At 34.1% G+C, this 69,422-nt stretch overlaps 10 protein-coding genes across 12 annotated transcripts; 7 read left to right on the top strand and 3 right to left on the bottom strand.

Moving 5' to 3' along the window:
• Positions 1–11,423: 11,423 nt before the first annotated feature.
• On the top strand, positions 11,424–14,018 carry LOC107930301 (probable LRR receptor-like serine/threonine-protein kinase RKF3). The gene has a single exon (XM_016861927.2). It carries the CDS (start codon positions 11,771–11,773, stop codon positions 13,655–13,657), a length of 1,887 nt encoding a protein of 628 aa, XP_016717416.2. The 5' UTR covers positions 11,424–11,770; the 3' UTR covers positions 13,658–14,018.
• A 5,529-nt stretch (positions 14,019–19,547) lies between these two features.
• LOC107930311 (sugar transporter ERD6-like 7) lies at positions 19,548–23,377 on the top strand. Of its 2 annotated transcripts, XM_016861947.2 has the most exons (19): positions 19,548–19,762; positions 19,883–20,110; positions 20,215–20,277; positions 20,363–20,452; positions 20,534–20,593; positions 20,684–20,749; positions 20,862–20,927; positions 21,049–21,124; positions 21,228–21,292; positions 21,402–21,494; positions 21,597–21,677; positions 21,807–21,891; positions 22,003–22,046; positions 22,124–22,186; positions 22,283–22,342; positions 22,432–22,485; positions 22,577–22,636; positions 22,728–22,842; positions 22,934–23,377. In XM_016861947.2, the coding sequence occupies exons 2-19, from the start codon at positions 19,913–19,915 to the stop codon at positions 23,047–23,049; spliced, it is 1,455 nt and encodes a 484-aa protein (XP_016717436.1). In that variant the 5' UTR covers positions 19,548–19,762; positions 19,883–19,912; the 3' UTR covers positions 23,050–23,377. The 2 variants fall into 2 exon arrangements, with proteins under 2 accessions (XP_016717436.1, XP_016717428.1); XM_016861939.2 differs by having other exon boundaries at positions 19,548–20,110.
• Positions 23,378–23,827: 450 nt separating this feature from the next.
• LOC107930293 (putative E3 ubiquitin-protein ligase RF298) lies at positions 23,828–27,962 on the bottom strand. The gene is made up of 3 exons (XM_016861916.2): positions 27,674–27,962; positions 25,214–27,253; positions 23,828–24,606 (listed from the first exon to the last, which is right to left on the bottom strand). Exons 2-3 carry the CDS (start codon positions 27,185–27,187, stop codon positions 24,067–24,069), a joined length of 2,514 nt encoding a protein of 837 aa, XP_016717405.2. The 5' UTR covers positions 27,188–27,253; positions 27,674–27,962; the 3' UTR covers positions 23,828–24,066.
• Positions 27,963–30,967: 3,005 nt separating this feature from the next.
• Positions 30,968–35,543, top strand: LOC107930335 (auxin-binding protein T85). Its single transcript, XM_016861968.2, has 5 exons — positions 30,968–31,086; positions 31,382–31,488; positions 31,636–31,836; positions 32,476–32,543; positions 33,289–35,543. Exons 1-5 carry the CDS (start codon positions 30,996–30,998, stop codon positions 33,392–33,394), a joined length of 573 nt encoding a protein of 190 aa, XP_016717457.1. The 5' UTR covers positions 30,968–30,995; the 3' UTR covers positions 33,395–35,543.
• Positions 33,952–35,543, top strand: LOC107930326 (BSD domain-containing protein 1). Its single transcript, XM_016861959.2, has one exon. The coding sequence runs from the start codon at positions 33,952–33,954 to the stop codon at positions 35,350–35,352; it is 1,401 nt and encodes a 466-aa protein (XP_016717448.1). The 3' UTR covers positions 35,353–35,543.
• Positions 35,544–37,367: 1,824 nt separating this feature from the next.
• LOC107930346 (elongation factor Tu, mitochondrial) lies at positions 37,368–41,673 on the top strand. Its single transcript, XM_016861978.2, has 12 exons — positions 37,368–37,761; positions 38,016–38,091; positions 38,213–38,305; positions 38,383–38,457; positions 38,763–38,867; positions 38,973–39,063; positions 39,147–39,352; positions 40,341–40,424; positions 40,586–40,651; positions 40,738–40,800; positions 40,901–41,141; positions 41,267–41,673. The coding sequence occupies exons 1-12, from the start codon at positions 37,571–37,573 to the stop codon at positions 41,335–41,337; spliced, it is 1,362 nt and encodes a 453-aa protein (XP_016717467.1). The 5' UTR covers positions 37,368–37,570; the 3' UTR covers positions 41,338–41,673.
• A 1,269-nt stretch (positions 41,674–42,942) lies between these two features.
• On the bottom strand, positions 42,943–46,090 carry LOC107930356 (uncharacterized). The gene is made up of 5 exons (XM_041082390.1): positions 45,533–46,090; positions 45,055–45,241; positions 44,347–44,764; positions 44,093–44,173; positions 42,943–43,759 (listed from the first exon to the last, which is right to left on the bottom strand). Exons 1-5 carry the CDS (start codon positions 45,623–45,625, stop codon positions 43,258–43,260), a joined length of 1,281 nt encoding a protein of 426 aa, XP_040938324.1. The 5' UTR covers positions 45,626–46,090; the 3' UTR covers positions 42,943–43,257.
• Positions 46,091–56,336: 10,246 nt separating this feature from the next.
• LOC107930366 (heavy metal-associated isoprenylated plant protein 36) lies at positions 56,337–57,479 on the top strand. Of its 2 annotated transcripts, none has more exons than XM_016861999.2 (3): positions 56,337–56,629; positions 56,720–56,798; positions 56,982–57,479. In XM_016861999.2, exons 1-3 carry the CDS (start codon positions 56,588–56,590, stop codon positions 57,398–57,400), a joined length of 540 nt encoding a protein of 179 aa, XP_016717488.2. In that variant the 5' UTR covers positions 56,337–56,587; the 3' UTR covers positions 57,401–57,479. The 2 variants fall into 2 exon arrangements, with proteins under 2 accessions (XP_016717488.2, XP_016717497.1); XM_016862008.2 differs by having other exon boundaries at positions 56,341–56,611.
• Positions 57,480–57,877: 398 nt separating this feature from the next.
• Positions 57,878–64,877, top strand: LOC107930378 (mediator of RNA polymerase II transcription subunit 33B). Its single transcript, XM_016862022.2, has 12 exons — positions 57,878–58,424; positions 59,259–59,369; positions 59,627–59,974; positions 60,122–60,441; positions 60,541–60,632; positions 60,932–61,292; positions 61,549–61,756; positions 61,965–62,079; positions 62,181–62,342; positions 62,456–63,104; positions 63,204–63,410; positions 63,512–64,877. Exons 1-12 carry the CDS (start codon positions 58,141–58,143, stop codon positions 64,612–64,614), a joined length of 3,960 nt encoding a protein of 1,319 aa, XP_016717511.2. The 5' UTR covers positions 57,878–58,140; the 3' UTR covers positions 64,615–64,877.
• Positions 64,878–66,469: 1,592 nt separating this feature from the next.
• On the bottom strand, positions 66,470–68,403 carry LOC107930382 (EID1-like F-box protein 3). Its single transcript, XM_016862035.2, has one exon. It carries the CDS (start codon positions 67,708–67,710, stop codon positions 66,670–66,672), a length of 1,041 nt encoding a protein of 346 aa, XP_016717524.1. The 5' UTR covers positions 67,711–68,403; the 3' UTR covers positions 66,470–66,669.
• Positions 68,404–69,422: the final 1,019 nt, after the last annotated feature.

Genomic DNA, 69,422 nt, shown 5'->3' with positions numbered 1-69,422 from the left:
AATGGTGTCAACTAATTACTAAGAACATTCTTTGTTTGAAGCTTTCTACCTTAAGGTTTTTCAGAAGCTTAGAGGATAATTTAGGGAAGAAGATGTAAAAGTAGCACATGCAGACAATCGACATCCTTATATACCCAGACATGGAGACAAGGTTTAGTTGAAAGATTAGAAAAATCCCACTATCGCCCTTTATTCCTGTTAATAAAATCCCTTAATATTTTAAAGTTTAATCATCTACAATACTTTAGTATAGTTCTAACTCGGTCACAACCAAACTCCAACATTACTTACTGAGCCATCGTATTCACATTAAAACACGGAAACAAATCTATCGAGCTACAAAATAGTAAGTTTACCCAAAACATCTAGGGTTGGAGGATTGCTTAATAGAAGAGTTAGCCAAATGGGAAACCCATAGAATACACTGCCCAACCAAAAAAGAATATTTCACTAACTTACTCATTTTCTCCCCTTAGCATAAATGACTTAAACGCAAAATAATGACTCGATATAGTCTTCATTAGGTGGGTTGTTACAATCGACATGATTCAAAGCCCAAATATTTTGTTTCAAAAATTGCCAATTTCAAAAATGGCAAGCAACATCATGTTGCAGTGATGGTGGAAGTGACCACTTCTATTGGCACTTAGCCAAAACTCGCCTCAAGAGATGTCAATCTCTTTGTTGGTAGATGGGTTGAAAATAGTTAATGAGCTTGAGAGATTGATAGGCTTGTAAGACAAAGGGAAATATGTATGGGCATCAAATGTAATACTTTTAAAATATTCTTCAATGCTTAAATCAAAAGAGTAGAATAATGCTTAATGAAGGATTTTGATGAAATAGTTGTTAGACTCAAAAGAAAATACATGAGCATAAAACATACTTGAGTATTAATATGAAAGCCTTTAACAACCTCTGAAGTTGTTGTTTGCATGTAATCAGTTGGGACATATGTCCTTGGTCTGATAAGATTATGGCTTCAATCCTTTTGTTGATCCTAACTTTTATTAGTTGATGATGTTGGGAGTTGATAGCTATTTGTGATCCTTTGGATTTTGGGCCTTTTTTGTACGTGTGAAAATACTCAATAGGTCTTTCTATTATATGGGCTTTATCAAATTAGTCCATCTACCTATTAAATCGATCAATTTAGTTTTTGTACTATTAAAAAGAGTCATACAAAGCCAGATTTTAATAGAGTTAGCATTGATTGTTTAAAAATTTTCATTTACTATTTAACAAAATTAATATGATTCTGCAAATAAAATATTTTATTTAAAGTTAAAATGAATAAAAAAATTTCCATGTCATTTTTTAAGCCGTAAATATTAATTCTATTAAAACTTGATGTTATTTATTTGTTAATATTATAAGGACCTCCCTACCCGTTGTATTATTATTTGATGAATAAAAAGTTTTAAAAATTAATATTAATACATGATTGAGAGCTTCTAACTTGTGGGGATGTCTTTGCATTGTCCAATTATTACAAAGTTGCACTTCATTTATAATTAATAATTAAAAAAATGGTTACAGTGAATACCTTAAAAAGAAAGAAGAGATACGGTAGTTGCACCTTATTCATGATATATGCAGCATTATAGGAATAACAAGATTAATTATTATTATTATTATAGATTTGCAAGTTGAAATATTTATATATAGGCAACAGCTTCCTATTACTTTACCACTACCCTTTTTTATAGTCCTTTCAAAAATCGATTTTTTATATTATTACAAAGTGTTTAAAACGTGGAATTTATTTTGAAAAATTAAGCAGACTTTGAATCAGATGAAATATTTGATGTCATCAAGTCATAATTATAGGCATAAGAACAACATGTCCTGTAATGTTAAAGGATTAAGTTGTCGGCTTCATTTGGAGCTACAACAAGAAGCCAAGTGTTTGTGGTTTCTTTATGTATGCATGCATGTATGTATGTTAAGGATGTCTTCTTATAACAAAACAACAACTTTAAATTTTTCACTGTTGTGCGGAAGCGTGTAAAAGAGTAAAATTATTGTACTAAAAAATCACACTAAGTTCAATTCCCAGGAAAGAGAGGTGGATCATAAGGATCGCTTAAGTACCAGGTCTTTCCTAGCCAGAATATCCCTCAATCGTAATTTAATAGCACAATAAATCACTACAATCACACACACAATTCATGCAGAATAATACAATAAAGAACACAAGAATTTAACGAGGTTCAGCAAATTTTGCCTACGTCCTCGGGCACTACCAAATATATTTCACTCCAAAATACAAGTGAGAATTTACAAAGAGAGAGAGAGAAAACAATGCCTTAAGTAGAGAATGGCAAGTTTGAGATACAGAATGAGAGATGGTTATGCCTATTTATAGTTGAGGTTCAGGGATCAACTTGCAAAGTCACTTTACAATTAGGGACCATATATTGCAAATATCTCAGATTTTATTATGCCAATATCTCGATACCCATATCTTTGACTTTCCAATATTTGATACCCATATCTTTGACTTTCCAATATTTGATACCCATATCTTTGACTTTCTATTATTTGATACCCATATCTTTGATTTTCCATAAATATGGATAATTCCCAATAATCTCCACCTTGAAGATTTGATTCGAGTAATCTTATCTTCACACAATTCTCTCTGCCTTTGTCAACAACACTTGATAGTGTCTTCTTCAACTGTTAAACATGCAGAATATTGATCAAGTTCAAACAATGTTCGAACTTGATTGTTGTTACCACCTTGGTCATCATATCTGCGGGATTATCTGCAGTCTTAATCTTCTGATCGTGAATTTTCCCCTCATCAATAATTTCCCGCACAAAGTGGAAACGTACATCGATATGCTTTGTACGTGCATGATAGACTTGATTCTTTGCTAAATGAATAGCACTTTGACTATCACAATACACATTAATATGCTCCTGGACCAATCCCAAGGTTTTAACCATACCTTGTAACCAAATAGCTTCCTTTACAGCCTCTGTTACAGCCATGTATTCAGCTTCTGTGGTTGACAACGCAACTGTAGACTGCAGTGTAGACTTCCAACTTATTGGTCTTCCAGCAAGAGTAAACACATAACCAGTGGTTGATCTTCGTTTGTCCAAATCACCGGCATAATCAGAATCAACGTACCCAACAACACCTTTACCAAGTGTAGTATCCTGTTTGAACAGTAATCCAATATCCATGGTCTTATGAATATACCGTAGAATCCATTTCACAGCTTGCCAATGTCCTTTTCCAGGATTATGCATATACCTGCTCACTATACTAACTGCCTGTGAAATGTCGGGTCTTGTACACACCATTGCATACATCAAGCTACCTACTGCATTAGAATACGGAACTTGCAACATGTATTCTCGTTCCGTATTTGTCGAAGGAGATAGTTGTGCAGAAAGCTTGAAATGAGAAGCCAACGGGGTACTTACAGGTTTTGTCTGCTCGTTCATGCCAAACTGCTGTAGTACCTTTTTCAAATACTGCTTCTGAGACAAGCTAACTCTATCATGAGCTCTATCTCTCCATATTTCCATGCCGAGAATCTTTTTAGCTTCTCCTAGATCTTTCATCTCAAACTCGAGATTGAGTTGAGTCTTCAATCTTTCAATCTCAACTTTGCTCTTAGATGCTATTAGCATATCATCAACATATAAGAGCAAGTATATGAAAGTTCCTTCTTGTAGCTTCTGAAAATACACACAATGATCAAATTTACTTCTTGTGTACCTTTGCCCTTTCATGAACTGATCAAATCGTTTGTACCACTGCCTCGGAGATTGCTTCAATCCATAAAGTGACTTTGTCAGTTTGCAAACCCAATTTTCTTTTCCAGCAACCTTGAATCCATCTGGCTGAGTCATATAGATTTCCTCTTCCAAATCACCGTGTAAAAACGCGGTCTTCACATCAAGCTGAACTAGTTCAAGATCATATTGCGCAACCAAGGCTAGCAAAATCTGAATAGACGAATGCTTCACAACTGGAGAAAACACTTCATTGTAGTCTATTCCTTCTTTCTGAGCGTAACCCTTTGCTACTAATCTAGCCTTGTATCGAATTTCATTTTTATCAGGAAATCCTTCCTTCTTTGCATATACCCATTTGCATCCAATTGCCTTCTTTTCCTTGGGTAGTGTCACCAACTCCCAAGTCTTATTTTTATGAAGAGACTGCATTTCTTCATTCATTGCTTGCTTCCACTTTACACCATCAGGGTTACTTATTAATTCTGTGTAAGTAGAAGGAACATCATCATCTGTAATTGGAAGTGCATAGGCCACTATATCATCAAAGCGAGCAGGCTTATGAATCTCTCTTCTTGGCCTTCTATATGCAATTGAATCTTGTTGCTGTAGAGATTCTTGGGTAGGAACCTCTTCATCATTTGTCCCTTCAATATTAGCTGGATCATCGTTAACCTTTTCAAGCTCCACCTGCTGCAAAGTACTACTGGTTTTGTCATCCTTTTGTGAATCCTTGTACTTCAACATGGTTGATTCATCAAAAGTCACATCTCTACTGAAAACAATCTTCCTTGTATCAGGACACCAGAGACGATATCCTTTTACTCCATCAGTTATACCCAAGAATAATGCTTTCTTTGCTCTTGGGTCTAACTTAGATTCTTTTACATGATAATATGCAGTGGAACCAAATACATGCAAAGAATCATAATCAGTAGCAGATTTACCAGTCCACATCTCCATAGGAGTTTTTCCATTTATTGCAGCTGATGGCAAACGGTTAATTAGATGGCACGCATATGTAACTGCCTCAGCCCAAAATTCTTTGCCCAATCCAGCATTGGACAACATACATCGAACTTTCTCCAGTATAGTTCGATTCATTCGTTCTACCACCCTATTTTGCTGTGGTGTATCCCGAACAGTGAAGTGTCGTACAATGCCCTCATCTTGGCATACTTGTAGAAATGGATCGTTTTTGTACTCAGTACCATTATCTGATCGAAGTCGTTTGACCTTTCGACCAGTCTGAGTCTCCACCATCTTCTTCCATTTCAGAAATGCATCCAAAACTTCACTTTTTCTTTTCATTAGATACACCCATACTTTTCTTGAATAATCATCAACAAAAGTAACAAAATAGTGCATACCTCTCAAAGAAGCTACTTTGGAAGGTCCCCACACATCACTGTGAACGTAGTCCAGAATTCCTTTCGTATTATGAATTGCTGGACCAAATTTTACCCTCTTCTGCTTGCCCAGAACACAATGTTCACAGAATTCTATTTTGCAAGAATTTGCACCTTTCAATAAGCCTTGCTTCACCAATGTCTGCAAAGCTTTTTCACCAGCATGTCCCAATCGCATATGCCATAATCTGGTAGCCTCTGAATCTACATCTTTTATAGAAACTGTTGATTTTGATCCAATAACTGTACTTCCATTTAAAAAATACAAGTTATTTCTTCTTGTGCCTTTCATCACCGTCAGTTGCCCAGCTACTACTTTTAGTAATCGATCTCTCAAAGTGATTGTGAGCCCTTTAGATTCTAGGGCACCTAATGAGATGAGATTTTTCTTCAGGCTAGGTACGTAGCGAACATCTGTCAAGACTTGGATTGAGCCGTCGTGATTCTTCAATTGGACTGTACCCACTCCCATTGTCTTACAAGCACTATCATTTCCCATAAGAACAATTCCACCTTCTAGCTCTTTAAGACTAGAAAACCAGTCCTTATTAGGACACATATGGTAAGTACATCCTGAATCCAAAATCCACTCATCCTATGTAAATTATATAAAAAGAGACTTCTGGATAACATAAAAAGAATACTAATTGGGGCTTTAAATTCGTAGAAATGACTAGGCAGTACTCGTTTGACATGCCATTGCCATGCCAACCAAGCTAAAGTCTGACTCCTCATCATGCTCCGCTACACATGCATCAGAAATAGCTTTACCCTTTTGTAACTTAGGACAATTCTTTTTCCAATGCCCTTTCTCACGACAAAAAGCACATTCATCTTTGGCAGGTCTCCCTTTGGACTTACTCCTTCTACCAGATTTGTTACTGCGCGAACGACTTCTTACTGTTAAGACTTCTGTAGTTGTATCTCTGTGATCTTTTTTATCTTTCTTTCGAGTCTCAGATCTATACAACGCATTACAGACTGCATCAAATGTGATTGTATCCTTCCCATGAAGCAATGTGGTGGTAAGATGATCATATTCATCAGGAAGAGAATTCAACAACAGTAATGCCTTGTCTTCATCTTCAAATTTCTCATCCAAATTTAGCAAGTCTGCTAAAATTTTATTGAATGAGTTCACATGGTCATTCATCGACACACCGGGTGCATACGTGAATCGATAAAGTTTCTTTTTCATATAAAGCCTATTTTCAAGACTTTTTGTTAGAAACTTTTCTTCCAGTGTATTCCACAACTTCTTCGCTGATGTCTCCCTCATGACAGAGTACTTCTGCTCTTTGGCCAAACATAGGCGAATTGTTCCACATGCCTGTCTATTGATCTTGGCCCACTCCTTGTCATCCATCTTGTCAGGTTTTTCTTCAAGGGCTATATCCAGCTCTTGCTGACATAAGACATCCAGGATCTCACATTGCCACATACCAAAATTATTGGTACCATCAAATTTCTCTACTTCAAATTTCGCATTGGTCACAGTAGTCTTTGACGATGACTTTTCCATTTTTTTCTCCTCAATCCCAACTACAGTACGTGAACAGTGCCGTGAACGATCGTATTCCCCAAGTACGAATCTAGCTCTGATACCAATTGTTGTGCGGAAGCGTGTAAAAGAGTAAAATTATTGTACTAAAAAATCACACTAAGTTCAATTCCCAGGAAAGAGAGGTGGATCACAAGGATCGCTTAAGTACCAGGTCTTTCCTAGCCAGAATATCCCTCAATCGTAATTTAATAGCACAATAAATCACTACAATCACACACACAATTCATGCAGAATAATACAATAAAGAACACAAGAATTTAACGAGGTTCAGCAAATTTTGCCTACGTCCTCGAGCACTACCAAATATATTTCACTCCAAAATACAAGTGAGAATTTACAAAGAGAGAGAGAGAAAACAATGCCTTAAGTAGAGAATGGCAAGTTTGAGATACAGAATGAGAGATGGTTATGCCTATTTATAGTTGAGGTTCAGGGATCAACTTGCAAAGTCACTTTACAATTAGGGACCATATATTGCAAATATCTCAGATTTTATTATGCCAATATCTCGATACCCATATCTTTGACTTTCCAATATTTGATACCCATATCTTTGACTTTCCAATATTTGATACCCATATCTTTGACTTTCTATTATTTGATACCCATATCTTTGATTTTCCATAAATATGGATAATTCCCAATATTCACATTTATGTTGTATATTAAAAAAATTATCATTCTAATTAAAAATATTTAAAATGTGCATAACATTATTACAAAAAAAAGTACATGTTAGGAAAATAAAATCATGTTAATATATAATTTGAGTAAATATTTCAATTATTTTTTTATGAGTATAATAATAAGAATTTTATTTAATAACATAATTTAAATTTGTATTTTAGTCATTATTCAACCTAAAGTTATCAAAAGGGCTTTCGTAAGCTCATTTAACCCTAAAAATGAATATATATTATAATGACCCAAAAATTAGTAGTGTCAGAAAATGAAGTTTCGGAATCTCAATTTTATAAATCGGGCACGTAAATATTTTTATGCTAGTAATGAATTGAATTTCAATCGGTTAATTTATCGAATCAGTGCCTAATTTTAGTACAGAGACTAAATCATGTAAATAATAAAAAGAAGAATTATTAAGGAATTACAATCGGAATTTAATATGTTGGACTTATTTTCTATACATGATTAGGTGGCCGGTTACAACTTAATCATATGTATGCTATATAGTATAAATTTTAGTTAAAGTAAAGTATAAAATAAAATAAAATAAAATAAAATAAAAAGATGATATTTAGTTGATTGAAAAAGAAAGTGTTCATTCTCTTTTCAATCTAAACATTTCGAAAACAAAAAGAAAAGTGAGAGGGACGAATGGCAAGGTTTTTTCATAGATTTCAAGCATCAATTTGGTTAGTTTAATTTAGTTTTTTTTTTTGTAATTTTTATGTTTTCTAAATCCCAGTATTATAAGCTAGTCAACCATTTTATTTTCAGTATTGTTAAAGAATTAAGAAGTTGACTTTGTTAGATAGTTGAAGCTTTTGGTAATATTTTGGTAGATTTTAAGTTTAGGATAAAGGACTAAAATGTAAAGTTAATTGATGATTTTGTGCAATAGGGACCAAATTACAAAGATTTCAAAATTTTGGGGTAAAAATGAGAAATAAGGAGTTAAATTAGGCTTAGTGTGAAATTGGTATAAAACTTTAGGGTTAAATTTAAAAGTTATGTTAGTCTTGGTTTTAGGGGCTAAATTGAATAAAATACAAAGGTTGCATAATTTAGCAATTGAATGTGAAAATGAATGTAAATTGATAATTTTATGTGTTGTTTTTAATCCGTACCTAACATCGACCCGGATTGCTCGAAAAAGAAAGAAAAAGACAAAGTTGTCAACGAATAGCTCGAAGTTTACAGTTTGTATTTCTATAGTCCGAACTCTTGTAAATTGTTGCATTTTGAACTGTTTGTGCATGGTAAGAATTCGAGGTGAGTTGATTGTGATAATGAAATGGTTTTGGCTCAATTGAGTTGATTGATATACCTTAGGATTAAATTGAATGTATATGAAAAATATATATTGTTTAAAATGTGGAATTGAGTATGAAATGTGAATATATAATGTTGATATATGTAAGTTTATATGTTTATGATGGAAATAAAGGTGAAATGAGATATTTGATGTTATTGATTTATGAAATGAAATCTCTATTAACTGTTTGGGAAAGTCGGATATAGTTGGCATGCCATGGGATAAGAAGAGTTTAGGGTTGCTTAGACTACGAGTCGATGAGGCACTGGGTGCCAATTTGCTTCGGTTTAACCAATGAGACACTTGGTGTCAAATTTATTTATAGTGCTGGGCTCAACCACTTGCTTCGAATTTATCCAATGAAGCACTGGATGTCAAACTGGTGTGTTGGTTGGTTCTATGTATCCGTCAGAGTCCGAGTTGTGTTAATAGGGGAAGTAAATGGTAAACTTGAGATAATGACTTTGAAATGGAAAATAATGTTGAAATGGCAATGCTAGAATGAAATGTGAAATGGAAAATGAAATGGTGTTGATTTATGTATGAAATGAATTGAACTATGATTGATATGATCATTGTATACATGAAATTGGATTTCGATACCATATGATATGTAAATTGAATTTGCCATGTATTAGGAAAATGTGTTTGTAAAAGAATGCATATATAAACATGCACATTTGATATGATGTTTGCATAACATCATCTAGTTTCAACTTGAGCATTTAAAAGTATTATATTTTGCTTTTAATGTTCAGATGATAGAAATACATCTGAGTTATACTTAGTGTACAGTTTTATTTTCCATGTGCAGGTTAGGTACTAATCAGCTCAATCATCAAATCAACATCCAGCGACAATCTTGAACTCAAGTGTTAGTGATGTGTTTCATTTTGGGTCTTGGCATGTACCTAATAAGTCTAATGGTTATATGATGTTCATTTTGGATTACATTGTGATTTTGTGAATCATATGTAAATATTATGTGTGATGACAAAAATCATTATAATCATAACTTGTTAAGTAATTGATAGGCATGTTATTTGATTAATAGTATTTAGGTGATATACTCAGATATAGGTATGGAAAGATGATACTTATGCTATGCCATGCTTGAAATGATTTGATACTTCTTACACCTAAGTTATAAGGCTAATATGGAATCAATTGAAAGATGGTTTGAATGGTTAGATGATTGCATGTTAGGTTTAATGTTTTAGAGGTGCCATTAAAAGCTTATTGATTTAGTTGAATGTGGTCTTTTGTTTGGTTTTGATTTGTTAATTGAGGTGTCAATGGTGTCATATTGATTAGATAATTAGGTTAACTGTTAAAGTGCTGTTTTTGACTTACTAGAAATGGATAGAAAGGTACTTTGTTGATGATTTTTAAGTTATAATTGTGCTTATAAGGTACCATTTAAGTTTAGGTGAATTTGGGCATGAAATGGACCATTTAAAGATAGATTTTAACCATTTCTGAACTCAAGTATCGATATTTTGGCATTTGGTATCGATACTTGACCATATGAACAGTTTTTAAACAAATAGAATTCCAAAATGGTATCCATATTTATATAAGTATCATACCTTTTCATAAACTATCAGTACCAATTGATAAATATCGATACCTTTGATTTGCAACGAAAACAAAATTTTAAATTGGTATCGATTTTTAAAAAGGTATTGATACGGTATCGATACCAACTATGAACTTTTAGTATTAACTTAAAAACTTTGAAATTTTACAGTCTAATCTCATTTCATCTATAGATTCTCATAATTAATTCCTTACTGATTCAAATTACTGATGTATGGTATGTGATTTGTAATAATATAAATTGTATTTTAAATATGAATGTTTTTTATGTGGATTGCTTTTGCAATGAAAGTGACATTCCGTTATTCGGATCCAATGACTGGGTCGAGTAAATGGTGTTACATTTATTATATGTTAAATATGATTAAACTAAATAGTATGTATATATATAAATTGTAATATTGAATTATATTTGATCATAGTTGTTTTGGCAACGAATGTAGTATCTCGTAGCTCAAATCCGGCGATCGGTCAAGTATGGGGTGTTACAATATTACTATATATTTAATATTTATGCGCCATAAATTACATTATATTTAAAATAATATAATATTTTCAAACTTAAAAAATGGATTGAGCCGAGTTCAGGCCTTGAACGTTTGAGCCGAAGCCCGACCTATATTTTAAACTAATCTAATTGTTTGTAATTAAATAAGTGCTAGTAATTATCCTTTGATGTTTAAATTTCAGACTTGTTCGAGGCTTAAGCTACTTATTTTAAATAGCAAAGTATAGAATCGTACAAATAAATCCAACTCGAATTTGCCCATTCTTAATATTTTAATATTTTATTTTACACATTATATAAATTAAATATACCATAAAAATCATAGAAATATTAAATATTAAACTAAAAATAGTGCAAGTTATTGAAAAATGTAAAAACAAAGTAAGTTAGGTTAGGTTTTAGTAAATATGAAAAACTTGAGGCATATCTTAAATAGTATCCAACTTAAATAAATATAAATCTATAACAAATGTTGCAAAAATGTAAACCCCTGGGGATTTATGAAAAACAAAACCCCAAGTGGGAGCACGTAAAAACAAAACCAACCACATCATCAATAAAAATAAAATATTACACGACACAATGCATCATCAGCTTCCAGTCTCCTGCTACACTTCTGCCAGCTCCTTTCCTCTGTCTCTATTTCTCTTCGATCCGCACTTCACTGTTCTGTTTTTTAAAAAAAAAACCATTATACTATTTTTACGCTTAGCAACTCATCTCTCCCTCGATTCTCGTTAACTACTATTACGAAAAATAGTCAAAAAGGCTGCTTTGATGCTTTTCCCATCTCATTTTTTCAAGTCAAATCTCTCAACTAAATCACAAATCTGCCGCCCCCCTCTCTCTCTTCTTCGGCAACTCCCATTTCCTTTCTTTCCATTTCCATCCCCCTTTCCATGTACTGTAGGCTATAACAGTTACCTTTCCTTCCTCAAATGTCCCTTCTTTTTTTCTTCATTATCTTCACTTTTTCACCACTATGTTTTGCTCAAAGCAATACCCAACAACAACCATGTCCTTTAAACTTCACTATCCTCCGTCCCATCCTCCCTAACCCCAGGCCTCGTCTCAACACCTCCATGGAATGCCACTATGTTCGTCAGGGTCTCCGCCTTGTCCTTTCCGACTACCTCAAACGCAGCGATTCCTTCTACCCTCCTTTAAACACCGCCGAGTCCTGTTGGCAATCTTACCAATCCCTCGACCCCACCTTCGACATGCGTTCCAGTTGTGGTTTCCAGACCGATTGGATCTCTCAAGGTTGCATGAACTTAACCACCAGGGCTGATTTTGAAGCTTTGATCCCCAACGCCACCTTATCCGATGTCGTTTCGAATTGTAACCAGTCGTTGCAGGGCTCGGCTTGTGCTTCTTGTACTCGAAGCTTGGCCAATGTGCAAGCTTTGTACTTGACCGACAATTCAGTAGCAAACGTCTCCGACTGCACCGCTTACCCGTCTATTTACGCGGCTGCTTTCGCTAATTACCCTGGACCAACCGATGAAGCCACCGCCTCTTGTTTATTCTCGGTTGATTTTACCACAAATAACAATCGTAAAAGTAACAGACTTGGTCTGATTTTGGGTGTTTTGATTGGTGTTAGCGTTGGTTTAACTGTTTTGATTGGTGGGTCTTGGTTTGCTTATAGAAAATACCAGGATTCAAAGAGAAAGAAAGGGAAAGACAGAATCAGGAGCCTCGAGATGGGTGGTGCTGGTGGTGCTGGTTTGTCTTCCATTACTGAGAGTACCAATTTGCTTCGCTTTACCTTCGATGACATCAAGGAAGCCACTAGGAATTTCTCGAGAGACAACATTATTGGCAAAGGAGGGTATGGTAATGTGTACAAAGGTTACTTACCTGATGGCTCTGAGGTTGCTTTCAAAAGGTTCAAGAACTGTTCTGCCGCTGGTGATGCCAATTTCACACATGAAGTTGAGGTAATCGCCAGTGTTAGGCATGTGAACCTTGTTGCTTTGAGGGGATATTGTACAACCACCACCACGTTAGAAGGTCACCAAAGGATACTCGTTTGTGATTTAATGAAGAACGGTAGCTTGTACGATCATCTGTTTGGTTCCATGGAAAGGAAACTCAGTTGGCCCATGCGTCAAAAGATTGCACTAGGAACAGCTAGGGGATTGGCTTATTTACATTACGGAGCACAGCCAGCAATCATTCATAGGGATATCAAAGCGAGTAACATACTTCTGGATGATAAGTTTGAGGCCAAGGTAGCTGATTTTGGACTAGCAAAGTTCACACCAGAAGGAATGACACATTTGAGCACCAGAGTAGCTGGAACAATGGGGTATGTTGCCCCTGAATATGCTTTGTATGGTCAATTGACCGAGAGAAGCGATGTGTATAGCTTCGGCGTAGTGCTTCTTGAGTTGTTGAGTGGAAAAAAGGCACTCACGATGACTGATGATAACCAGCCTTCTCTAGTGGCTGATTGGGCATGGTCATTGGTTAAGTCTGAGAGAGCTTTGGATGTTATTGAAGATGGCATGCCGGAGTTAGGGCCACCAGAGGTTCTTGAGAAGTACGTGTTGGTCGCGGTCCTTTGCTCGCATCCGGAGTTACAATGCCGGCCAACCATGGATAAAGTAGTAAAAATGTTGGAAACAGATGTTTCAGTTCCCTCAATCCCTGAACGACCAATTCCTCTGGTGGCTCATATCGATGACATTGAGAAATCGATAAGCAGTAATGGCTCGGGTCATCTCTCTGGTTTGGCTGGCTATCAAATATTTACTTGTGAAAGCAGTCATCATTCAGGTAGTAAGGAGGAAGGGACAAGTTTAGGCGCTATTGAATAGAGAAAGCTTCCCCGATTGGTATGCTCACCCTGATTTTGAATGGTTTAGATTTTGTGCTTCACCAGTTTTAGAATTGCATATGATGTTGTAAAGATTCATTAATAGTTTCACAGTCACGTTAGGTTCATTTGAATTCAAATGATATATGGGGCACATAAGTGCTTGCCACATTTGTATGTACAGCAACTTCCTCTAGAACATCAAATTGATTTGTTCACCAAATGATGCTTATTGTTTTTTCATTTTCTGGAAATTCCTGTATATACATGTATGTCATGTTTTTGCCAATCTGTGGCATGGAGTTTTGGTCTTATGAAGAAAGAATTTGATTGTTATGTAATGCAAGAATTTGATTTCTAGACCTTGTTGCCTAATATGTAGCTCTTTGCAAGTTCTAATAATTCTGCTTAATTAATTTCCATATATATTTATGTATATATGTATGTATGTAAGTCTTCATTCAAAGATTGTTACATGACCACAAAATGATCGAGAGAGAGAGAGAAGGCCGGCCTAGTGAAAAGGACCACAAACGGCCTAGCAAGAAAGGCCATAGACAGCCAAGTGGAAAAGACCGCAGATGGTCTGGCAAACAATGCTTAGCCAGCCAGCGTCCTTGACACCACGAGCTTCTTTCCCAAACACACTGGAGAGGAAGTCACTCCAACAGAAAGGAGAAGACAGCCGCTGGAGAAGAAGCCAAGTGTGGTGACAGCAACCTTAGAGGTCCTTTAGGCCGACAGCAGAGGCAGGGAGAACGGAGAAGAGAAACACGAGATGGCCGAAAGCAAGAATAGAAGACCTTTTTGATAGCTTCTTTTATATAAAGGAAAAACGGTTAGGTTGATATATTCTTTTACATAATTTGTTCTTTTGGAACTATAGAAAGTTGGCAAATTTGCAAAAGAAATCATCCCAGGCATGCTTGTTAGAAACTGGTGCAGCTCGTGCTGGTCTAAAGCTTCGACAAGAACTGGGTGATGTTGCACCTTTCACATATCGGATGTGGCTATGTCACTTGGTCTTAGCATGTGTTTTTGACGCAGGTATATCGTATTCCCGTATGACGTATCGAATGCGACTATCGAACATGAGAGTTTGAGCAACATAGCAGTGGAGAAGAGTGATATTTTACAGATTTGGCTTTAGCAATGCCGCATCTGGTGTGAACCAAGGAAGCATCATTGTAGTTGAGGAGTCATGGTTTAAGAATTTACTGAAGATGGTTGACTGAATATATTATAAATATGAAGAAGCAGATAAGACGGCCCTGAGGTGGTTTTTTTCTTGTGTCTGGTCTTAGACTTGACCAACCACGGTTGTAAGCGTGAATTCAAACGTCTTAAAGTTGACTAGTCAAAGCAAAAAACGGTGGCTGGTAATAATAATTAAAGACTGATACTGATATTTTTGTGTGTTAATTTCTGACCTCAAGCTATGTACATAAAGCTTAAGCCAATGGTAAGTTAGGGGCCCAGAAACTGGACTACCCAATGTACTCTTGCTAGAATAGAACCCTCGGGCTTGCTTCATGCTTCATGGGAAACTTACAAGCATCACAAACCCACAATTTACGCATAATTTGAAACCAATGTCACAATTTTACCTAATGGATTAAACTACTAATGTTTAAATCATAACTCAAATTTTAAAATTCAAAAAGTATAAAGACTAAAATTAGGGATGGCAATGGGGTGAGGTGTTTTTTTGCCCACCTCGACTCCTATCCTACCTCAAACTTGTTTTTTATTTTTATTTTTCCCAATCTTTATTTTTTGATACAATGCTTAGAACTACCTGTAGCCCCTCCCCAACCCTTAAATAAGAGAATAATGTGTTTTAGCGCGCTTGAACTCATGTCCTCTTGCATTGGCAACAATGTTGATGCCAACTAAGCTAAGACTTATCGGCTAAACCCATTTTTAATTAAAAATTGGGTAAATTACACCATTAATCACTAAACTATGGTAAGTTTTCATTTTGGTCACTTAAGTAAAAAAAAGTTATAATTTGGCCACTAAATTATTTGAAAGTTTTCGTTTAAGTCATTGAACTATTCAAAAAGTTTTACTCAAGTTATTGAGTTGTTAAGTTTTTTTTAAAAAAATCTATCAACGAGCTCTTAGTGACAACTCGTTCAATTGAAAGCCAAGATCAACTTGAATTAGTCTCGCACAAAATACAGGTACTTTTCGGTAAAAAGTTTATTATCATAAATATCACAAAACGGCTCGATTTTGAAAATTTTTTTAACTTCTACTATAACTGTAAACCATTTTCTTACTCGGATTTTTCCAACACAATACGTATCAACAAATAGAAGAATATACCTTAGATCCAAGTCGATTATTGTTTGAATTTTGTTTCCTAGATTTGTGACTTCCAAAATTATTTTATGAAAAAAAAACTTGAATTATAGAAGAGAATGAGAAAGAAAGCTTCTTATTGGTGCAAACAATGTGAACAAAGAAAGCCATATAACATTGATTTTAACAACCCAGTAACTTAAATGAAAACTTTTCAATAATTCAGTGACTAAAACAAAATTTTAATCATATTAGAGTGACCGATAATATAGTTTACCCTTAAAAATTTGTCCCAAACTTGGAAATAACTTCACGATCCCATCTCACCCTAATATAAAATTATAATATAGTTATTTTCATCAGCCCCCAAATAAGAACTTGACAATCTAACCCCAAAAAATACCATATATAAATATTTTCTTACCCTAAGAGGATTGTTTATAGCCCAAAACAACAATGGACCCTGTCTCTGTTAAACCCTAAAGTTCCTTGTCAAACCATGATGTTGAACTCTGAAAACACAGCCAGTGTTTTAATTGAACACAACTACTTCTAAACAAATCCATTTCCTATTCTCAACTCCAACTGCAACCTTTTCCTTTCATTAATACTTTCATGCTTATCTCTTTGGTTAATATATACTCCGGTTTTCGTAAATTTAGAATTTAATCTTTTTATTTTTCAGATATTTTTTAGATTTCGAAATTTAGATTTATCCGTTAATATTATTAAAATTATTTTGATAAATTCATGTTCATCGCAATATTAATTTTTAATTATGTTGTTACGAAGTGAGTATTTTTTTATTTCAAAATGTCACACCATCAAATTTAATATTATTAACAATTAGATCTGAATTTTGAAATTTGAAAAATAGAATGACTAAATTTTAGAAAATAAAAGAATAGAAACTAAATTTTAAATTTGTGGGGAGTAAAGGGCCCTATTGCAAATTTTAACCCTTTTTTTTGTTGCTGTTGTTTGAGTACTGGACAAGGACTCATCAACACTTTCAACAATGTTACTGCATTTAAAGAAAAAGGACTAATTGGACACCCATGAAGCATGTGATTTTTCCCAGAAAGGCTGAAACTTTTTCAATCCTCACATCAGATCCAATTCCAAGAACTAATTTGTTGCGTTTGGAACTTCCTTTGGGGTTTAATTATGGTTTTAGTCCCTCTGCTGTGCATACCAAAATTTGTAATTTAATCCCCATATTTTAATTGAATTTAATTTGGTCCGTTTTTTTTTATAATGTTTGTTTGTATGTTCACATTGATACCTTAGAGTAATGACACAACATTTTTAATCAATAAAAAATTAAATGTCAACATTTAACACCGTTTTAAAAAGAAATTTTACATAATCAACTAACGATATTATCAATTTAGATCTACTAATGACATTACGAAAGTAAAAGACAATGTTTTCAGAATCAATCGATAATCGAACTGATTAAATCATCAACTTTCAATTCAACCAATTCGATCAATTAAAAAATAAATCTAAAAAGTATAAAAAAGGGTAAATATCAAATAAAAAAGGAATTATTGCAAATAAGGTCAATCACAAGCCTTTCGATAAACAAGAGTGTACCTACCAAATATACTCACACAATTCCCTTAAAAGTTGATAGCGATTTGTGTCATTTATCAATCCCCATTCTTGGCTTGCTCCATTAATCTCGATTTTTGTTCTTTGTTTGGACTAACTCCTTCTTTATCACCTCCACGGCGGCGGCTGCAGCTTCAGGCAATGGTGCTGGCAGTAAGGACGGGAGAAGCTGAAGAAACAACAAACTTGCCATGAGGCAGAGGGGGTTGAACGACAGTGAGTAAAAGGAAGTGGATTTTGATTTTCTTTTTTTTTTTTTATGGTTTAGGACTTTGATATTAAATTTTTAAAAGTTCAATAAATTTAGCCCTGGATAGTTACAAAAATGATAATTTTTAATTTTTAAAAATTTTGTAACTTTTTAATATTTAAGATCAAATTAATAAAATATATAAATATTAGAGGACTAAATTTATTATTAGACCAATAAAAAAATGTTCACATCAGCACTTTCGTCAAATTTTAAATGGTTGTTAACGTTTGGTGACAAAAAAAATTGATTTCATATAGTTTAGTGATCAAAATAGCAAAAGTTAAAAGTTCAATGACCAAAATAGAATAGGGGCAATACTTTAGTAACCATTTATGTACTTTACCCTTAAAATAGAATTGGGTCCTTTCCGGTTTGGCCTAAACTATTCAACCGGTTTTTTTACCAATTCTTGCATATTCATGGTTTCAAAGGTTTTCTAAGATCATACCAATTGGTGTTAAATAGTATCAAATTAAGATATATAGATTAAATTTTAGTAAAATCGTAATTAGATCTAGAGTTGAGCGTTGATTGAATCGAGTAAAAAAATTTCGAGTTAATTGAGTTGACGAGTCCTATTTTATCATCCTAACTTGATTTGAAAAATTTTCGAATCGAATCAAATCGAGTCAAATCAAGTACAATTATTCAAGTTAAATTAAAACATTAAATATATCAAAATAAAATCTTGTTACAGTAGAACTAATTCTATATTAGAGCACATAAATTTGAAACCATATATATTTGAAAATTTTTTCAAAACAAAATAATAAAAGAAATAAAATATTTTAGTATGATAAACTTGAATTCATTAAGTAATTTCAAAATTATTATTTTAGAAAACTTTTAAAACTTTAACTTTCTTTATATATTCTTTAGATTTTTTTTATAATTTTTAAAAGATATAAATTTTAAAATTTTTATAAATATTTTGATTTTTTTTGTAATTTTTGTTGGAAGAGACTAATTTACTCATTTTCAAAATTGACAGGGAGCAAAGGGTATTTACACCGATCTATTATTCAAATTGTAAAGTTCAACTCGACTCAAGATTGAAACTTGATTTACTTATTCGAGTTTGATTTGGATAACTCAATTTATTTACTTCGAAATTCGAATTTAAAAAAAATAAATAAATCTTTTCTTATGATAAAATTTAATAGCATCCAAGCTACCAGTTATTTCATTAAAGCTGGTAGTTCCTTACTTTTTAAAGATGGCTCCTGATCTCCATAATTGGAGGGAGAGAGGGATTTACTGTAATGAAGTAAAATAATTTAAAAATTAATAATAAAGTTGTTGGAACCGGGTCAGAATGATTGGATCAAAAATCGATTCATATACTGGTTAGGATAGAAGGATCGAATTAATTTTTGAATGAACTATTCTATACAGATAAAAATTCGAAAATCAAAAAAAAAAATTGAAGTTTAAACCGGTTTATACATTTTTAATGGGTCGAATCAAATACCAGTGATGTGACCAATTCAAGTAACTCTTGGAGTTTTAAAACATTGATAACATGCCTGTCTTGGTAGGTCAGTTATCATCAAGAAACAAGTTGCAAAGCATGCTATTGCTATAGCCACAAACAAATAGTTGAAAAGACCATATTGTCTATAGAATGAGACAGCCTTACCAGCCATGGACCACCAACAGCTGCTAGTCATTGTCAATATTTAGTAATTTTAACAGCAATGGTGTTTTTTGTTCTGAAACAAAATCATGGTGCATTGTTTTCAATCTTTTCCTGTTGCATTTCTATGTTCAAATTCCTTTCTTTTTTTTATCTATTCGACATTTTTATGAATACCAGCAAAGCTTTGTCCACTTGTATCAAAAGTAAAGTAATCGAATGAAGGAAAAAAAAATAACAGCTTACAATAGCATGTCTCTATGTGACTTCAATACATACAAGAAACCAACCTGGTAATTTTCACAAGACAGGGAATTCATTCTCACCTGGAATTGGAAAGTCCCTGGATTCCCATTTGTTTTTCATCATATTGCTTCAAGCTTTTTCTCTTTTCCATTTTTATCAATATACAGAAACTTATAATACAAGAATTGAAGGAGACCATGGCCATTAAAGAGGACATAGAGAGAGGTAACGACAGTGTTTTCGAAAGCGCAGCTGTATCTCTCTTGCAAGATGAGAATGATATGGCCGGTAAGGAAGATGGATACACTGATCAAACAAGCAGCAAAGCAAGTCTCTGGACGGTTTACTTCAGTACCTTTGTTGCTGTGTGTGGTTCATTTGAGTTTGGATCTTGTGTACGTGTTCCCCCCTATTCTAAAAAAATGTCCTGGAATGAGCTCAATTTGCTTGTAATATTGCTTCTTTAATTTGTAATGCTATAATTCAAGTCATTTTTCAGGCAGGCTATTCGTCGCCGACTCAGACAGCCATCAGGACGGATCTCTCTCTGTCTCTAGCAGAGGTACTTTTTGCTTGTAATAACTCAATTGGTATGTTCACTAACAGAAGCAACTTCACACTGATGCAGTTGATATTTGAACGTGCAGTATTCAATGTTTGGTTCTATATTGACTTTTGGTGCAATGATTGGTGCGATCACAAGTGGACCGATTGCTGATTTTATCGGTCGGAAAGGGGTAAGTTGAGAAATCATTGATTAATATGCATGCTAAGACTGCGGTCGATGATGACCCTGAAGTAACATCATGTGCATGCAGGCAATGAGAACAGCTACTGGATTTTGTGTTGGAGGGTGGCTTGCCATTTACTTCGCTGAGGTTTTAGTTTGCCCCCACCTATAAAATTAAACCAGAAATGCAGAAATATGACTTTATAATCTTTTTATCTGTCTTGATTGGAAACAAAAGGGAGCTTTGTTGTTGGACGTTGGCAGACTGGCAACAGGTTATGGTATGGGAGTCTTCTCGTACGTGGTGAGTTTCTATCTCTTCTAGCAATTCACTTCTGAATCTCTTGTTCAATGAACGTTACTCGTACACTTTCTCTTCTAAATGACTGTGATGCCTTTGTTGAATGCGTGACAAGGTACCAGTATTCATTGCTGAAATCGCACCAAAGAATCTTCGAGGAGCACTAACAACTATAAATCAGGTAACAAGAGCCTATTAAGTAGCAGTATTCGTTTATGATCATCACAATTTACTGAAGTTGTGAATGTAAATATCTAACCAGTCGTCAGTTTTATCTGACTATTTCTTATCTTATTATGCAGCTTATGATCTGCACTGGAGTATCTGTTGCCTTCATAATAGGGACAGTTCTAACATGGAGAACTTTAGCACTAACAGGTAAAAAAAATGTTTTAGCAGTCAATTCAAAGCACGGTGATGCCGAACATTATTCTGCCAAAACCATGTATATATGTGGGACTCACAAGTAGGGTGATTGCAGGACTTATTCCTTGCGCAGTTCTACTCTTTGGACTCTTTTTCATTCCAGAGTCTCCTAGATGGCTGGTAAGAAATAGCAATAAAAGATGATGAAATCCTTTGTGTTTTTTTTACCCTGACATATAGAATTACATGGGAAACTGGGAATGGCATAAAAATCTTAGATATAATGCAGGCAAAGATCGGACGTGAAAAGGAATTCGAACCTGCACTACAAGATCTTCGTGGCAAGGATACTAATATATCAAAGGAGGCAGATGAGATTCGGGTTCTTAATCTAAACCTATCATCCTAACCAACAATGAAGATGAGTTAGAACATTATAGAGAAGATGTTTAAAAAAAAAGAACTTTATGTCATTGTTTGACAGGACTATATAGAGACCCTCGAACGGCTTCCAAAAGCCAAAATGCTGGATCTGTTTCAACGAAGATACTTGAGCTCTGTCATTGTAACTACAACTCTTTCTAAACCCTGTTTGTACAATCATATCAATCTTCATATAACAATTAGCGACCACAACATTGCACTCTTATATCTTAACTAAATGTTTCTTTACCATGCATTTATGTTTGATCAGATAGGAGTTGGACTAATGGTCTTTCAACAATTTGGAGGGATCAATGGTATCTGCTTTTATGTCAGCAATATTTTCGAGACGGCAGGTAACAAAACCTTCAAGTTGCACCCTGATGCACTGAGGAATCCGAGTTGAAAGAGCCTGTAGGGACTTATCTTTTATTAACATTGCTGCTTTTGTGTTTCAAATGTCTCAGGGTTTTCTGCAGCTGTTGGGACAATAATCTATGCTATTCTTCAGGTTTCATCTCTCCCTTTCCTTGAAATCCATGTACTTTCTTTCTAGCAAACAAGAACTTAAAAGCACCATATGTGCAGGTTGTCATCACTGGCCTTAACACAACCGTTATCGATAAAGCTGGAAGAAAGCCTCTATTACTGGTATGTAAACAACAATTTTATAATCACGAGGTCCTCAAAATTGCTTTTGGTTTCATGGATAAGAAGATGAATCTCATATATGTTCCTTTCATGTAGGTTTCTTCAACAGGACTGGTCCTTGGTTGTATACTATCTGGGGTTTCATTCTATCTTAAGGTTAAAATGTCAAACTATATCATCTCTAACTATATATATACTTCCCTCTGTTGTAAACTACTAACATTTCAATAATCTTTGCCAACCAGGATCATAATTTGGCACTCGATGCAGTTCCCATTCTTGCTGTAACAGGCATATTGGTAACTTCATCAAATAATATACTCATTCAATTTGTTCATTGGCAAACTATGACTTACCAGTTCTTCTGACAGAAATCTTAATTGATATCAGATATACATAAGTGCCTTTTCAGCTGGGATGGGTGCAGTTCCTTGGGTTATAATGTCTGAGGTAACAAAAAGAAGTGCCTGCAAGATTTACCATTATGCTAATTGATGTACTAATCATTCAAACTCTTCTTAACCATGCCATTTGGTTGCAGATATTCCCTATAAATATCAAAGGAGTGGCCGGAAGCCTTGCAACGCTGGTGAACTGGTTTGGTGCGTGGGCAGTTTCTTACACTTTCAACTTCCTTATGAGCTGGAGCTCCTATGGTAAATAGAATGCAATTTTTAGCAGCTTCAAGTTAAAAAAAAAAAATAGGGATTTGTGAGTTTAACAGCTACTCTTGTGGATTCATTGCAGGTACCTTCATTCTTTATGCTGCAATTAATGCAGGGGCTATATTGTTTGTGGTCACATTGGTACCTGAAACAAAAGGGAAAACCTTGGAACAAATTCAAGCAGCCATTAATGCATGAAAGCAGATTATCTTTGAGAGAATGAAGAGCATTTACAGATGCTTTACAAAATCAAACAAAAATGGATGCTACATTTTGGGCGATACAGTTATATTTTTATGATGGGAATGATTTATATCAAAAACTGGAGGAGAAATAAATACCAAGGCAACATCTCTTCGCACAAAATAAAGCTAATGAGAAACAGACTTCTGTTAGCTTTTTCTATAAGATGAATTCTCAAATGAGAGGTTATTTAACATTCAAAATGTTATAAATTCTTAATATTTTCTTTCTACTTGTTTTTTGGTGTTTTATGTTAATGGTATCATAATTGATTATTTTTCAACTGGAGGTGAAAATCTAAATGATTACACTGAAATACTATTGTATGGCTTTCAAGATGTTAGTGCCAAGACTCAAAACTCTAAGTTTAAAGTTTTAATCACTTGAGTTGTAATCCAAAATTATGTTACTCGAATTTGGGTGTAAATATTAGATATATGTATGTATTTGACACAAGCTGAAAATTTTTTCATGTATTTGAAAGATCCTTAGAGATCATATTTTCGACCACAAGTGTCGTATAAAAATACAATATGGGAAAAAAAGAGTAATGAATTCTTTAGGCCCTCCATTTGTTGACACTAACCCTCGTTTTCTTTTTTCCTTTTTTTCTCCTTTCAATACAAATTCTCCCGTTATGGTAATTAATTGGTTACCTAACTGAAAAGAATCTACTCAAACAAATAGATCATGTTCAAGCCTTGGAGGTTAAAAATTAAGCAACACTTGATGGTCAAACGTAAATGTAGATCTAAATCATATATTATATCATTATATGGAAAAGAAACAACCTTTATTAGATGGTTGTGAGCTATAAAAACTGTCTTCTATTTTTATCTTTTTCATACTTGTATAAACTATTCCAAAGACCCCAAAACAAAAACAAATGGCACATGAGGTTTGAAGGGACTTCTCAGAGCTCCTTTTCACCTATCTACCATTAACTCACTGGTCTTAGTCGAGCAAAATGGTTCAGTGAGCTATAGCATGCGGCTTAGCAAAACGTGCACATATGCGGTTACTGATCACGGTCCTACAAGCAGGACAGTCCTTCATCCGTTGTTTCTCATGGAGCTCATTGCATTTAACACAAAGGACCTGATGAGCACATGGAAGAAATACCACTATCTTCTCTTCCGATAAGCACATGACGCACTCCCGCTCCTGTTTCAGACCTCTGCTCCCTGAATAATCATTAATGTCAACCACCCTTTTAGAGAAACTTGGACTATGATACCTGTCGTTGACAGAAGAGCACTGGCCATTTCCACCATCGATGCAACCCCAAAGTGCTGCTATTTTTGAAGAATCCAGCTTCATCTTCAACTCGGATAACTTGTTCTCAAGCATTTTTATCTCCTCTCCATATTTCTTCATATCTTTTTCAGCTTTCAGCTTAATCTTATCCTCCTCCACTTTTGCCACAGCTTCAAGACGTTCTCTTTCCTTCCTTATGGAGGCAGCCTGAGCAAGGAACTTCTCCTTTGCCATCCTCTCCTCTTTCCATGTCATCTGCAACTTTCACCGTTTCTCATGAGAAAAATATAAGTAAATAGAATTAATCTATTTAAGGGCATAAAAAGCAAATAGAATTAATCTATTTAAGGGCATAAAAAGCTAAGTCCACTTCTCTAAGCACCTTCACGAAAATTGCCATAAAATGAAGACGGAAAATTTTGAATGAGAAAGTTGCCAAGAATAAGACGTTTGACCATTCTTGGTATCGGCTTGTATAATTATGAATCCAATCTGCTGCTTAGCATAATCAATAATTGTCTTTACTGGCTTATAGATCTAGATGGTACACAACCTGTCAGGGGTTTGCAAAGTCTTGCCATCCTTTTGACTAATTTCATGATAATTTGCAAAGAAGACGGATTGGTACCTGTACACATTTTTGCAAATTCTTATGGTCTCTTAGAGTTTTATACTTTATTGTTTTCTCTTGGGGGCATTTTATTCAATAATCTGTCTTCTCCTCATCCTACCATTCTATAACCTCCCAAATCTATTTAGTTAGGGAAGATTAACAGCCATATATTAACTTAACAAGGCAGAAGTAAAATATACTTTAAGGTTTATTTAGCAAGTCAATGAGCATTTTGACGATGAACCATACCTCAATTTGGCTGTAGATATTTTGAGCCTTGCCTACTTTCCTTTTCAGCTCTGTTGCCTTCTGCTTCTCCGATGCAAGCTCCTCCTGAAGCAAGCTCCTCTGTCCTTCCCATGACTGAATATCCTTAAGTGCTTTTTGTTCTCTCTCCAATGCCTCTCGACAACTTACAGCTGAAGCAATAGCTTGTGATTTAGCAACCTCCATCTCCATCTTCAGCATAGAATGCTCCACCTCAAGCTTCTGAACAGTATTGTTAGCATCCTCAACCTGACTAGTTGCGTTATTCAACGCAAACTCCATTTCAGACAGCCTCTTCATGGTATTCTCCTCCATGATTTCCTTTTCCCTTTTGAGCTGTTCTACTTCTTCCTTCTCTTGCCTCAGTGATTTAAGTTCAGCTTGGTCCTTGCTAAGCCTTCGAGCAGCCTGCATGACCTTCTGATTGGTCCATTGAGTCCAACTATCCAGTTCATTCTGCAGTTCCTCTATCCTTGGAACAAGCTTCAAAATCATTTCATCCTTCTCATTTTGTGGGATGTATTTTCCTAGAGATTCATCATATGGAATTCCAGCACAGTAATCAATTGACTTAGAAGACATAGAAGTGCTGCTTTTGGCCTTTGGAGTGGGTTTATTTCCTGCATCTTGTTCAGGTGTCTTAGAAGATTTTGAGGTTCCTCCTTTAGATTTTGGAACAGGTTTATTTTCCAAAGACAATGAAGGTGCAAGCCCAGTATTTGCAGTTGGAACTGTAGATTTAGTACCCTTCAATGTTGAAGAATCATCTGCCGCATGATGACTTTCATCAGCTAAAGCTCCAGCTTCCATAACCACATTTGGTAAAGAATCTTTCATATGCACAGCTGGTAATTCAGATGGAGACTTCATTCTCTTTTCAACAACAGAACTGCCAGAGGCAGCTAGTTTCACAGCTCTAAAACTTTTCCAATAAGCCGCCCTGTTAATTTCCATATTGAAGGATTTTTTCCGGACTGCAGCTAGTTCCTTTTTGGAGCGTCCCTTTCTACCAATCCCTGTTTTTTCTTCAGAGATAGATGCAACCGGGACATAATCTCCAGAAACACTCCTAGAGACCAAAAATTCTTTCTCTGGTGTCATCCCTTCATAAGGAGGAGGACTTTTGGGTTTAGGTAAATTAGGAAAACTTCCAAATTTGAGTGCTTCAGAGGACAATGAAGGTTTTGAACCATTGGACTCATTCGAGATTGAAAGTTTAGTTTCGGGATTTTGAGTTCCCACTCTCGACTTGGGGTTAGAATCAGAGGAGCTCTCTCCAGAGACTTCCACACAACCTAAATTACGCAAAATATCTCCTTCCACTTCACATGCCACGGAAATGTTTAGGTCAAACATTAACAACCACCACATTGCTTCTGCAATAGATAGACATGGTTTAACCTCTCTAAGCACACTAATCATCTCCAGCATTGTATACACCACTAGCTGCTGCAAATCCTCGAACAGATGAATCGAAATATCACCTTCTATCCCTTTCTTCAAGGAAGCAATAGCATCATTCACAACATTCGACACAAGATCTTTACCCCCTTGATAGAGACCATGCCTCGAAATGGCCTTTTCCGCGACATCTTCCTTAAATCCACACTCAACAATCTTTTTAATTGCGTTCCGGAAAATCATTTGCAAATTAGATAACAGTAATTCCTCAAGTTGACAAGCAATTGGATCATCCCAATCAGCAGGTTCAAAAACTTCACTAAGAGATCCCATAGAGGATTCTACCTCCAATGGTCCAAGTACAGGGCCTCTGAATATCTCCAGAGGTAATGCGTAAGAAGCGAATTCACTCATGGACAAAGGAACAATAACCGGATTCTCTAAAGAAGGATCATCTAATTTTCTCTTGTTCGTACTTCCTTTATCCTGATGTAAGATAGAAGTCCCTGGTTTGCAAGCAATACTACCACCACCACTATCATTCTTTTCACCCATCTTATGAACAACAATAAAAAATATCTCAAAATTTCCAAATAAATTCTCTCTCCCACTCAACAAACCCTGTATGAAGAAGAAAACAAGCAGGAGATAAACATGTGAAAATTCAACAAAAATTATGAATTTGGAAAAAAACCAGTTGCTAATAGAAATGAACAGCAGAGTGACATACTGATATACAGTGTAACTTTAATGCAAATTAAAGCATACAATACTCCAATAAACAGACACTAATAATACACTAATGAAAAACCATCAACAAAAAGTTAACTACAGCTTACAATAAGATTCAAATTATAAAAAAATCCAACTTTATCCTCAAAACAGATAAATACATGATACACACACACACAGACACGCACAAAATAAATAAATAAATAAACACGACAAGAAGTTGAAAATTAAAAAAAGGAAAAAAAAACCGAAAATCTATTTTAAGCAAGAAGTAGAGAGGGAGAGCAAGGGACGAAGAAAACGACATACTAGGAGTGGATTTCGATTGCAGCGGAGGAAATAGATCCTTTTTGGGAGGTGGAAGCCGCGACTTGGGCCGTAGATCTAGCCTTTTTAGGGATTTTTTTGAAAACCCAATCTGGTACCCAAAAAAAAGAGGGCAATGAGAGTTCGGAGATGGAATTTCGGAGTAAAAATATACCGGCGGGCGGCGGGCGGTGGCAGCTAACAATGAGTGAGAGTAGAGGAGGATGAATTAAAGAAGCTGAAGAAATATAATAAAATAAGATTTTACGGAGTTTATTCAAAGCGTTATACGGCACCGCTTAAAAGCGGTACAAGACAAGACAATTTAAAAACATTAAAATTAATTTTTCTACTTTAATTTATATAAATTTTGTCTTTACGAAAATTTTAAAAAAAGATTCTACTTTAATTTTTACAAATTTTGTCTTTGTGCTTGCAAAAATAAAAACTTAATAATAAAATTAAATTTTATCCTTTATAAATAAAGTCAATTAAAAGATAGAAGCATCAAACATAAACATAAAAAAAACAAATTTAATTGGAAAAAATCAGCATTAATATACACAAAAAAACCATAATTTTTTTCCTTAGAAAATTTGAAGAACCAAAAAAGAAAATGCAAAATGAGACACTCTGTTTCTCATACCTAGAAAAGAAGAGGAGTAGAGCAATGGAGGAGGAGAAGGAGAAGGAGAAGGAGAGCAACCATTTTTCTTGTTTTTGGTGCGTTACATATTACAATGAAGGGAAAGTTAAATTTGTAGTGGTTTAGTATATAATCAATAAATGGCACCCTTTTAAATTTTCTGATTTTATTGCCATTTTTTGGAAATATTTATTACCAACATTAGCTTTATATACTTAAAAAAGGACTAATAGAATCTATTATTCCTTTTATTATCTCATTTGTTGATACATTATTATGTAACTGAAAGATATATTTGAATATTTTATTTTGATTTAATTATGTACGTTTATATTAATTTATTTATATATTAGATAAATATAATTATTTGTGTACAAAATACGTAAAATAATTTTATATCGATGATTGTGTTCGTATTTTATGAAAATTGAATCAAATGAACAATTCGTGTATCAAATTATACAAAATCAAAGTTTATGTATAGTATTGTATATTTTATCGATGTTTATCATTCATCCATTCTCTCTCTAAAATTTCATATCATTAATTAATTTCCACATTTCCCCTTAGCCTACACTTTCTCTTGCCATTCCTGTCACCACTGCAACCTCACCGAAATCAATCATCAAGCCCCTAAACCAAAACACCCTTTCATAATCGAGCCACTATCAGGGGTGAAATCAAGGGGACTAGTAGGGGCCTCTGTCTCTAAAAATAAAAAAATTTCCATTTAAATACTTTAACTCTCTAAAAATGATAAAAATTTGATTTAATCCTTTAAAATTTATAAAAATACAAATTATTAAAAAAATAAAATTACATTTTTACTATCGTAAACATTACGACTTAATTTCGTAAACATAATCATCATCACCACCTAGCATCTAACCCGAACCAAAATCTCCCATTTTCTTACAACCCACAACCTAAGTCACTATCATAGTCTTTTATCATTCTACCACTAAACCCAATCCCAACAATAAAATCTTCCTGTCAATAAAAAAAACCTGCAAGCAATAAGTAAACTGCAACAAAAATTCAAGCAACTCATTTAACTGTATCTTTAAAATCGAAAGCAACAGAGGAGAGAAAAAGAAGGCTCGAACCCAACCACATCTAAGGAGTTTTGGTTGTCCTTTTGCAAATCCGAATGGTGGAGCTGCAAAGGAGATTGCGAGGAAGCACTAGTTTTGAACGAAGGACAACTAGAGTGCCAACGTTGGAGATCGAATGAGAAGGAGCTGAGAGTTTGAGAATCATTTTGGATTATTCTTGAAGCTTTCTGGAAAATTCAAGCTTGGATTCATGTTTAAGACGTTAAGATGAATAATGGATCAATGCCATTATTTAAGTCGGTGGCGGAGCAACAACATTGGCTGCATGAGAGGAAGGAAATGTGTTTTTATGGTTTATTATGGAGACGAAGAAAGAAGAAAATTTTAAATATTTTATGTAAATAAAAAAAAAAAGTAAAGAGAAAGAAGGGTTTGGAGACCCATTTGCCGTAGAAAAGGAGAAAAAATTAATTAGGTGGAAATTAATAAATAACGTGGAATACAAATCAATACCTAAATTATATATATTTATAATTGGCTTGCACGCTCGTGATAAAGCAAATTACTTTCAACTCATACAATATAAGTATGACTATTCTTGTGATTCGAACTTACAACATGAGTTTTTAAGATAAGGGAGAGGAAACAATGGTGGAAGGAGGTCCAATGCAGGAGGGGGAGAGGAAGAGGAAGAGGGACAGGGACGAGGTGGGGGATTTTTATTTTACTTAATATTAAAATAATTATATTTATTGAAAATCTTTATGTTTTTTTTATAAATTTCTTTCAATTTTTTAGAATTAAGATTTAATTGATATCATTTGTAAATTTTGAGAGTTAATTTTTTTAAAATTATGACTAAATTGATATAATATGTAAAAGTTAAGGGCTAAAATTGTTATTATACCAAACTTTTTAATTGTATGTTAATTTGCTATTTGTGATTTTAATGTGAGTTGAGTACTTAAATTACAAACATTAATTTGGATGCTTAAATTTTATTTTTTTAATAATTAAGTGACTATATATATAATTTACCCTTAAGATAAACACCTAATACCACTAGACAAAAAGTCAAGGTTGAGTTTATAAAAATATATTAAGAAAATATTAAACTAAAACCATATAACTAAGGTTAACAAAATTGAAACAAAGATTTTCAAAATTGTAAGGTTATTTCTTTATTTTTTTTAAATTTAAAATATAAATCAAATTATTTAATATTGTTAAATTTTTTAAATTTTTTATTAAATTTATTGGTGTGAAATTTAAAATTCTAAAAAAATATTTATTTGATCTTCATGCAACAAAAAAAGTTTCGAACCTGAATATAATATCAACAATTGAACTTGAATTCTTCAATCTGAAAAGTCAAAAGACTAAATTATTCAAAATAAAAGTTGAGAGACTAAATTCTAAATTTACAAATAATACAGTGCTCAAAAATAAAATTTAACCATTTTGTTTTCTTTGTAGAACTTTCTGACGTGGCAGTTATGATGACATGGCAAAAACCCAAATGGGCCTATTCGGACACTCTTTGGGCTTTAGGCCCATTTTTTTAATTTAAAAAAGGAGTTATAAAAGACCAATTTCAGCCTATTCCGGAAAGTAACACTGAAAGATGACTGGACCTTGCTTCATTTTCTTCTTCCTTCTCTTAAACTTGCTTCCATTCTTTCGAACTCTCGAAGCTTCTCACTGCTCCATCAAAGGTAACCCTCTTTTCATTCCTCTTCCTTTCTAAGTTTGCTTCAGTCTTTCACCAATTTTCCCTCGTTTTCGAATCGGCTCGTTTTTGTTTCCACCATAGTTGCTTTATATTGACCTGGAGAAAAAAACATTGGAGATTGCAGCAGTTCCTTGATCATTGATTTATGCGGAGTTTACTTTATTTATTTGTTGAGTCAATACGGGTCAAGTTCATTAAGAAGATTACTAGGATTTCTTCAGTTTTTTAATGGCTGATTTTGTGTGAAATAATATATATTTTGGTGTTTTTTGATACAGGGTTACCTCTGGTGAGGAACATTGCTGATCTTCCACAGGATAATTATGGAAGAGGAGGTTTATCCCATATAACTGTTGCTGGTTCTCTCTTGCATGGGTTGAAAGAAGTATGCAGTTTATTTAGAGATATAATACTATTTCCTTTTTGTAAATTGGCCTACTTTTCTGAATTTTCACAAATAATTGTATTTTTATGTAAATTTGAATAGAGTTGAATATTCTCCATAGAATAACTTTTTTTGGGTTTTGCTTAGGTTGAGGTTTGGCTTCAAACATTTGCACCAGGATCGCGCACGCCGATCCATAGGCACTCTTGTGAAGAAGTTTTTGTTGTTCTCAAGGGCAGTGGCACTCTATATCTCGCCTCGAGTTCTAATAAGTACCCTGGAAAACCGGAGGAGCACTTTATATTTTCGAATAGCACGCTTCATATCCCTGTCAATGATGTTCACCAGGTAAAATATTTTCACTATTATGAATGTGATTGATGTGAAGAACCATAGGAATCTCGAAACAGAGACAGTTTTGTCGTAGGGTTCGCATGTAGTAAGATGATGTGGTTATTTATCACCTTTTGAAAAATAGTAGGAATCATGAAGCAACAAAATCCTCAGAGGATTAAGAAACTTTGATCATTTCCCTAGCCAATGCTATGCATCAATAATCGACATGATCGTATTAATCTTTACTTTATGAGGTTATGGAAAATGCATTGCCCCTTTCTTCACTTCAATGCTATCAAAGATGCTAATATCCTTCTATTTTTGTTTAAGTTTAACCTCCTTCTTAACTTTGGAAAACGTTCTTTCTGTTGGTGCAATCTAATCTTGCTTGGTAGTTGCCACTGATTTGGAGGATTGTTAATGTTTTCGTTTTAATTAGGTATCTCCACTAGATGCAAGTTTGGAGTGTGAATGTGCATTTCAGTTTAAGCACTAACATATGCTATAGTCTTTAGGTTAAAGATTTGATGACTGTAAGAATTACTATGACATTAGGTGAAAGGGAGGGAAGGACCCGATGAACAATGATGTCACTATGATGAATTTCACAGACGTTCCTTGTTTTTCAATTATTCTTGATTGCCATTGCAGGTCTGGAATACAAATGAACATGAGGATTTGCAAATGCTTGTGATAATATCTCGGCCGCCTATCAAAGTGTATGTAATTTTTCTTCTGTCTCGTTTTGCATCAACATTTTCACCATTAGTTGAGGGATGTCCTTTTATATTTCCTTTGTCCAGTTGAAAACCATGGTTGCTATCTTTGGCTTTCACCCTTCCAAATGTTTGCTGGTTGACACATTTTAGTTCTTGCTAGTTTCGAATGACATCTTCCTAACATTTAAAATAAACGAACTGAAAGCACCCATTCTCAAAGCACTTTGCCTTGGTTTTTATAGTCCTTTAAGTTGCGATAGTAGAGTACATCAAGATGGAATTTACTTACCTTGAAACTTTAACTACCCTTTACTCAATTAAGAGAAAGAAAAGTGAGAGCAGTTGTTTAGAAGCTTAAAGCAAAGGCTGTCCATGTATCTTTTAAAACATGACCCACATTTTCTTTCTCTAAATATGTTCCATTGCCATTGTTACTTGTTTAAGAACTCAAGAATGAACGACTGTTTTAGCATGCATGCATCATGATTGCAATCCCACCTGTTGATGTTTCCTGCATGATTGAAGATGTTGCTCAAGTTACTATATGCTAAATAGAATTTAAAGAACATTATTGGTTGCGATTGTTCATTCTTTTAACCCGACAACTGTATATTTTCAACAAATTTTCTTGTATGAAACTGAAAATGTATCCCTTGTTTTGCTAGTTCCTTGTGATACTTTTCCTTGATTCTCTCATTCATGAATCATGAGGATGATTTCTTTTTCTATTGAAATTTGCATTTAGGTTCATATATGAAGATTGGTTGATGCCTCACACTGCAGCTAAGTTGAAGTTTCCCTACTATTGGGATGAGCAGTGCTTTCAAGTACCTCAGAAAGATGAGCTTTAATTTTTGAAGACACGCCCCTTCACATGCTACTATATGAGCACTGTAATGGGGCCATTCCCATTTTACTGCTCAGATTACTTTACAAATTACATAAAGATTACAACATCTTAGCTTAGTTTGTATATTTTCCCCCTCATTTGAAGTCTGAATCCATTTTCTATTTTCATTTCATTTGACACTTCCAAAATCAATTGATGGTTTCCCTTGAAACTTCTCATCCCTCTGTTCCCAATGAATAGTTAAAATATGGCACTCTTCACAAATTAGGTGAAATTAAAATATAAGGATTAAATTTAAAAATTAATTTATAAAGCACACAAGTGGACAACAGTGTCTTGAAACTGAACCGGTCTGGTTCACCGTCAAAAACCAACAAGAAATAGACCCTCCACCCCTTTTTGATGCGCTCTTCAAACCCATAGTTTCGCTATTATTTAACTATTCAGAAAACACAAACTTAACAAAAAAAACTTTGGTTTTTTCCCCGAATTTTATCCATAATTTTCATTTCCCTTTCATTTTCAATTCTTCAACCCAGGAAACCCTAATATTTCTTCATGAATTTCTTCAAATCAGTTTTCGCGGATGATCCGGATCCTCCTAAACCCCAACTCGAATCCGATTCCCCCAAAGCTGATTACTCCACTCCCGATTCTTCTCCCAGAGTGCCCGATCCCAACCCTAACCCTAGCGGATGGAGCTTCGGCGGCCTGTTCCAAACGATAGCAACCAGATCCGAATCCGTCATCGAGACTTACCGTCGCGATCTCGAAGAATTCGGGTTGGGTCTGAAAAAAGAAATCGAGGTAGCTCAGGGTTCATTAGGGAACGTAGGACAAGTCATTGATGAGTTCGGGAACACGGTTATAAAGGGAACGACTCAGATCATCAATCAGGGCAAGGATGCAATACTAGCTGCCGATAACGAATCCGATTCCTCTTCCTCCGAGAGTAAGATCACCCAACGGAGCTTGAACTCGAAACGGTACAGTCGATTCGATGCTCAAGTGAGGGCAATTCAAGGGGATATTAATACTTACATCGAGGAGCCAGAGGATTTGGAGGATTACAAGAAGTGGAAATCAGGGTTCGGTTTGGAAGAGAAAAAGGAAGAGATTGAGAGATTGATGGAAGAGAATGGGGAAATGGGAAGTATTTATAAAAGGGTTGTTGGTGTTTCAAATGGGGTTGATCATGAGACGTTTTGGTGTAGGTACTTTTATAAGGTTTTTAAGCTTAAGCAAGCTGAGGATATGAGGGTTAAGCTTGTTAATAGAGCGATTTCTAGGGAAGAAGAGGAGGAACTGAGTTGGGATGTTGATGAAGATGAGGAAGAGGAAGAGGTGGATGAGAGAAATACGGTGCCGAAGGCGAGTTTGAAGAAGCAAGATGTGGATAAGAAAGAAAAAGATGATACTGTGAAAGATAAGGCAGAAAAAAGTGATCTTTTGGAGAAAGAAACTGTGGGAGAGAAGGGTGAAAAAGATGTTCTTTTGGAGAATAAGGATCAAGTTGTTGTTGAGAAGGCAAATGAAAACAATCCCGTTGAGAAAGTAAAGGGTAATGTTGATGAATCAAGTAGTGGCAATATAGTAACTGAGAAAGTTAATTTGGAGAAGAATGAGGAGGTATGCAAGGATGATTCAATGGCGAAATCTGTTGAGAAAGTAGCTTCTGAAGCTAAAGACGGAGAGAATAAAGAGCCTAGCAATGGCAAAGGTAAAGACAGTGACATTTCAGTGGCGTCAAGCCATCCATCAATGGTTGAGGAGGAGGAAGAGGAGGATCTTGGGTGGGATGAAATTGAGGATCTCAGCAGCATTGATGATAAGAAAGAAACTCATGGTGGGAGCCCGAGCTCCAATAGGGATGAGCTGAGGAAGAGACTAAGTACAGCTGAAGAAGAGGAGGATTTAAGCTGGGATATTGAAGACGATGACGAACCGATTAAAGCTTGATGAAAAGCGTTAAGTTTCATCTGAAATTGTTGATGTTTATTGCTCATAATTTGCTGCATTGTTTCCTTTTTTTTCCCTTGTGTTCCTCATATTTGTCCCCTGGATTCATTTCTCGTTTGAAATGCAAACATCTATTATTGTGTACCCTTTACACTTGAAATGAAATTGAAGCATCTGTGTACATATTAAAACTGCTTTTACACGTATCCATTTTTACAAACCATGATTTTGCTTCTTCATTATGGCCAACAAAAAAAAAAGAAGAAGCAGCAGCAGCTTGGGTTTTAAAGGACTGAGATTAACATATTGATGTGATCTTGAACATGAGGCTTTTAAGTTTATTAACTGCAACTGCTAGGCATTTGAGAAGTTGTTTGATGTTTGCATTTTAATGGGTGCTAATGAAAGTTTAGATGCTATAATTTGGTGTTATCCTCCTAATCAAGGGTTCCATTTAGGATAGCATTTGCATAACCCTGTTAGGAAAATTGCCAAAAAAAGTAATCATATCTAAATTAATTCAAGTAAACAAAAAGTAGTGACATTTAAATAGAGAGTTTAGGCCTTTGCAAGTGAACTCTAAGACTGCCGCATCATATAACCTTTTTGGAGTCATATAAGCATTCCTGCCGCTATGCTTCCAAGTTTTATTCTACCCTCCAAGGATTGGCTGATTACTAAAGGCCTAGACACCCTTACTGCCATCGTCTCAAACACACTGACATCTGCTGCTGAAGTCTTTTCTCTTACTAGTAAGCCTCTGCACACTGGTCATGTCTTTCAAATGGAATCTACCTAACCCTGGTTGGTCATGTCTTTTGTAACCTGTATGAAAATTGATGTCAAATTGGTGACCTAAAATGTAAATTACCTTCAGTTTTGTAAGGTTTCCTCGTTATATGCCATGCGTGGTTTATATATTTAAATTAAATTTTACAAAAGTTTATATTAATTATTTAAAAACAATTAAAATTTATTAGAATATAGAGATATATTTGAAAGTAACATATAATAAATTAACTTATGTTTTAAAATTAATTCGAGTTTAAGTCATATTGGGTTTGAGTTTTAGGATTGATTTTTATTATATACGAGCTCAATATTGTATTTATCATTTTTGTAATTTTATTATTTTATTATTTTGAATTTTTTATAATTATTAAGTATTTTAAGTTATTTAGAAGTTTTATGTCAATAAAAAAATTTAGTTTAAAACTACTTAGAGTTCTAGTATACTCAAGAGAGTTTTTATTTAGATTTTTTTAATTAGTCTATATAAAGGTCTTTACATCGTACACAAAATTCTTTTTTGAGTTTTTCTTTTTAAACTTTTTTTTATTGTTCTTTTAAAAGAGTTTGAACAATTTTTCATAATTTTCATCTATCTTATTTTAATTACTTTCTTTATTTTTTTATCTGACTTGAATTCGTTTGCGTTTTAGGTTGTATCAAAATCTAAATTTTTTTTCTAACGTCTAAAACCCTAAATCTACAACTTGGACAAACTTATAATCTTGTTTTTGCTATCATGTGATTTTTGGTTCCTAAACTCAATAATTAGGTCCATTTATATTCTGTAAAAGTGTAATTACATGCAGGGGCGGAAGGCTTGATCTTTACCCCTAAAATAGGAAAATTTTCCTTTAAACCCTCTAAAATTTATAAAGTTCGAAATTAATATATAGTGAAGCATTTTGATCCTTCAAAAATGATAAAATTATAATTTAATCCTTATAAAAATAATAATAAAATTACAGTTTAGCTTTCACAAAAAATATAATTTAATTTTATCTCCTTAAAAAATAATTCACTTAGCCCCTAATAATTGTACGGCATCATTAATTTTTAAAAAAAAAGTAAACCAAAAAAGCTACAGAGAATAAGTCAAAGTTGATCCAATTACATGCTGAAATAACAAGAATGCCGAACAAGCCCTAAATTGATGAGAGTAAAGGAAGGAGTAAATGGTATTGGGCCGGTCAACGACATATTGATCTGAGAGAATTGGGCTGGTAATCAACATCACAGAGCCCTTTTTCTCTCCTTTCGCCCTAAAACCCTCGAATCGGAATAAAAAGCTAAAACCCTTCCCCAAAGGCCACCAGCAGCAGCAACAACTACCCCCTGCCCCTATCTCTACAAGTGCCACTCTCTCTGTACATAAATTGCTTTGCTCTTTTTTTCTAACTACAGATCAAGAACCAAAAAGGATAAAACTATGGCTGCGGCTGTCCTCCGGAACCCTAATTCGAGGCGCCTTTTGTCATTCTCTTCCCCGATTTACTGGTCCTCTCGTGGCTTTATCTCTGCTTCCAACTTCTCAGTTTCCGATCTTCTCTCTGGAAATGAGGTGACAGTTCCCGCTAACGCTAACCCTTGGTGGAGATCCATGGCTACTTTCACTCGCACGTTAGTTTTCTTCCCTTTCCTCTTTTTGCTAAATAGATTAGATCTCTTTCTCTTTGTCACTTTCAACTCTCATATGTAAGCTTCTTTTTGGGGGTTTAGTTGGTATAATTTGTGACTTTAAAAGTAGAAATAGGCATTTCCTTTCTGTTTTTGGGATTTTGGTGTGGCTTAATGGCGGGTATCTGTTGAAACATGATACGAGAAATGGGTTTTCATCTGTAACTTTTGAAAATCGTTTTCTTTTTTTTTTTCAGAAAACCTCATGTTAATGTAGGAACAATTGGGCATGTTGATCATGGAAAGACCACACTGACTGCAGCAATCACAAAGGTTGGCTTATGGATATGTTTAATAGTTTCTTTCCGCAAATCATGTCACTTTGGAACAGTTCTGAATTAGTTATTAGTGTTAGAATAGTGATCTGAAGGCAAGTTCGGAGTTTTGTGAACAGGTTCTGGCTGAAGAAGGAAAAGCCAAGGCTATTGCCTTTGATGAAATTGACAAGGCTCCTGAGGAGAAGAAGAGAGGGATTACAATTGCCACGGTAGGTAACTTTTAATGCTATTGCTCTCTTGAATTGTTTCCCCCCTGCAAGGTTGTCACGCTTGATTTGGTTTGCAGGCTCACGTGGAGTATGAGACAATGAAACGTCACTATGCACACGTAGACTGTCCTGGACATGCTGATTATGTTAAAGTAAGCTGTTAACTTAATATGGTAAATCACGTTTCCAGAATCTTTTCCTGCATAACCTGGCTGGATATGTTACAGAAATGTTGTACCTTTCATGTTAAGAAGCATGCTATTTTATGTAAATGAAACTATAAGTGTTTTCTTTAGGGGGATGGGGATACTAGTTTTTGGACTTTCTATTGTTCTCTCATTACAACTTCAGTATTACTTAACCATCTTGAATTGTTGATAGGTTATGTTTATTAATGCATACCACAAACTCTTCAAACATCTTATGAACAGTGGCCTAATTATAATCTGTTCTGCAGAATATGATCACTGGTGCCGCCCAAATGGATGGTGGTATTCTGGTTGTGTCTGCTCCAGATGGGCCCATGCCACAGACTAAAGAACACATTCTACTTGCCCGACAGGTGGACACTGCTACTAATAGCTGTTTGGAACTTATTTACCATGTATGTTTGTCCGTGGGTTTTAGAAGAAAGCTATTTACATATAAAAAAGTTTTTCTTCTGCAGGTTGGTGTGCCATCTCTCGTGTGTTTTTTAAATAAAGTTGATGCCGTTGATGATCCAGAGTTGTTGGAGCTTGTGGAAATGGAGCTTCGTGGTAAGTAGCCTTTTGAATTATTCTTGTTTGTTCGATGTTTTGGATTCTTGTAAGTAATTCACCTAAGTTTTTCTTTGCAACAGAGCTTCTTAGCTTCTACAAGTTTCCTGGGGATGAAATACCTATCATTAGGGGGTCAGCATTGTCTGCTTTACAGGGTACAAATGAGGAAATAGGGAAAAAAGCAATTTTGAAACTAATGGATGCTGTAGACGAATACATTCCTGATCCCGTCCGCCAGCTTGACAAGCCGTTCCTGATGCCAATTGAGGATGTTTTCTCAATTCAGGTAGAGGGCCATGCATTATTTTGGGCACTCGCTGAATCCATTGTTTTAGAAGCACTTCTTATGGCTTTGGTTATCATCAGTCTTGGTCATTCTTCCCTTTTTTATCCATCCAAATTCCTTTAGGATTGTGTTAAATGTCAAGTAACTGAGTTGTGACTAGAGGTGCTCATGGGCTGGGTCGGGTTTGGGCTGGGTCTAAGCATGATATTAACCTACTTATGCTTGCCCAAGCCCAGCTTGGCCTAAAATTTGGGCCTGAAATTTTGCCCAAATCTGTCCATATTTGCAAAATACTAACACAAGCCCATTTAAGCCCGCCCATATTATTTTTAAATTTTTTTAAAAATATTATATTATATTATTTTTAATATTTAATAATTTTATATATTTTTTAATTATTGAATTTTTTATATAGTATCTTAACATTATTTTAATGTTTACATTAGAGTAATATTATATATTTAGTATAAATTTATTTTTTTAATGGGTTCTAAATTACATAATATATAAAAATAACATAAGATAAAGTATTATAGACTTAAAACGGGTTGGGCTGGGTTAGGCTCAGGCCTTGAATGTTCAAGCCCAAGCCCAACTCATATTTTAAACGGGCCTATTATTTTGCCTAAACCATCCCAAATTTTGGGTGGGCCTTTGGGCCTGGGTGAGAAGCCCAGCCCATGAACAGGTCTAGTTTTGACTACAATATGGTTGTCATTTGCCCTTTTTCTGTTTCATTTTGTATATTGACGTGGAGCTTAATGCTCGGAAATAGGAGTTTTTTCACATAAATTTGCATTTTCTTTTGTTGGAATTGCAACCATATTCTGGTCCCCTTCTGTATTTGAATAAACCCTTTCTAATGCATGTGTGAGCATATTTTGTGAGTAAAAGTCATAGAACTTTGTTACTATTACATGGTGGAAGTGGAATTTTTGGAGTTAAAGATTCTTAATTTAGGTCTGATGGTTTTGGTTTTGTCCTGAAGGGGCGTGGAACTGTTGCAACTGGCCGTGTCGAACAAGGAACCATTAAAGTTGGTGAAGAAGTTGAAATTTTGGGGTTAACGCAGGTATATATATATTTATATTGTCATTTTCTATGAAATCCAGATGTGTTTTCTTGAGACACATTAGCCGTAACTGATTCTGGAACTCTTATTCTGATTCAGTCAGCTTGATAAGGGTTGTTGATGAATGGTTCTGTTGGTTTGTTTTAATAAAATGTCTTCAGGGTGCACCTCTAAAAACCACAGTTACTGGGGTTGAGATGTTCAAGAAAATCTTGGATCAAGGACAGGTAAATGAACTGTTATAGAGACCTTGCTGCGCTATGGCTCTTCTGCATTTGTTATCCCGAATTTATGCTCGTGTGTTTTCTACTAGGCTGGTGATAATGTGGGACTTCTTCTGCGTGGTCTGAAAAGGGATGATGTGCAGCGTGGAATGGTAAATGGCACCAATTAAGCTTCTTTATGTCCACTTAGTTCTGTAGCAACAAATAGAACTTTTTGTAGTAACTGTGATCTGATTTCTTCCTACTGCTTAGGTCATTGCTAAACCTGGAAGCTTGAAGACATACAAAAGGTTTGAGGCAGAGATATATGTCCTCACAAAAGATGAAGGTGGACGTCATACCGCCTTTGAATCAAATTACAGGCCTCAGTTCTATCTGAGGACAGCAGATGTGACTGGAAAAGTGGAATTACCCGAAAGTGTTAAGATGGTTCTGCCGGGGGACAACGTTACTGCAACTTTTGAGCTCATCTCACCTGTGCCTCTTGAAGCAGGTAATCTATACAGAAATTCGTTTTCACATGTTATTGTATCAAGAAGAGGTTTGTTCACATGTTATTAAAGTCTCAAAGCTTAGAAAACTAGAGTCTCATCATGTTGCTTGCCATGAATGTAACAGGACAAAGATTTGCCTTGAGGGAAGGAGGTAGAACCGTCGGTGCTGGTGTAGTATCAAAAGTACTGAGCTAAGAAGTTGCCATTCCCATATTAATGCCTGGTTTTCTCCATCTTGTTGATCGCAGAAATGGAGAAATTGATAGAACAATCAGTTGGTGATATTTTCTGTTCTAGAATTACTAAAGAGATTGTTAGTGATATGAAAAATGAGGGCTGTTATTGAAATTATTTTGATTCAATTTCGCTGGTGGTTGGTAAGCAGTCAGCATGTTTTTCCCTGTTTCCACCCAAAAAATCACAATTGAACAGCTTTTTAATGTCATTGAAAATAATAGTCCTGTTGAACAGAGCTATAGTGCCATGTAAACTTGGTATTTTGCACGTATTAATCAATCATTTTTCCTTGAAGTTGTTTCTTGTAATCCCTTTCCTGTCAAGAAAGAGAATTTAAGCGACCACCTAATGTCAATGACACAGTTAACCAAGCCAGAAAAAGATTGTTATTCTTTTGTTACAAATCTCTGAAATATTTTATGTTATCCTGCATCTTATAATCACCGACACCATTTATGTTGCATTTAAGGAATTGTGGGGAGAAGCAACTCCTAGTTTATTCATAGAGGTGACAATATTATTAGAATATTTATTTTGTTTGATTGATTTTATTACCTGGTGGAGGTGATGTAAAATTAGTCCTTTTTTCTTAGAAATTTTATTGCGTTCCTTCATTGGACTCTCAAACTTCGTATAAAATTTTACTTTAGTTGCGGATTGTAATATTAAATTTTGAAGAACATAAATAAAATTTTCAAAACTTTGGTAAGGTTTAATTAGAATTTTAAAAACAAAGAATGGAGATTAATTAATTTTATTTTCAATTTTTAGGGCTTAATAAGATTTTTATCAAAACTGAGATTTAATAAATTTTCAAAAATTTAAGAAGTTATTTTTGGGAGTCTAGAGGAAAACCCATACTCAAATAACAATCCACCTGTGTCATACATTTATCATAATATTATTATGATTAATATATTAAATTTTTACAAACCTTATCTTATTATTTCAATACACCAATCTCGATTTCTTTTATCTTACCACAACATACATTATTTCAATTAAAATGTATTTTAGATAATTTTTGCAGTTGGTTAATATACTATTATATTAAATATGATAACTTTTTTCCTTTTTCTTTTTATTAATATATTAAGTTTTTTTGAAAGCTAATATGTTAAGTTAAAATATTACATTATAGTAATTTGAATTAAAAAAATATAAAAAATTCAATAAAATGAAAGAATAAAACTGATCAAAATAAAGAAAAAGATAAAAAATATGATAAAATCAAGATTACCCCTGAGTTTATATTATTTAAGAAAAAAAATGATAAATCTTTGCGAGCCAAAGTGAGAACATTATTTGGTATGTGCAAACTTTACCTTACATATATTTCAAAACCTTGAATAATCTTCACAAACTAAATGTGAGAAGGTTATGTTAGAAAATAAAATTACCGTTAAGAAATGCACTAAATTACGCTCCCCTAGTTCATACAGGAGACAGACAGTTGACCCATTTTACAGTCAATTTTGTTATTTTATCCACTGCACTGTCTTGTGCACACTGTTAGTTTCTGCAAAACAAATACCAATTTTAATAGTTACGAATAGCTTGAAATGCCATGCCAAAATTGTAGTTATATATATATATATATGAAAGGTTTGTTCCTTTTGGCCCTAAGGCAGTAGTAACCCTTCTCTTTGACACTGACCCTCTCCATTTACATGTTTACGATTGTTACACATACAGAAGCACCAGAGTATTAGATCCTTCTCATATGTGCTCTCAAGCCAATCATAGGACCCCCCATGGATATAGCATAGAAGTCAGAGTTCCATTGTTGCCCTCAGAACCCCTCTCTGTTCTTCAGATATTGACATCCCAGATCAATATAATTGAGTCTTAACTTTCGACTGTCACGATCTTCAGAGTTCACGCGAATCTCAGCACTGCTATAGCCATCAATGTCGCGGCTCTGAAATAGATCTGATTAACACTTTTCTCCACTCTCTCAATCATCTCCTCTTCCTTCAGACCGGACTTGCTAGTATTTTTGCTGATATGTACAACCGTGTCCCTCAATCGGTTAACTGCCCATGAGAGCCAAACTAGCCCAAAACCGATGCCGGCGCTAAAGAGTTTAGGTGTACAAAATGGAACTCTCCAACAAGCTACCTTCCAAATAACAGATAAAAGAACAGCAAGACCGGTCCCAGCAATGCCAGCGGAGAATTGGGACAAGAGCTGAGGAAGTTCAGGGCCGGATTTCTTAAGGGAAAGAATTGCTGTTCTGCCATGCTGTCTCTTATCAACCATCAAGGAAAGAAGACACTCACATGCATGGAAATAATTCTTCTTGTAGAGATCTCTCTCACTGGCTAACTTCCTAGATGCATTCTTCTTTGGAGATGGCTTCTGCTTGATTTTCTTGGGACTGTCAAAAAAGAACAAACCATTTTTTAGGTTCCATAACCAGTCAACAATAGCCAAGTTTCTGTGATCTTATTTTTGTTTAGCACACTGTTATAATTTCTATTTCCGTTTATACATATTTTCCGGTGTTCATCCCACTGCCATGGTCTGATTACAATTAACATAAATGAAGTTGGTAACTCACAAGTCATTATCCCATCAAGAAATTCTATGCATAGATTTCAATATCACAACCAAGATAAATTTCAGTTACTTCAACTAGACGGTTTCCACTGTATTATTAGACAAATTACGGCAAGATAAACATTCTTGAAAAAGACGATCAATCAAGTACCTTTCCATAGGTGCAATACTCGCAACTTCAGACCGTGGAGAAGACAGGTTAGTACTGGTACGTGCTTTGGCAATCCGCTTCCTGTTTAGTTAAGTTTAGCATCAGAAGCCTTTCAAACATTCAAATCAACTAACCCTTCTTCATTACAATAAGGTTAAACCAGAGCAGAAATTTATTTAATCTCAAACCAGTAGCTCAAATTAAATGAACATGCCACAATATAATTGAAATGAAGCAGGTGTTAGTTGCCATACCTATCAAAGTATGGGACCAGTGAAAACTGATTTCTAGACTTAGTCGAGTTGCTTGATAAGTAAAACTCAGCTACGATCGAAAGGATGTCTTTCATCTCAGTCCCGGTAGCTGTAAGTACAACTTGACCATCTGAGTTAACTGTAATTTTCGAATAGTGGATCATCTCTCCTAAAAAGTCTGGGAGAGGCACCTGGTAATCGATTTTGCTACTCGGATATATTAGAGAAGATGCATAAGGCTGTTGATGCACGCCAAACATCAGTGGTTGAAGTCCCATCAAATCAGATAGCAAAGATAAATCAAGTTCCCCATTCTCTAATTCATTCGATCCAGACATAAGAAACTTCAAGATTTTTTCATGTCTAGTGCACTTTTCAGCTATCCTGAAGCTAAACCGTGCTGTGTCTAGATAAGCATCTGCAATCAAAATCAAGGCACGTATAAGCATTGAGACTACCGGAGAGGTGTCGATTATCTCTCAACTCTTTTTTTCCATTAAGAAAATCAACATCTACAATTATGAGTCATAGCAAAGTTCTAAGTTCCAAGTATACAAACCCTCATCAAGACAAAACGAAAATCGAATTAGCATGTTAACTAAACTTCATACATAAACACAAATTCTTTATCATGTTTCTAAGAACAACAAGTACATAGAAAAAGCAACACTTAGTCGAATAGAAGGAACTAGGCAACAAGTTGCAGACCTGGTTTATCTATAACCACGGGGTTTTGTGCTGTTGGATCGGCATCGATAATCAGTTTGGTCTCACACAGTGCAGTAACTGGCTTTGGCTGCTCCTGGAAATGGAATTGGTTGCACCTCAGATCAAAGGAGCCTATCTGTACCATGTCTTGTTTCACTAGCTGACCTGGGAAGACGGAACCAAACTCCTGCTTTGGTCCAAACAATAAAGTATTCATTAATAAACAACTACAAATCTCAGTAACCTCTCAATAAAGGCACGAATTTTGATAAAAACTCCATTAAACAAAACCATTAAAATCCAATAACACGAAATTAATTAAACAAAGAAGAATTAACACAATTTAACAAGCTCATAAAAGAAAACATTAACCCAACAAAAAAAAAGAAAAGAAAAAGAGAAACCCAATTGAAATGACAACGAATCTCGAAAACCCAAATCATCAAAAACCATAGAAAAACAACAAAAAAGAACAAACCTTGACCATCCTGCTAAAGCCTGGCTCTTGGTGTAAAACAGGCCCCAGACCACGAGGGTAGCCATTAGAAACCATTAAGCAAAGCTTCAACATATTGATTTAAGGAGAGAAACCCGGTTCTAAAAATTCTCAGAAATTCAGACCTCCCTGTTTACGCGACCCTTTTAGTCACGGAAGCTGAAAAATCCTGGATTTCCTCGCAATTATCATTGGTATTAGTGGTTATAAGAGGGAAGATGGGGAAATGTAGAATTATGTGAACCAATTGATAGGATTTGAGAAATTTGAGTGGGTTGGGTATTTGTGGCTATCCCGGCTTAGAGAATCAAAGATCTGAAACCAGGGAAAAAAAACAAAGAGGGTCGCTGTTTTCAATCTTGGATTCTTCTTCCCAGATTTGTCGACTAAGTGAAGTCTTTTCAATTGAGTGGTGGTCAGCTGTGGTGGATTCGATAATTTTAACCATATAAATAATTGAGTGGCGGAGTAAAATTAGGGATGCACCCGCCCGACCACACTCGATAAACCTTCAATGTCATAATTTTTTTTAATTAAAATAGAATAATAAATTTTATTATTATGTAGAATTTATAATTTTTTTAATATGTAAAATTTATAATCTTCATTGGTTGTATCGATTGTTTTATTTAGATATTTTTTTATACATTTTTAATATGCCTTCACATGTTGAATCTAGAATACTAATTCAATTAATAAATGACTAATATACCCTTTTATTAAATGATTATTATTATGATTTTGATAGCCTTTTTTGTCTTTTCATATTTTTACATGGTTTTAAAATAAAAGAATTAAAATTAACATATTAAACGATTAAACTAGTGTTTAATAAATTTATAAACAAAACCTTTACCACCATACCATTAATAATTCTTAAATAAACTTTAAAAAGAATTAACTTTTAACATAAAATATTTTCTCCCATCATATTTGTGTATCTATACGATTATTTAAGCTCCTTACTAAATTGGTGGCACCTTCAACCGGGTCACCAACTCAGCGAAGAGAATTACAGAAATGTAATTTTGTAATTAAAATAAGTTATATTATTTGAGAATATTTTAATTTTTTTATTTAAAAAAACCAATAAATTTATGCTATGAGGGGATTTGAACTCAAACCAATTACATCAGTAAAACCTTCTACAAGAAACTTAATGAAATTTGGTGTAAAATCTTTAACCTTTTTAATCATTTTACTTCTTAACTCTTAACAAGATTCATCATTATTAATAACTTGTTCCAATGGAATCTCATTCTCATCTGAAGAATGAATTAATTATTGTGGTTGTAATTATCTTAAAATAGAATTAAATCTATTTTCATCAAAAATAGCATCTCTTGATTCAATAATAGTATTAATTGAAATTGAATCATTTGGTTCAATTACCATCAACCTATATGCCTTGTTATTATGTGCATATCCTATAAATATGCATTCAGTTTCTCTTTCCCCTAACTTTTTACGTTTAGGTGTTGGAACTTTGACAATAGCTCTACATCCCCAAACCTTCAAATAATTAAGGTTTTGTTTCTTTTTCTTCTATTATTCATAAGGGGTTATTTTAGTTTCTTTATTAGGAACTCTATTCAACATGTGACAAGTTGTTAGAACAACTTCTCCCCCAAAAACCTTGTTCAAGACCTAAATATGACCATTTCAGTCAAAACTCTAATTTTTCATTCAATTACACCATTTTATTGTGGTGTGTAAGGAGTTGAAACTTGACGGATAATCCCAGTGGATTCAAAATAACTTGGATTATAGTATTCTTCACCTCTATCTGATTTTAAGTATTTGATAAATGATTCACACTAAAGTTCAACTTCAGATTTATAAAATTTAAATTTATCAAGTGCTTCATCTTTTAAGTGCAATAAATATACATAGCAATATCTAGAATATCATCAATAAAAGAAACAAAATATTTCTTTCCACCTAATGAAGGAGTATTATGCATATCACATAAATCACTATGTATCAAAACAAACATTTTTATTTTCCTTTTAATCTTAGGGAAAGGATTTCTAGTAATTTTAGTAAACATACATGTATTGCACTTTTCAATATTATTATTAAAAACAATAATTAAATCTAACTTATGCATGTCATACAATTTTCTATTATTCAAATGACCTAATCTATAATTCCATAAATAAGAAGATTCAATCATATAAGTAGAAACACTATTTTTATTCTTATTAATAATATTGAGTTTGAAGATATCCTCATACATATACCCTTTCCCTATAAAAATTCCTCCCTTAGACAGAATAAACTTATCTGCCTCAAAAACAAATTTGAAACCAAACTTATTTAACAAACTTCCAGGCACTAAATTATTTCTAACTTCTGGTACATAGTATACAGCATTTAAGGTTAAAATCTTTTCAGAAGTGAATTGTAGTTCAATATGTAATGGCGTAAATTCAATGTTATCGGAACAATGGTTTCGTAACCATAGATCCGATTTAAAGAGAAATTTATTTCAATATTTTTGCTTGAAAATTTATATGATAGGAAAACTGTATGAAAATATTGATAGGAAAATTTTATCGATTTAGTGATTAGTTAGAAAAAGAAATTATTGAAGAAATTGGGTAAAATAAGGTATCGGGACCTCTATCTCGTAAAACCGAGTCGAAAATAATTTTATAAATATTTATGAAATGTTATTAATGTGGTATTAAAATTTCGTTAGGAAATTTTAATGTTTGGGTAGTCAATTAAATGAAAAGGACTGAATTGTAATAGGTGTAAAAGTTGCTAGAGTGATTAAATAGTTTATTGGTCTAATGAGAAAGGATTTAAAAGGCGATTAGACCCAAAATTTATTTGGGCTGGACGGTAAGGGTATGAAATCAGCAGAAAAATTGATAAATTAAGGGTAAAATTGGAATATTGCAAAATTAACTAAATAAAACTAGGACTAAATAGGAAATATCTAGATTTCTCTTCATTTCTCTTCAATTTCAGCAGCTAAAAACGCCATAGGAGGGTTCTCTAAGCTGGTATTTCAAAATTTTTGCACCAAGTGAGTTAATCCTTGCCTTTTTCTTGTAATTTTTGTGTTTCTAAGACTTTTACAACTAGATCCTACTATTAAATCCATTAGTTTTTGATTTCATGGATGAAATTGAAAGTCACCATGGTTGAGTGCTGTAATTTTATGATGAAATGGAATGAAATTAAAGCTTTAATTTGTTTATGAGATGATTTTATTAGGCAATTTCAATGGAAATTGATTTTTGGGACCTAATTGTGAAAATGTTTGGAATTAAAGTCTATTGCTGAAATTCTGATTCCTAAAGGTTGTAAACTAGTTTAAGGTGATAGAATAAAATGTTAATTGAGAAAAATAAGCTCAATTGAGAGGCTAATTGAGTAGGGACGAAATTATCATTTATTAAAAGTTTAAGGGAAAAATGGTAATAAACAGCTTGCACTAAAACAGTTTGGACAGCAGCAGTAGACTAACTTTGAAAAATCACCAAAAATTGTAGGAATCGAATTAGAAGATGAACAAAATATGGAATTAAAGCTTATTGAGTCTAGTTTCTCATAGAAGAAATATTGTAAGCAATGGATTTGTAAATTTTGAGATATAATGAATTTTGTGAGACAAGGTCAGAATGAATTCGGGTTCCCCTGTTCTGACTTTGAAAAATTATAAAAAATTGAATAAAAATAATTAGGGACTTAAATTTATATGTATAGAATTCTGAATGATTATATTTTTAATAGAAACAAACAAGAACATCATTTGAATTCTGTATAAAGAGATAATTTATTTTTAGTGAAGAAGGGTCAGAACTGTTAGACAACAGAACAGGGGTGACTTTGAAGAATAAAATGTACTGATTGGCTAAACCAAAAATTCTTAAAATTTTATGGTAAAAATATATATGAGTCTAGTTTCAGGGAAAATTAACGGATCTTAATTTGGAGTTCCGTAGCTCAAGTTATAAATAATTTAGTGACTATGACTCAAGTAGACAGCTTTGAATGAACTATAAATAATAGTTGAATTATAGAGAATGTTGCATATGAACATGAAATGTATTAAATTGATAATTAAATTTATTTATTTAGATCCAGAAGATTCAAATACGAAGCTAGATCGAGGAAAGGAAAAAGTTCGGGATTAATAGATTTTTACTGTTTACAAACAAGTATCAAGGTAAGTTCGTGTAACTTGAATTATATTCTTAAATGCTTGAAATGCATGTTTTTTATATGAATATGATTTGAATGTTCATTATATGGAAATTTATGAAACATTGATATATTTGATAAAATGAGAAGAAATCCCAGTTGAATGAAAGGAAAATTCGATGGATCTCTGAAAAGGAATCGACGGTAAAAAGGATCTAGCCCGGACGGGTGATCCTATCTTGATATAGCCCTCCCGAAGAATATGTGTAAAATGGATTTAGCCCGGACGGGTAATCCGAATTAGGGTCTGAATTTAGCTTGGACTGGTAATTTAGATCCAAGCTCATTAGAGTAATTGTCGTTGCAGGGGATTTAGCCTGGACTGGTAATCTCGACAATACTTTATGAGTTTATATTGCAGGGGATTTAGCCTGGACTGGTAATCCCGCTGCAATCCCCTGCAAGGTTGAGGTTCGCGGGAGTGTGCTCTCTGTAATGGATATGTGCACACATGAATATGAATTGACGGACCCGGAATTGTACAATAAATGTGTACCTCTGAAAATCCATCGAAATTCCGATAAATTCAACGGGATAAATATGGAAAAATAATAAGGGAATGAAAATCATGGTATTGAAGAGCTCATCAATCATGGTATATATTATTGGTACATGGAAATTATTGTACTAACTTGAATGTTGAGTTTGTGCATATTAGAGTAATAATGCATTGAATGGATATATAGATGTTTATTGTATTGTATGGAAAATATTAGGTAAGTATAATTCTTGTTACATGAGCTTACTAAGCACAAAGTGCTTACCCTGTTTCCTTTTTCCCTGTTTTGTAGTGTTAAGAGCTCGGAGGTCGGATTTGGTCGGAGACACATCACACTGTCAACCTCAGGATTTCGGTATATAAAGAAACTTTATTTTGGAAATTAATGGCATGTATGACCTAACAAAGTAAATGTTAACGTGAAATGAATGTAAAGTTAGCCATTAGTGTGGTTAACAAACCTGGTTATAGATATGTGATGACGTTATCTTATATAAATGCATGAATCTATCATGAAAATATGTTGAATTGATTTGGTTGATGTGGATTGGTCTCGATTTAATATTACAGGGAATGTTAGATATTTATAAAAGGGCTATATTGAATAAAAAAAAATTAATTCGTAAACTCCGGTAATGCCTCGTACCCTATTACGGCAATGAATACGGGTAGGGGTATTACACAATAGACCACTTGCCTCTGATTGCTTTAGGGGAATAATTTCCCATGTACAAGTCGTTGTCATATTCACATTGTATGAATTTTGTGGACATGCTTTTATTTTTGCACACATGTTTGGTTGCTCCAGTATCAGTCCACCATGCATTATCATCTTGTACCATATTAAGTTTAGAAATCATGGCAACAAACTTTTCATTATTATCAGCCTTAAAAGAAGATTTCTTCTTTAAGAATCGAAATTCATTCTTGAAATAACCTGACTTGCCACAATGGTAACATGAGCCCTTTTGTTTCTTTTTGAACTTAGGTGCTCCAGCAGTCTGTATGAACTTTCTTTTGGATGGTTTAGTAGTTTGTACTTTCTTCACAACATGCACTTTGGTATTTTCGAAATTTAGGTTCTAATATTGCTTTTGGTATTCTTCTTTAGTACGAACATGATTTGCTAAAGCCTTAAGAGATATCTTCTCTTTCTTATGTTTTAGACTTCTTTTAAAGTCTTTCCAAGATGGATGAAATTTATCTATTATGAAGGAAATAACAATCATTTCATTCATTTTCATATCATATTGTTTAAATTGATTCAATATTTTTTTCAATATTACGAAATTGTCCCATAACTGAATGACCATTAGTCATTTGATAATTATTGAAACGACTTGCAAAAAATTTCTTACTTGTAGCATCTTCGTTCATGTATCTTGTCTCCAATTTGTCCCGTAATTCCTTAGCAGTGACCTCGTTTTAGTAGGTGTTAAACAAACAATTGGATAAACCATTCAATATGTGGCCTATGCACATGTAATCAACATTGTCCCGTTTTTGTCTTTCTTGGGTTGCAGCAATAGATTCATTTTCATTCTCTTCCGATTTTGGAGTATTCAAAACATAGGCAATCTTCAAAGTTGATAATAAGAAGTACATATTTTTCTACCATCATTAGATATTGTCACCATCAAATCGATCAAGCTTGACAAATTTGGAAGCCAACTCCCTTAGTGCTCCACTTTCATTTAGGCATCTTTCAATATATGTCTTTTCTGAATAATAACATCTTTAAAAGAGATATAATTATTCATCTAATATCATAATTATTTAAAACTATTCAAGTAATATTGTTTGAATAGTTATAATTCTCTATCAAAAATAGAGTGATATAACTCTTTACCAATAATAAAAAAATGTGAAAAATAATAAGTAATTAAAGAGCCACTTATCAATTAATGGATAATATTTTTTATTATTTCAGTTTTACTTTATTTATTTTAATGTTATATTATCATATAAAAATTTTACATTTAAAATTTTATTTTTTATTTAGAATAAGGTGAAATATTTAAAAATTAAGGATAAATGTAATGACCCAAATTCACAGGCACCGGAAAAAGTACATTATCGGGCCTCCGTCTTAGTAAATCGAGTTCGAAATAATTACTAGAAATATTTATGAGTCTAGCGATGTGTTTAATTAGGTTTAAATTAGGTGAATTTAGCTTAATTTAGAGTGATTAGTAAAAATGACTAAATTGAATAAAGGATGAAAGTTAAATTGCAGATTAAAAGAAAATGAAGAGGACCAAAATGGCAATTATGCCATTTGTCCTAAGTGAAGCGGCATAAGCATAAAAATCTAAGATTTTTATGTGTTAAAATATATATTAAATTATTATTATTAAAAGTAAAGTAAATAGAAAGAAAATAAAGTAAAGAACAAAGAAAAGAAACAGAATAGGCAAACGAAAAGCAGGGGAAGGAAAGAAAGAAAGAAGAAAGAAAAGAAAAAGGGAGAATTAGGGTTTGAAGGTTTGAAAGTTTAATAGGTAAGTTAATTTAGCCCTTTTTACTTAATTTTAATGTTTTAAAAGCTTTAGAACAAAGTTTTGATGAGATTAAATTAATATTTTGAAAGTTACTAGAATTCTAAATATTGTTCATGTTGAATAAAAAAAATGAAATAGGGGTTTAATTGAATGAAATTCAAGTTAAAATAGATATAAGGATTGAATTGCAAAGTAAGCTATAAGTTTTGTGTTTTAGGGACTAAATTGAGGAAAATTTCGGAATTAAGAAAATATGTTGAAAATTTAATAGTTAAATTTGAGTTTAAATGAAATTTGAATAGACATAAGGTGTGAATTGGTGTTATAAAATTGGTTATTAACATTTTACATCAAAACAGTTTTGGGAAGTAGCAATGGTCTAACTTTGAAAATTCACTAAAAATTGTATAAATTGAACTATAGGATGAACAAAATATGTAATTAAAGCTTATTGAGTCTAGTTTCTTATAGTATAAATATTGTAAGCAATGAATTGATGAATCAAGAGATATTTGAAATTTTGTAAGACTGGTTTGGGGTGATTTCGAGATGCCCTGTTTTAACTTTGGAAAATCATTATAAATTATACAAAAATTATTATAGAGTGTAATTTATATGTGTGAACTCCTTAATGAATCTAGTTTCAAAATAAGTAAACAAGAACCTTATTCGAGTCCTGTACAATGAGATAATTTATTTTTAGTAGAGAGAGGTCAGAACTGTCAAATGAAATAACAGGGGAGTATTTAATGGATAAACTGTACTAATTGGCTAGACCAAAAGTTCTGAAAATCTTATGGTGAGAAGATATATGAGTCTAGTTTTAAGGAAAATTTATGGATATTAATTTGGAGTTTCCTAGCTCAAGATATAAATGATTTAGTAACAATGACTCAAGTAGACAGCTTTGAATGAACATATAAGTAAATAGTGGAATTATGTGTATAAAAATGGTTAAATTTGCATGTTTAGGCTCATGGATTAAATTGAATTGTGTTATATTGATGATTACAAATTATTATTATTTTCGTAGTTAACAAAGAACCCAAGACATCGGCGCACAAAGGAAAGGAGAAAGCTATCGAGGATTAAAACAAGAAATTCACGGTTTGTATTACTATAATTCAAATTACTTTTTATTAAATGTTTTATATCAATTCTATATTTAATAAGTGAATTATAAGGTAAGTATTGATATTTGAGTTGAATGAGAATCGAATTGAATGGTGAATGTGTGTGTATAATTGAATTGTAAATTGATTTGAATGTGAAAGTTTTAATTGAAAAGTAATCTTGGAATGGAAATGAAAGTGAATTGAGAATAGAAATACCCTATTAACTAGTCGGGCTGAGTCGGGTATAATTGGCATGCCATAGGATATGGAAGTGTACGGGATTTGTCGGCTTTACTTATCAGGCACTTTATGTGTCGTATTTCAGGCACCTCGTGTGTCGTATCAGGCACCTCGTGTGTCGTTTTAGGCACTTTATGTGTCGTATACTGATCAGGTACTATGTACCGTTTTAGGCACAATGTGCCGTACTGGTGTGTTTGGGTTGGAATCCGTGTATCTGTTAAAGTCCGAAATGTTAATAGGGTGAATAATTGAAATGAGAAGTTCAAATGAATTTGATCGACTGTACTAGTGAATATGAAAGAAATTAAAATTGTGGACTGAAAATTTAGATTGGAAATGAAATGCATGGATTTAAAATGATTGTGGTGATTAAAACCTGGTAAATGTGATTTGTAACTAAAATTGAATAATGGCTAAAGATTGTTTATTTATTGTTATTTAATGATAACTTAAAAAAAAGGATTGTTATTTGATGCTGAGTTCTTATTTTATTTTATTTTAATTGCTATTGCAATTTGAATTATGGTAATACCACTGAGTATGAAATACTCAGCGTACGGTTGTTTCCGTGCGCAGGTTAATAGAAGTCTAGTGTCCTGGTCCAGCATCCGAGTGATCCCGACTTCAGCGTAAAGATTTTGGGTGATGTTTTCTTTCTTAATTGAAAGTGGCATGTACTAGGTGATTTATAAGTTATATAGATATACTTGTAAAGTTAGTTATAAGAATGGTATACCATATTTTGTTATTAGTTTGATAAAATGGTAAATATTATATTATATAATTTGGTATAAGTTGGAATGAAAAAAATGAATGAAGTTATTAGTTAATTTGGATTAATATTATGAATGTTTAGTTATTAAATGACTATGTTAATGAATTGGTTATGATTTAGATATATTTAGGTTTAAATTGTTTTTGATTGTGCCATTGGTTTTGGATTAGGTGGTTTTTGGTTTGAATTTGCAGGGGGTTTTATGTAAAAATTAAGAAGAAATGCTGTCGAAATTTTTGTAAAAAAAATAAAATAAAATAAATATATATTTCCCTGAATACTCGAACAAGTCACGTTTCATTCCACTTTAATACTTGTGTTGGGCTTCGAAAGTCCATTATAAGGACATGATTTTTCAATTATACTATGAATGTTATAATAATTGTAAAATATCCATAAGTTGTCTGATATATCCGGTAATGCCTTGTAGCCCTGTTCCGGCGACGGTTTGGGGTTAGGGGGTGTTACAATAAATGTATAATATTTTTTATAATTTAAAATCTATATTTATCAAACAATATAATTATATTCCGTAATTAATTTTAAGCAATATATCAAACAAATTTTATATCTTAAATTCAATGCTTAATTTTTCAACACTTAATTTTTTTAATTTATCAAACAGTACATTAATTTTAATGCTTTTATTTTAACTATTTTTAATTATAATTAAAAATAAAATATAATTTTTTAAATAAATTAATAATTTTAAAATTTATATTTTTATATAAATATATTTTATGAACATGTAATTGATATACATATAGATGCATATTATACGTGTTTTAATAAATTTTAAAAATTGGATATTGAGCAATTAGTTAAGAATTCTGTATTGGCATTCAAAGTTCAAGGTTTAAATCTTAATAACGATTTTTCCTCTTTCTAATGTATTGTCTATTTATCTTTTTACTAATTTGCTTTTCATTAATATATTTTTATACAGTTGATATTTCACCCGAAAGTCAAGAGTTAGGGTAAAAATAGTTGTTTTTTTTTTCTCTTAGCCTCTCTTATATTAGGAGTTAGTGTGTTCCTTTATTTGAGTCATAAGAGATGGCTTACGTACTCCCCAAGTCTAGTTGGACAAGTGTGTTGTGTGTAAGAATCACATGTAAACCATGTATAGTCCACATGTCTATAGTCATGCAGTGTTTGATGAGGTGAGATGTTAGTAAAATCATCTCTAAAATTAAGAGAGTAAAGTCTTAATGCATGATATTTGACTCGACAAAGTTATCCAAATAACGTGAAATCGTACTACAAATTTCAACAAAAAAAATTAAATATAAATCCTTTATCATTTCACAAACATTTCGATATTTAAAAATCCTACTTTTCTATAATAAAAAATCTACATTTATGCATCAAATGATTGCACATTCAAGGCAATTAAACCTTGATTTAAAAAAACATTATCCCTTTCAAATGGGATGTCAGTTACATTATCTTCCCAATTACATTTTGAAAACGTAAAATCTACACCGTTAAGAGGAAATCACAATCTTCTAAATACAATAACAAGGCTTTAAGTCTTAATTATTTTCTATTTCAAGAAGAGTAAAGAATCCAGATTTTCTTGCCAAAAAGGAAAAGCAAAGGAATTTCATCAAAATTTTTCTTTAAAAATAGCCACAGTCAACTACATTGCCCTTCTTCTTACTGTCTTAGGTTCTCAAAGTTCCAATGGGAGATGATCTCAATGTCCCGGTATTCATCTTTTTCTTTGTATGTATGTATGTATGTATGTATGTATGTATGTGTTTAATACCGGGATATCTTTTTCATGGTTTTCCTTTTTTTTCAATTACGTTTCAGACTTGTGTTCTGAAAGTGAATATCCAATGTTGTGCAACATGTCCCAAGAAAGTGAAGAAAAAGTTGCAGAAAATCAATGGTATGCTTCCTCCGTTAAAGACTCTTTATTTCATCTTTTGAGTCCTGTGTAGAAATTGAATGAGGAACTGGTGTCAATTGAAGAATTAAACAAAAGTTCATCGTACATAGTTCAATCGAACCACAAGACCAACATCTTTAGAAATACTTTCTGATCTTTGTTTACTTGATTTTTGTCATGTAGAGGTGTATGGTATTGACATGGATACCAAAAATGGGCTGGTTTCGGTTCGGGGCATCATCGAACCCTCTATTCTCATTCAGACAATAGCAGAAAAGGTTGGCAAAAAAGCAGAGGTTTGCTCCTACGAGAAGAACCCCACGATTCAAAGCGACTTGCTAGACCAAGGCAATCGTCGGACCGGTCGTAAATACGAGGAAAAGAACCAAACATGTTCTTTTACTGATGAATGTAATGTTCGTAATGAAGCTAAGGACCCTATTTCAGAAGGTTCCAAAGGCTCACATTCTAGGCATCACGCACAACATGACGTGAGAAAGAAGAAACGAGGCTTTGCTAGTTGGCTTGGCAAGAAGAGTAATGGAGGATACGCGAGGCTGCTGATGCCATCGTCAGCACCGTCGCTACCACCGTCATCATAAGCAGCTGACATGTCCTTATGATTACTATGATGATACAATGTTAATGCTTGCAGTATAAAATGAGATGATGTTGAATTGATTTATGATCAACAGATGCATGGGTGCATTCACAAAGTAACATAGTTGCATGTTCTTCATCCATAATATATCCAATATATTCTATATATCTATGGATGAACAATATGAATATCAAACAGAGCCTCTAAAATAATTAAATGATGCATGATGAACAATACTTGAGGAGTTCCCTAATCATGTCTGCTGCATGATACATGCATATATATGTACATCCAAAGTTGATTCTCCTTAATTTTATTCTCAAAAAGTAAAATTGTCTTTTTAAGTTCCACTACAAGAAAAAGAACACCCAAGATTTAATTCTCATTATGTGGTTGATTGTACGAGAAGGAAGCTAACTTTATTTGATTTTGAAAAGCAGAAAAATTTTTAAGCCCAAAAAATTAGAGAAAGTAAGCAACACCCTAAAACCAGATGAAAAAATAAATAGTAGCCCCAGAATTTGCACAATCTAGTCAAAAGGAAAGCACAAATCCTTTCACACATATTCCTCGAATCTAAAAAGAAAAAGGAAGAAACCCAAAGATAACATTTTTGTTCCCCATTTTTTGTTTTGTGTTTCAGTCAGGTTTCCTTACTGACTTCACTGTAAATACTTGGTAAAATCATACTCCATTGCACCACCACCTTCCGGTTGCAGTTTGCAGTGGCTGTCAGGCGGCATGGCGGTGTCTATACAGGCGAAGGGTACTACTGTTTGGGACTGGGTACTGGAGTACACTAAGTCTGCTCAGGAAAAGAACAGTGACCCACTTCTATGGGCGGTTCAACTCGGTTCTAGCCTTAACTCGGCTGGGGTTTCTTTGCCTTCAATCGACCTAGCTCACCTCCTTGTCTCCTACATATGCTGGGATAATCACGTGCCTATCGCGTGGAAGTTCCTAGAGAAGGCCCTGACTGTCAAATTCGTTCCTCCTATGCTCGTTCTCGCCCTGCTCTCTTCCAGGTCCACTTCCCTGATTATATATATATATATGTATATATACGTACAGGGTAGGTGATATTTATGACCATATTGAAGTTGATAGTATAACAGTGCAATTGTAGAAATAAGATAAGTGTTGTTGTGTATTGACAGTGCTAATGAGTGGCCAAGGTAAGTTGTTATGATTATATAATTCATTCAAAGGACCTACGTATAAAAACTGTATTTCATTCATAGTCTTTCTTTGAATTGATTGCCTTATTTAATCCATGTATAAAAAATGCTAATGCCAAAAACTCATAATCCTGTTTCGTCATCAGAGGTTAAAAATTTACATATAGTATTTGGTTCTGTTTTGTTTCCTTGTCCAGTTGTCCTTATACCTGTAAGTGTTCCAAAAGGTTGTTTCTTGGATGCCCTTTGCTACTGGTTGACATAAACTTTGAGGATATATGACAATGTGATATGGACTTGTGTTTGAGCATCGGATATGAGAATTTATATGGTTAGAATTTTCGAAGTTTTTCAATGTATTTAGAGAATCCTTTAAGGTCATATCCCCACATCCATGTGTCAGACACAGGTACTTCAAGAAAAAATAAAGAGTCCGAGCAACACAGGATGTGTGTTTGTCGCTTCTGGTTTTGAAAGAAATTTTCTGCTTGATGGGGATTTTATGTTAGATTCTGACCATTAAATGGCTATCTTTTCTGTTTTTCTCGCATACATTTAAGTCCTCCACCGGGATATGTTATCTGATAATGGGTGGGCTGTGAAGTCATGACTTCACTTGGATGGTGCCTACCATGTTACATTTCTTTTACTTAAACTGACCATAGTTGTTGTCTATGATAGGGTCATTCCAAATCGTAAGTTTCACCCTGCAGCGTATCTGCTTTACATGGAACTGCTTAGGAGACATGCCTCTGCACTTAAATGTCAAATCAGTGGACCAAATTATCTAAAGTAAGCTTCAATTTCACCTACCCCATTTTCATCATAGAAGTAGAATTTGTTTATATCTTTATGATTACCATCATGTTGACATATTTTACTGCCTATTATAAAATCCATGATTCATCAGTGTCTTTTTTCATTTTATTTTCTCTTTTATGACATTTTATGATTACCCCATTTTATTTTCACTTCATATCTTTCAGGGACACTTGGTTAAGCAACTGCAATAGTATTAAACTTAATGCTAGTTCCTGGTGAACTTGCAGGATTATGAAATCAATAGATGATGTTCTTCATCTTTCCAAGATATTTGGTATTCAAGCATCCGAACCTGGTCTGGTTCTAGTTGAATTTGTATTTTCAATTGTATGGCAACTACTTGATGCATCATTGGATGATGAAGGGTTACTGGAACTTACTCCAGAAAAGAGATCAATATGGCCTATTGTAACTCAAGACATGGAAATCGATAATGCTGATAACTTTCATGAAAAGAAAAATGACCACCATGATGTACTATATAAAAGAAATACTATGATGGCTATTGAGATTATTGGGGAGTTCCTGCAAAACAAAGTAACTTCAAGGATTCTTTTATTGGCACAAAGAAATATGTAAGAACTTATATCTGTTATTCATCTTCTTCTTTTATAGGCATTATGGTGCTATCATTTGATTTATTGTACTTAGGGTGGAATCCTCCATACTCTTGAGTTAATTGAGTAAGATTTGACTAACACATAGTCTAATACACTTTTTAGTCCATCACATTGGGAAGCTTTCATTCAGCAATTAAGAGTTCTTTCTGCGAAGTCAGTGATATTGAGGAATTCAAAACATACAACTCCAGAGGCCGTTTTGCAGTTGACATCTGATACACATAAAGTTCTATCTAGGAAATGTAAAACACCGTCACAACAAGAGTTTCATCTTCTCATAGGCTCTAGGTCTCTAACATCTGCATCTGGTCGGTGTCACGGGACTAGTCCTTCTGCACATTGGCTTCCTATTGACCTGTTTCTTGAGGATGCTATGGACAGATCAGAGGTGGCAGCAACTGGTGCTACTGAAAGACTTACTGGTACTTGTTCATGGTCACCATATGCTCAATTTATTGCTTTATTCAAAGCAGAAAAGGCTCTAGTTCCTTGATCACTTTTACCTAGAGTTATTCTTGCAGGTTTAGTGAAAGCTTTACAGGCTGTCAACAGTACAACATGGCACGATACATTTCTAGGTCTATGGATTGCAGCTTTGAGGCTTGTTCAAAGGGTAAGAATTTCTGCAAACTTGATTGAGCTCTTGTTTGCTTACGGCCATCGTTTTCTTTTGTACTGATTAGAAAGTTTTTTGAGTAGACATAAATAAGTACATACACATATGTATAACATAGAATTTATGTTCGAATGTATCTAGATAGATGGATGAATATGATGTTACTGAGAAAAGATTAGTTCTGTTTAAGATAAGCCCATAAATGATAATATAGAACACATTACACTCCAATAACCTTTTTCCTACTTTTTCATGTATCTGAACGGATCTTCCCTTTCTATTTTATTGCCTCATAGGAAAGGGACATTAGTGAGGGTCCTATGCCTCGCCTTGACACCTGCCTGTGCTTGTTATTGTCTATTTCTCCTCTTGCGGTGACTAATATTGTGGAGGAAGAGAAATCTGAATTGATCGATGAAATTGATTGCAGCCAAACCACTCAAACAAAAGAAAAACAAGCCCCTGGGAGATGCCATAAGGGTTTAATATCCAGCTTACAGATGTTGAATAATTACGAGGCTTTACTGACTCCTCCTCAATCAGTTCGTTCAGTAGCCAATCAGGCTGCTGCCAAAGCAATCATGGTTATTTCAGGTCTCACTGTTGGTAATGGATACTATGAGTGCATGAGCAGTAATGACATGCCTATTAATTGCTGTAAGTACTGTTATCTTCCTCTTTGATATGTGAAAGGTAACCGATCTTTTATGGCTGTTTTGAGATATGTTCCTGCATAAGTCGACTTTAGTGCAGTCTCCTAGTGAGCGGTGCAAGAGGCATAATGCTAGCTAAATTTTTATCTTTTTGAAATTTTGTGAAATGTCCCCTCAAGTATGCCCTTAATAAAATTCAACCATAGAACTAAATATAGAGCTTTGATTATTTGTTCTATAATATTATGATTTCCTTGCAGCTGGAAATATGTGGCATCTGATTGTCGAGGCTTGTATTGCTAGAAATCTATTGGACACATCTGCATATGTCTGGCCTGGTTATGTAAACGCATGTCCAAATATACCCCGTAGTGTTCCTAGTCAAGTCCCTGGTTGGTCATCACTGATGAAAGGATCCCCTCTAACTCCAACACTGGTAAATGCTTTGATTGCAACTCCAGCTTCCAGGTATGCTGCAACATATATCCCTTTCAAAATTATTTTCCTAATTATTGGCCACATTATTATCATCATCATCATTTGAAGTTAACTAGTTCCGGTTACAATTACTGTTAGTTGTAAGTTGGCTTGGTGGATAATTTGTTTCATCTTCATAGTATCATCTTTCTTCTATCTGCTAAGGCAACTGAATTTGAGCTCATGGATTTGATTGAAGCTTAGCAGAGATAGAGAAAATATATGAAATTGCAACCAAAGGTTCAAATGATGAGAAGATATATGCAGCTAGCATTCTTTGTGGAGCATCTCTAGTTCGTGGTTGGAATATACAGGTAATTTAATGGAAGGTTACTTCCTACAGGGTGCATTACTGTCACATTGTCACTACAATTCGTACAAATTTTGGCTTTATTTTGGTCTTGCTTGTTTATAGGAACATGCCATTCTCTTCATTACAAGTTTGTTATTGCCACCAGTTCCTTCAGATTATTCTGAGAGTGAGAGCTATTTGATCAGTTATGCTCCACTTTTGAATGTTCTTCTTCTTGGAATATCATCTGCAGATTGTGTCCAGATCTTATCTTTACATGGCATGGTAGGTTTTATTTGCAACGGTTCATGCTTTCTACTGTCTTATATGCAAATATTCTTGTGTGACATTTGATGAAAGATCCTCCATGCATTGATGTTATTTTATGTTTTTTTCAGGTTCCAATACTTGCTGGTATGTTGATGCCCCTTTGCGAGGTTTTCGGGTCAACTGCTCCCGATGTTTCATGGACTCTTCCAACAGGGGAAGAACTAACTAGTCATGCGGTATTCACCAATGCATTTACACTTTTACTGAGATTATGGAGGTTTGATCATCCACCTGTTGAACATGTGATGATGGGAGATGCAACACCGGTGGGATCCCAACTAAGCCCTGAATATCTGTTGTTGGTTCGAAACTCGAAAGTATCGGATTTCGGAAAATCACCCAAGGATCGTTTGAAAATGAAAAGGATGTCGAAAAATTTAAACCTCACCTTGGAACTCATATTTATGGATTCCTTTCCCAAGTTGAAAGGCTGGTATCGTCAGCATAACAAATGTATTGCTTCCACCCTGTCAGGACTTGTTCAAGGGACCACTGTTCATCAAATTGTTGATGCACTCCTCAATATGATGTTCAGTAAGATAAGCAGGAGTGGTCAGTCTTCTGGAAGCAGTAGCCCTTCTACATCTGGAGCTGACGATGTGTCCTTAATACTAAATGTGCCCGCATGGGATATCTTGGAAGCCACTCCATATGTGCTTGATGCAGCTCTGACTGCCTGTGCTCATGGAAGACTCTCGCCCCGTGACCTGGCAACAGGTTTGTACATGGAATATATCGGTATACCATGAATTACAGGTAATAGTACTCAAGACTCTATCTAATGTAATGTTTTCTAATTGACCCTCTATCTCTCAGGACTCAAACATCTTGCTGATTTCCTTCCAGCAACATTGGCGACCATTGTTAGCTACTTTTCTGCTGAAGTAACACGAGGTATATGGAAGCCGGTTTTTATGAATGGATCAGATTGGCCAAGTCCAGCTGAAAATTTATCCATCATCGAGCAGCAAATTAAAAAAATTATAGCTGCCACTGGTGTTGATGTCCCAAGCCTTACCACAGGTATGATCTTGTACCATTATAGTGTTTGTGGTCAAAATGATAAATGTCTATTTAGTTGCATCTCCAGAACATGAAGTAACTTTTTGAACTAAATGTTGCAGGGAGGAGCTCTCCAGCTATGCTTCCTCTTCCCTTGGCTGCCCTTGTTAGTCTAACGATAACATATAAACTCGATAAAGCCTCGGAACGTTTCCTTGTATTAATCGGCCCAGCATTGAGTTCCCTCGCTGAAGGTTGTCCCTGGCCTTGTATGCCAATTATAGCCTCACTATGGGCTCTGAAGGTTAAGCGTTGGAACGATTTCCTTGTGTTTTCTGCTTCTCGTACAGTCTTCCACCACAGTAGCGATGCTGTGGTTCAGCTTCTTAGGAGTTGCTTCGCCTCTACTCTCGGATTAAGCCCCTCCACCACTTACAGCAACGGTGGAGTGGGTGCACTCCTTGGCCATGGATTTGGCTCTCATTTCTCCGGGGGAATGTCTCCAGTTTCCCCAGGGATTCTTTACTTACGAGTGCATCGATCAGTCAGAGATATCATGTTTATGACCGAAGAAATCGTTTCTCTTTTAATGTCTTCAGTAAGAGATATTGCGGGTAGCAGGGAGAAACCAAAAAATACAAAGTTTGGCCTGAGATATGGACAAGTTTCTCTTCGTGCTGCAATGGCTCGTGTCAAACTCGCTGCATCACTTGGGGCTTCATTGGTTTGGCTCTCTGGTGGATTAAGCTTGGTCCAATCGCTGATCAAAGAAACACTACCATCTTGGTTTATATCAGCCCATTCTGCTGACCAGGATGCAGGGGAACCTGCAGGTATAGTTGCCATGCTAGGGGGTTATGCACTTGCATACTTTGTAGTGCTTTGTGGTACCTTTGCATGGGGCGTGGACTCGGCCTCACCAGCATCGAAACGGAGACCTAAAGTTCTTGGATCACACTTGGAGTTTCTTGCAAGTGCAGTAGACGGTAAGATATCACTCGGATGCGATTATGCGACTTGGCGGGCATACGTAGTACGGTTCGTGAGCCTGATGGTAGGTTGCACCCAGAAGTGGATTTTGGACGTCAATATTGACGTCTTGAAAAGGCTGAGCTACGGATTGATACGGTGGAACGAGGAAGAACTAGCTATGGCTTTGCTTGGACTCGGTAGTGTCCGAGCTACGACTGCAGCTGCCGAATTGATTATCGAAATTGGGGCTTGAATTCTTGTCTGAATATTCCTTACTGCTGGTAAGAAAATTTGGTTTCCTACTATTTGATTCACTACAAGTACATATGCACTGCTGATGTAGAGTTCTGAGGTAATTTACATTTCTGCAAGCTACCAATTTAGTTACCTAACTTTAATAAATTTTATTTTAGACACTAAAAATAAAAAAATTACAAATTGTACATCATCGTTAACAATCGTTTCCATTTTAGTCATAGCCATTAATTCAATGTTATCTTACACTCCTTTTTATGACTGGACTATAATAAATTTTTATTTTGATCACTTATTTTATCTTTTTTTATTATTTATTTATTTTATTTTTCCAAAAATATTAATTTTTTACAGAAAATTGAATTATTCTATCCATTTTTTTTTACTCAATTCTTTCTAAAAATTCAAAATTTTCCGTAAAATTTAAAAACACAACTAATTTTCTGCAAACCCTACCAAAAGCTAAAATTAATTTTGAAAAAGAAAAAAAAGGAAATTTAAAAAAACTAATTGGGTTTTCCTTATAAAACCCAGATAATTCTTTTTGTTGGAAAAAATTAAAATTGATTTTAAAAATGAAAAAAAATAAAGGAAATTAAAGGTGAATATTTTTCCTTATAAAAATCCAAGATATTCCTATAAAAATCTTCGTAATTTTCTACTTAAAATTTCAGGTTTTTCACTTCTACTAAAAAAAATTAAAATTATTTTTTTAAAAAATAAAATTAATTTTTAAAAAACTAAATAGATGACGAAAATAAAAATTTATTAAAATTGAGTGACGAAAATAAAAATAATTATTAATAGCAAAGCTCAATTTACAAGTTGGGTAATCAACTTTATAATTTACCGTATTTTAATAAGTGAACTTCTGTTTGATTTTTATTAAATCGTATAATTGAACTTCTGTTGTTAATAAATTAGGTCTTATGCCAACTTCTTTGAATTATCTTTTTGTAAAAGTTGCCTTACCACGCATATGCGATTTAGTGCCAATTTTTTTTTGAAGAAGTTTGCATAATTGACCTTTAGGGATATAATTTGATGAAATTAAAAAAAAAAATTAGTATAATAATTTATTTGACCATTAAATTTTATAAAAAATATATTTTAATTCTCTATTTAATTTTTTTTTTTTTTAGTCTTTAAACTTTAAGATTTTTGTTAAATCATCAAAAATAGATGGAAACGTGTTTGTTAACTTTATTAGTGTGGTATATATGTAAATTATCATATGGATGACATGTCCGTATTTAATTAATTTTTAAAAATTTAAAAATAATTTTTAAATTTTTAAAAATTAATTAAATGTTAAGGTATCATCTGCGTGACAATTTATATGTACATCATACCAATAAAGTTAACAAACACGTTTCCATCTATTTTAGAATGATTTGACAAAAAAATATAAATTCAAAGGTTAAAAGAGATAAAAAAAATTAAATAAAGAACTAAAATTACTTTTTCTAAAGTTAAAAGGGCCAAAAAAATTATTTTACCTAAAAAATTTACCATGCGATCCAAGTGACCTAAATAGCAAATTTCCCATAGTTCATATAGGGAATTGAATAGAAGCTAATCTTGAGAACTGTTGTGTAAATATGGTTTAAGTTTTTTTTCCTTTATTTATTGGTTAAAATATTTTTTTTTAAAATTTGAACTTAAAATGTGATTTATTGGTTAGAAATAATTTGTAAAATAAAAAAAATTATTTAATTAGAATTTCAATAAGCCTTTATTTCATATGAAATCTTGATTTATTTCCATGGCTCAAAATTCCAATTCATTAAAAAAAGCATACAGAATGACAATTATGAACCAATTGGCTGCTTCCGTTCGAATTAAACTCCATATGAAAAATCCACGTCATTATTTTTCAATCCCAAGAAAATCAGTTTCTAACATGACTACATGAGGCCAAAAGAGCATAGCAATGGGACCCAATCCATCGACGTCATATTTTACATTATAAAAAAGAAAAATCATAGAGAGAACCAATCTGGTCCGCTAATTTGTTTCTTTCTTATAATACGCGCAAAAATTTTATCATTACTTACAAGTTCAGCAATAAATCGATGGGTCCACCTCCTAAAACATCTTCCCCTAACGAGCTCGTGCTTCCATTTGTCACCGTCTGATGGCTAAACGCGTCCCCATCGACCTCATCATAGCCGCCATGATCTTCATTCACATCATCATCGTCGCCGTCGACGTCTTCCTCCCGATCGTCACATACTTCTTCATCGGATGACAGAGGTACGAGCCAGCAAGCCCCGTGCAAGTGCCCGTTCACACAAACGAAATACTCCAGCCTTCGGTCACCTGACCCGAGCCGCCTAGCCGCGCTCTTGGGGACGAGCCGAGCCGCCGTCATGCTCCAGACTCGGGTCCCACAATAAGGGCACCTCACTCTCTCGTCGAACGGTACTTGCCGTCTGATCAAACCGGCTCTTGTCTTAGATCTCATGAATCCCCGAAATACCCCTCGGAATATCCCCAGATCGTCTTCTTTATCCCCCATTGGATGCTCGCACGGGTCACTCACGAACAACAAATCGCCCCGACACTTCTTGGCCAAGAAACTCCGACCCGAAGTCTTCGAAAACCGAGAAGCTCGGGTGAAATGACCAGGAATAGCCCGACTGACCATGAAATGACGAGTCGACTCACAACCGCTGCAGAAAAACATGAGCTTCGCGAGCGCATCCCATCCACCACCAATTCTTCCATTAGGGGCCCCGTTGGCCAATGCTGCAACCATCCGCCACAACAACCGTTTCGCTATAGCTCTAAGCTTGCGATTCACCGAAGCAGTCAAGCAAAGGACCTGTAAATCCCATTTCATGGACTCAAAGACGAGTAAGAGAATACCCTCGTTCAGTATCCCCGAGTCATCCGACTCAGGCTCATCATTCGGATGAACATTCACTCTCCGTCTCTGGGCACTCATTTTTCTTCTGAACATTGAGACAGCAATGGTCAATGCAAACAATCCTAAAATACCAGTGTCCCAAAAAAAAAGTTCAACACACGTGTCGTATGAGAAATGGATATTTTGCTGCTGCCGATCCCATAACACGTGGTGATTTTCCATTGGGAAGAGGAAGACGCGTGTTGATCACACATTGCTGAAATGCCGTGATAGAGAATCGAAAGGATTAGGGGGAGTACGTGTCGATGAGATCACCAAATCCGAAATATCTTTTTCGTGGCTCGAAAATATCAAGGGGATTCCACGTGTTCGATGGGAAGCGAGTAGGGAGACGGGAGTGCGCCTTAGTTTAATTTTAAGGAATAAGAAAATCCGAAACTGAACTCAGCTAGCACGAGCACTGCCGGTACACGTGGAAGGATGTAGAGAAAACAGGTGTTGTGCTTAAAAAGAGGTTGCTTTGACGTATGAGCACATGGGTCCGGGTATGGACCATGAAGCAGATGACAACCAAACCCCAATATTGTTTAAACCGGGGCACCGGTCCGTGAATTGTTTTGAACCGTTATTAAATAGTCAATTACGAACTGGACAAATGGATAAAAGATGGGTTCAATTTTTGGTTCATTTTCATCTAACCCCAAAAAATAACACTCAAATCTTTATCCATCTCAAAACCAATATAAAAAAGCCTGAATTTAAGCAGTGTGAAATCGATAAACTGAGCAAGCAGAAGCTGAATGATTTAGAAGAAATAAGAAGACCAGAAAGATGAACTGAGAAACTGCAACAATCGTTTGTGTTTTTATATTTTGAAAATCATTGGTAAAGAAAATGGGTGAAAGAAAAAGAAGAAGAAGATGAATGAACACAAAAGAAAGAATATGGAGAAAAGGAGAATGAAGAAGAGTTGAAAGTTGAAACGTGAAAGGCTTGAAATTATAAAGAACTGAAGATAGAGATACTTTTTTAAGTAATAAAAATTCATTAATTTGAAAATTGAAATGAAAATAGGTTGCACGGAAAACAAAAAATATATATATTATAATAATGGACAATAAAAAAATATAAGATTTAAGTTATTATATATAATTATTGCCCAAACCATGCTTAATCTAATTCAATAGAATTATACAATTTAAAGAAAAAAATAGTAAATATTCGTCGTAGATGGTAAATGACAGACTCCATCAACACAATAAAACTTTTAACCTTAGCATCAATAGAACATTATGATACGTTGACAATTGGCTTTGTTACAACTCAACTATTATATATCTAAAGTGATTGCAAGTACTTAATACAATAAGAAAATCAACCATGGATTATCCAAAGTGGCGATCAAAAATTGATAAATCAAACTAGAGGAGAGGACAACAAAATCATCCTTAAGATCACATGTAAAACTAAGATTACATGCATAAGAAAGACTAAAAAATGTGCTACAAGAGCAGACAAAAACTTCTAAAATTGAAGACTTATTAAACAATGGAAAAACAAACAAAAAATATATATAAAACTTCAGACAACACTAGTTTAGATCGACACGTGAAATCATTTATTATTCTAAAATACTCTCAAAATAGAAACAAATTAAGAAGTTGACGAAAAACCACCCACTTTCCAAGAAAAACTACTGGTGGCCTGTAAAGTTTTAGTGAGCGGCAGGCACCATCATATGTCCATCACAACTTATGAAGACAACAAAGATACCAACAAAATATATCTGCAAACTGAAAAGAGAGAAGACATGTGTAGTGAATGAGAAGAAGAAAGAAAGAAAGGGTTGATGGGCGATAGCCAGCTGGAGGTTGGCAATAGGACTCTTTTTCCATTTTGACCCTTTAAAACTTTTAAAATTTTAAATTAGTAAA

This window comes from Gossypium hirsutum, chromosome A12 (genome assembly GCF_007990345.1).
Source record: "Gossypium hirsutum isolate 1008001.06 chromosome A12, Gossypium_hirsutum_v2.1, whole genome shotgun sequence".
Lineage (NCBI taxonomy): Eukaryota > Viridiplantae > Streptophyta > Magnoliopsida > Malvales > Malvaceae > Gossypium > Gossypium hirsutum.
This window is presented reverse-complemented; position numbering and strand designations above follow the sequence as displayed.

What these genes read in the sequence shown, in the direction of transcription:
- LOC107930293 (XM_016861916.2), bottom strand. Translation starts at nt 27,187, where the DNA reads ATGGGTGAAAAGAATGATAGTGGTGGTGGTAGTATTGCTTGCAAACCA. An exon ending in ATATCTACAGCCAAATTGAG is followed by an intron (nt 24,607 to 25,213) that starts GTATGGTTCATC and finishes TGAAAGTTGCAG; the next exon opens with ATGACATGGAAAGAGGAGAG.
- LOC107930346 (XM_016861978.2), top strand. Translation starts at nt 37,571, where the DNA reads ATGGCTGCGGCTGTCCTCCGGAACCCTAATTCGAGGCGCCTTTTGTCA. An exon ending in GAGGGATTACAATTGCCACG is followed by an intron (nt 38,306 to 38,382) that starts GTAGGTAACTTT and finishes TTTGGTTTGCAG; the next exon opens with GCTCACGTGGAGTATGAGAC. An exon ending in AGGATGTTTTCTCAATTCAG is followed by an intron (nt 39,353 to 40,340) that starts GTAGAGGGCCAT and finishes TTTGTCCTGAAG; the next exon opens with GGGCGTGGAACTGTTGCAAC.
- LOC107930356 (XM_041082390.1), bottom strand. Translation starts at nt 45,625, where the DNA reads ATGTTGAAGCTTTGCTTAATGGTTTCTAATGGCTACCCTCGTGGTCTG. An exon ending in GCTTTAGCAGGATGGTCAAG is followed by an intron (nt 45,242 to 45,532) that starts GTTTGTTCTTTT and finishes GGACCAAAGCAG; the next exon opens with GAGTTTGGTTCCGTCTTCCC. An exon ending in CGTGGTTATAGATAAACCAG is followed by an intron (nt 44,765 to 45,054) that starts GTCTGCAACTTG and finishes TTTTGATTGCAG; the next exon opens with ATGCTTATCTAGACACAGCA.
- LOC107930382 (XM_016862035.2), bottom strand. Translation starts at nt 67,710, where the DNA reads ATGGAAAATCACCACGTGTTATGGGATCGGCAGCAGCAAAATATCCAT.
- LOC107930311 (XM_016861947.2), top strand. Translation starts at nt 19,913, where the DNA reads ATGGCCATTAAAGAGGACATAGAGAGAGGTAACGACAGTGTTTTCGAA. An exon ending in CACTAACAACTATAAATCAG is followed by an intron (nt 20,928 to 21,048) that starts GTAACAAGAGCC and finishes CTTATTATGCAG; the next exon opens with CTTATGATCTGCACTGGAGT. An exon ending in GAGAACTTTAGCACTAACAG is followed by an intron (nt 21,125 to 21,227) that starts GTAAAAAAAATG and finishes GGGTGATTGCAG; the next exon opens with GACTTATTCCTTGCGCAGTT.
- LOC107930301 (XM_016861927.2), top strand. Translation starts at nt 11,771, where the DNA reads ATGTCCCTTCTTTTTTTCTTCATTATCTTCACTTTTTCACCACTATGT.
- LOC107930378 (XM_016862022.2), top strand. Translation starts at nt 58,141, where the DNA reads ATGGCGGTGTCTATACAGGCGAAGGGTACTACTGTTTGGGACTGGGTA. An exon ending in TGCTACTGAAAGACTTACTG is followed by an intron (nt 60,442 to 60,540) that starts GTACTTGTTCAT and finishes TTATTCTTGCAG; the next exon opens with GTTTAGTGAAAGCTTTACAG. An exon ending in TGACATGCCTATTAATTGCT is followed by an intron (nt 61,293 to 61,548) that starts GTAAGTACTGTT and finishes ATTTCCTTGCAG; the next exon opens with CTGGAAATATGTGGCATCTG.
- LOC107930366 (XM_016861999.2), top strand. Translation starts at nt 56,588, where the DNA reads ATGGGAGATGATCTCAATGTCCCGGTATTCATCTTTTTCTTT. An exon ending in CGGTATTCATCTTTTTCTTT is followed by an intron (nt 56,630 to 56,719) that starts GTATGTATGTAT and finishes ATTACGTTTCAG; the next exon opens with ACTTGTGTTCTGAAAGTGAA. An exon ending in AAAGTTGCAGAAAATCAATG is followed by an intron (nt 56,799 to 56,981) that starts GTATGCTTCCTC and finishes TTTGTCATGTAG; the next exon opens with AGGTGTATGGTATTGACATG.
- LOC107930326 (XM_016861959.2), top strand. Translation starts at nt 33,952, where the DNA reads ATGAATTTCTTCAAATCAGTTTTCGCGGATGATCCGGATCCTCCTAAA.
- LOC107930335 (XM_016861968.2), top strand. Translation starts at nt 30,996, where the DNA reads ATGACTGGACCTTGCTTCATTTTCTTCTTCCTTCTCTTAAACTTGCTT. An exon ending in TTCTCACTGCTCCATCAAAG is followed by an intron (nt 31,087 to 31,381) that starts GTAACCCTCTTT and finishes TTTTTGATACAG; the next exon opens with GGTTACCTCTGGTGAGGAAC. An exon ending in CTGTCAATGATGTTCACCAG is followed by an intron (nt 31,837 to 32,475) that starts GTAAAATATTTT and finishes TTGCCATTGCAG; the next exon opens with GTCTGGAATACAAATGAACA.